The sequence below is a fragment of the Lactuca virosa genome, chromosome 5 (genome assembly GCF_052849685.1).
Source record: "Lactuca virosa cultivar CGN04683 chromosome 5, Lactuca_virosa_CGN04683_v6, whole genome shotgun sequence".
Lineage (NCBI taxonomy): Eukaryota > Viridiplantae > Streptophyta > Magnoliopsida > Asterales > Asteraceae > Lactuca > Lactuca virosa.
This window is the reverse complement of record NC_136430.1, coordinates 391572266-391644354: the sequence shown is the minus strand read 5'-3', so window position 1 is coordinate 391644354 and position 72089 is coordinate 391572266. Positions and strand designations below refer to the sequence as shown.

Below are 72089 nucleotides of genomic sequence, written 5' to 3'. Positions count from 1 at the left end.
CTTGGGGATTGCGAGACAATACTTGGGACGAGTATGAGTAGGTGTGAAAGGTAGTAGAGGCCTATACTACCGGAAGCACAGGACTCGCACTTGGATCAGGGAAAGTCACAAGGTTACTAGGAAGCCAGTAATTGGTTCCATTTTGTTCATGTATGTCATTACCATTGTTTCTGTAATAACTAGGGAGATGATTGATATTTCGACCCTAGTGGTCATATCAAATCGAGTCCGACTAAGACAAGTATGTTACGTGGTTCAGAGAACCAAGATCGATGTAACATCCAAATTAATCCAGAAGATTGAAGTGAAAGATAATCGACTTGGACCTCTTGGCCGCTGGCTGATATTGTCCTGAAAATGTCCCTTCATCCTTTTGTTGAAGCTCCTACTCAATCTCCCTCCTCCTGGATCTTGACTGCATCTCGGCCAAGGTCCGGTACTGCTAAGTAGATACAAACTCTCGAATATCCTTATTGAGCATACTCAAGTATTGCAACATTTGTATCTGCTCTAAATCAACATACTTTGGGCAAAAAAGAGCTTTCTCCATAAACATCCTGGTGATCTCTGTCACCGACTTCGCCTTCTGATTGAGCGACAAGTACTCATGTGCTAGTTGCTCTCGCTCCACCATAGGAACATAATCAGCACAAAACATATCTAAAAACCGCTCCCAAGTCATTGTGGCCTGCTTTGCCTGTGAAAAGCCTTGAGTCACAAACTCCCACCAATTCTTCGCACCCCAGCGAAGAAGATTAAGCACAAACTTCATCTTCTGGTTATCAGGACACATACATGTGAAGAAACATCCCTCCACATCATAAATCCATCTCAAAGCGTTAATCGGGTCCATGCCGCCTCAGAACTACGAAGGCTTTGTATCACTAAACTCCCGGTATTACATCACCCCTCCCCTCCGAGATCCTGCAATGGCGATGGCTGTTGTGGCTGCAGCAGTAGCTACCTGCGTGACAACAACATAACTTCGGTCAAACTCCACAATCAACATGGTCGGTCAGACCGACCCAAACAACTCCAGAATCGCCTCCCCGATTGCCTCAGCCACTTCGACAACAATGATCTCGCAGATCTCCTCCTCACTTAGACATGCTCTCCCAGTGCCGCCAGCTCCTACTCCTGAACCTTCAATAGCCACCATATTGAAAATATACCATGGAAAGATTAGACATCAAAACACAATGCTCAACACACCATGCTACACTATTAGCTCATTAGTAGCCTCGAGGTTCCTCTTGAATCTCATATGGATCGTGTGCTTTCAGTAGTACGGGCACATACTACCATCCATAATTATCCGTAGTCGATTCAGAATTTGTCCCAAGGTCCTAAGTCACTGCATTAGACCACTCCTAGGCGTGCTAAGATCTACATGCTCCTATGAGCTATAACTACTTTCCTGGGTACTATTCCTAGGATTATCCTCGCTCCTGCACTACTGGTTGTTTTTGTGCATGCTTGTAGTAGACAATACGGGGTCAGATAGACTTTCGAATAATCAACTCTGCCCTAAATTCACAACCAAACAAGGAACATGAAATAAGGCTAAGTCGATCATTCTAAAGCTATTTAATCCTGTCCATATACAACTAATCAACATACACGTAGCAATCACACAATCAAGTAGAATATAACAAGCAACTCCCTATATCATAAGGTATCACAGAAATTAGGCATTACTATCCAGCAGTTCCTAAAAGAACTTTATCCACTATAATGCTCTTTTAATAATTCATATATCAGCTAATCAAAACTCAGCACATGTAACAAGCATGGGTATTTTGGGAACCGCTCTCCTGTTCGGGCTCTAGCTAACTGTATACATCGCATCTTCCTGCAAAACCAAAGTTAAGTCAAGGTACACGTTCCCGATCATAAGCCAACAATCAAACAATAACATGACAAGAGACCGAGCCCATATACCTAACCCAACCCTTTTTATTATAAATTCTTTTTCAAAATGTTTGTGAAAATTCTCGGATCCTAGTTTGAGTTTGGATTCACACAAGCGTTCCTCCAATTCGCTCAAACTAGGGCTCTGATACCAACTTGTAACGTCCCATTTTCACAACAAAAAATTTTCATTTTTATTATGGTAAAACTCCATATAATAAGACCTATATTAAGAAAAACATTTGCTCGAGATTACAATTGTAAAATCACAGTAATATTAAAACGCGGAATCTTCATTGCTGCTAATGAATGTGTACAGTCACTCCTTCGCCTTACCATGATAACCGATGATACCTGAAACAATAAGCAACTGGGTAAGCACAAATCTTAGTGAGTTTCCCCCAAAATACCCCATACAACAACCAAACTAGCATGCATAACGGTCCCACAATCATTGGATTGGAATACCCTAACCCAATCAATTATCAGACTGGAATACCAACATGCAACGGGTCCAATCAGCCATCAGGCTGGAATACCCAAGGTTTGTTGGCCTACCGCCTCAATCAAACCGCTCATCTCAAGCCTCCGTGCCTACGACTTTCAGCCGGCCCGCACCAGGTGTCTTGGCCTACAACACATATCAGGACTGCCTCAACCTCGATCACTACCATATGTCACCATATAACAAACAAGGATCAAGTAGGCACATAATACAAGCAATATTAATCATACAGTTCACTACTGCCTACCAGATCTCTTACAGTACAATACTCTGCTACCAGCTAACCTCCATGGAATGCGTAACCATGAGTAACCAAAGGTGAGATAGCCACCCGAACAGATGATCCCATTCTAGAGCCACAACCAAACAAGGAACATGCAAGAAAGCTTAGATCAAGAGTTCTCAGGTTATCCTACATGAGTACATACAATCCCTTGGACACTACATTAGACGATAAACTGCCTACTAGTACTCTAACCAGTATATCACTACTGCTGCATCCTATCATACAAGGATATACACATGCAAATTTAGCAGATCACTACAGCATAACAACATCCTATACACAAGGATACATGACTAAATCTGCAAGGAACGTGTAACCATATGTAACCAGAGGTGAGATAGCCACCCATACATATGATTCTACTCTAGAGCCACAACCAAACAAGGAACAGACAAGAATGCCTAGATCAAGACTCTTCAGTCTATCCTACATGACTACATATAGTCCCTAGGGCATCCTTCTAATAAATAATCACCAAAAACTAGTGGGTCGGGATCGGTGCCTTCGACCCACGGGTACAGTGAGGAGAAACTCACCTAAAATGAAGAACCCCGAAATACTGAGACGCGTTTCCCTTTCTGCACTGCTTGCTCCCACGAATCCACTAATCACTAAAAACAGGTAAAATCTTAATCCACAATCCAAAACCCCCAGGTTTGACCCAAAGTCAAAGTTGGTAAAAAAGTCAACGGTCAACGAAAGTCAAAGTCCATGGTTGGCTGAGTACGCCCATCGTACTCAACTACGCCCAACGTACTCAACCTACGCCCAACGTATGCGATCTAAGGCCAAGACATGCAACATACTCTCAGGTACGCCCATCGTACTCGAACTGGTTCCAACACTCTATTAAGCACCTTATCCCTTTAGACCTTTTGTCCAGAACTTAGTTCTAGGTCCAACTTAACACCCTAAATCATCAATTTTCCAAATTTATGATATTGCATGGCTAGGAAGAGTCCAAATCCAAAATCATAACTTATCATAAGATTCTAATCTTCATAACACATGCATGTATAGAATGGAAAGATCAAGATTGCATTTTTATGACTTCATACCCTCAAATACACCTAGAAATTCACCTCACAAGCTCTAGAACAACTCACACTCAAGTGGACCAATTTGTGGGACAAAAAGGACATAACTTTAACACTTAAGTTAGATCTATCAATGGAGGCATAAAGGAACAAACTTTATACCTTCTGGAGATGAATGAAGGAGGAGAAATTCCAGATCCAAAGTTGCTTCAAGCTTCCAAGTACTATCACCACCTTCTTCTTCCTTTAAAGGCATCAAAAACACACTCTTTAGCTCACAAGGCTCAAACTAGGGTTAGGGTTTCAATGGAGGACGTTGGAGAGATGGAGGCTAAGAATGGAAAGGGTTTGGGGAAGTTAAGGAGCTTAAATAGGGCTCAAAACCTCGGATTTAGGGTTTGGGTTCTGATGACGTACGCCCACTGTACGAAATCATATGCCCATCATATGCTTCTAAAGACGTGACTTCACCATGCTGGTATTCCCATCATACCTAAGGTACGCCCATCATACGACCCTTCATCCCAAATTCAACACAAATTCAAACTAGCACAACTTCTTCGATTCAACTCCAATTTTGGCGTTCTTTATATGCACGGAAATGTACTGAAAATCCCCACAATCTAAGCTAATTGATTTCAACTAAAAACTTCTCAAACTAAAATCCATATTTGATGCAAGAAACCCGATCTATGATTTTTCCCTTTCCACCATTCGGCCGAATACACACTTCAAGGGTTGGATCTCTTAACCATCATTACCTCCTTCCACAAGGACTGAACTTTACCTCCTTAATGCCCAAAGCCTCTAAAAAATCGACTTCCGGCCTACGGCCCTAAAATAAGAAATGACAGGAAACAGGATGATACAAATTGACTCATATTGTGGGCTAACCATGTTCCCTATATTTGAGGCACAATATAAGCGGCCCAACGCTTCTCAATCAAAATCCTTGGACCTTCCAACGAGGGGCGACTAGCCACAACAATTTCCTTACCCATCCTCTAACTATAGTGGGAACAACACCTACGTCCTTGAAGACATGAACCTGACGGCAACTCGCTCTGCACTCGATCTAACCCATCTTTGAATTTTTTCTTGACCATGAAGGATTTTAGCAAACCCTTAAAAACACAATAATAAGACTTCCTATGCATGAGCTCTTCAGTGGTAGCCTACTTTCTTTCTTGCATGCGACATTAACCCTAAACCCAAAAACCTCACACACTCGAACCGTAGGTTCCTTCGACCCAATACATTGAACCCACAAAACCGACCAGACTAATAATCTTCCAAGCAAAATACCTAGTTCTCCCCCACGTAGGATTCGAACTACTATCGATTGACGTTTGCAATGTCAGAGTCTCACACCAGCTCAGCCAGGTACTACCTTCCACACATATGCGTACTTCCTCAAGAATTATCCTGAATCCTCTAAGTCACCTTCTTATGATGATACTTCCAAAACTCGCTAAACAACACACCATTCGTACTAAAACACTTCCTAGGCTCTCCTAGGGTTCCCATCTCACCCTTCCATCAACTGCTAAAAGACTCCTACTAATGTCAACTATCTACTTCATGAATATAGTTACATGCAACAAAACTTAAATAATATTTTGACTAAAAGAGTCACCCTACAACGGTTGGACTCAGACAAGAGTTGCGCAATAGGGCCAAATAAATAATTCTAAAATTATTTAACCCTTGTAGCATGTAAATTAACATATTCATTTAATAGTTTACCCACATCAATATGAACCCTACATAGCACAAAGCGAGCAACATTTGAGAAATAAAACTCAGGTCTCAAAACATCAAAAGTCATCCTTCCTAATAGACATCTCTCCTAATAGGCATTCTATGAAACCCTAAACATATCCTTATTCTAACTTCAAGCATGCATTTCTAACATATCATCAATACACATAAAACAAGTGTGGGTATCTTGGGGAATAACTTTCCTTGGGCTCCGGTTGGACCGCCACCTGTGACTTCAACAATAGGTTGGACCGCTCCCAAGCCTACAACATAAGCTGGATCGCTCCCTTGGGCCTACAGTAGCAACTGAACCGCCTGGGTATCATGGCCTTCAGCACAAATCAAGACCACCTCAACCCAACCACATTGTGTCGACATATGCATATGAACAAATAACTAACTAACACAGGTAATCAAAACATATCTACCAATACAATAGATCAATACAACATATCAACATCCTATACAAAAGGATACATAAAAAAATATGATGGGCCGGTATTGGTGCCTACGACCCATGAGTACAGTGAGAGAACTCGCCTCAATCCTGAAGAACAGATAAACCACGTACTCGAGCCGACAATATCAAGTCTCCTCTTGCTAAACAAATACATAATAAAACCCTAATTAATAATTAACGTAATAACCAACTCTCAAAGGTCTATGCTCACAATCAAACCTCCTTTGGGCAAAAGACCATTTTTCCATTCCAAGAATAAGTCCCAACATGGTTGAATAAAAGTTAAACCGGTCAAAAAGTCAACAGTCAACCCTCAGTTGACTTACGCTCAGCGTAGCATAACCTACGCCCAACGTAGAGCTATGACTAGCATATAGAGGCTGCACCCTGCGTAGAGTCCTTGTTTCCCAAAACTTCTATTAAGTTCTTAATACAACAAGCCAATCCCTTAAACTTTCAACTATGGACCTTTGTAATGTGTTAATGGATAAAGTTTCCATCTTTACCCATTAAGACACTCCCATCAAGCAAGATCTAAATTTTATGCTTTAAAATGACCAAAAATGCTAACATAACTTGCATGGCTTAAAGAACAAGCACTAAAGCACAAATTTCCAAGTCCAACAAGTCTCAAGAGTGTTCCATATGGATCAAAAGGTGTTGGAGTTGCCTCAACTCCGAAAACACAAGCTCAAGGGGCCAAAAAGTGACAAATATGACAAATAACTAGATCTATGAAACCAATAAGCAAGATAGAAGCTTTTTACTTACAAAGGTCCAGAAAAGAGGCAACCTTGCAGGATCTATACTTGAACCCTTCTTCCAATGACCTTACAGCACTTTGATCTTCAAGATTCACCCACCAAATGAAGAAGATAAGCTCACAAATGATGCCAAGGCTCAAAACAAGCAAAAAGAGGTTGTGTTTTCTCAAGGAATGATAGATGGTCATGGGAAGGATTCCAAGACGTTAGAGCCTTTAAATAGGGCTCTCAACCTCACAATTAGGGTTTTAGAAAACAGCAGCTACGCCCTATGTAGCATAACCTACGCCCCACTTAGGTCATTAAACTTGTGATCAGACTTCAACACCTACATCCAGCGTAGTGTTCCTACGCCCATCGTAGGGCAACATTCCGAATTTCCAATTCAACTTCAAGCAACCATAACTTCTTTGTTTCAACTCCATTTTGGCGTTCTTTATATGCATGAAAAGGTATTGACGATCCATACAACTCTATCGAGTTACCTTTGGATTAGCACATATCGAACTAAAACCATAATCCATGCAAGAAGCCCGAATATAACTTTCCAATTACCGTATGTATCGCTAATCTTCTTCCCTTAGACCTTTACTTCATCATTTTGAGTCATTTATGAAGATATCAACCGATATTAAAATTTTTAATGACCCAAAAGACACGTGGATTATCTTACTTGGATTGTGTATAGTTGACAACAAGGACTCAGGGGCCACATAATCAAAACAACTAGGAAACCAGCTTACTAATGGATAGAATGGCTTTATTAACATGTATATTTTGACTTTGATGATCCAAGAGGTCCTAAAATAACTTTAGTGACCTTTTAAAACCAAAAGGTGAAGTTTATAGGGTTTTGGTGCCCAAAAACCTACATATAATACATGAAAGTATATATATATATATATATATATATATATATATATATATATATATATATATATATATATATATAATTGCACAATGTATATGTATGTGTGAAACTAAACCCAATATGTTTTTATTTTTATGTTTCAATATAAAAATATAACTATTATATACATTGCTATAAACTTCGATAGTTATAAAAGCATGTCGGTTATATACGATAAAATGTCGTTTTATTATAAATGATGTCTTTTTAATGATTTTGTAAACTTGTGATTTTTATTGGAATTTTTGGTTTCTGATATTGGTTGAAACCTGGTTTTTGGTCAAAACGCAACGGTCATGCTGCCCGATTTTTATTACAAAATTTGATACAATTTTTCGTAATGTCAAGTCTAACAAACCTTTAACTAAAAGTTTAGGACTGAAATACATACACACATTGATAAGATCTATTAAACTCGGGACTCCCTATATGAGATGTTCTCCTTCATCAACGAGGATCACAAATCTTAGTAAAAACCCTTCGTTTTGTAACTATTAATCCGCAAGGAACAAGAAACGGATTGTATAGATCTATACGGGTTGACAGCCCCGCCAGTGGTTGCTAGCTACAATCATCATCTCACGAGTCGAAATGGGCGTTGACGTTCAATCACTTATTATTTCATGACGTCGATGAAGCGTTGGTGATGTTTTTCAGCACGCCTCCTTGTAGTGTCGGTGTAGAAGTTTGATCGTCCATAGTTCGGTTATAGGCTCACTACAGACTTAAAGTTTTCCTTAACAAATACACGTATAGAATTTAAATAGTATTTATACGTCGTTTGATTACTCAGATGGGTTGAAATAGGACCGTAGGTAGTAGGAATGTTTTTCTCCGGTGGATAAGTGTCAGTTAATGAATTAAGTAGAACAATACTTGATATATATTACAACACGACCTCCCTTCTTTTATGGTTTATAAACTTATACTTAGTAATTTGGGTACATAAACAACACTTTTACTTTCAAGGGATTGCAAGTGTGAAAACAAGTCATATTTTTATACTTTTAGTTGGAAAAAGTATCTTTATTTTATATAATTCGATATACATCATTTTTATATAAAATACTCTTTTGGTCATAAAATTACACAGAGTCAAAACCTGTGGAACTCACCAACAATATTTTTTTATTTATCTTTAATACATATATTCTCATGAAATTAAGGTGTTGAAGTTTCACACACGAAAGTTATGGAACCCTTATTTTGTACTATTGATGTTGACTACGTATTATCACAACTGTTTTTACCGTTGAAGATATACAACGACGTTTGTAATGATGTAAGATACAACTGATGATGTCAGATATTGGAATCTTATACTATTTTATATATTGTTCAATATATGTTTTGCACTGTGATACTTTGTTGACGTCGCACACCCCACCTTTCCGTCGTCGGCGGGGGTGTGACAAAACATGACTCTTATATAGAGATCTTATAGAAGAAAATAAATCAAAAGCAATCCCAATTAACTCCTAAAGATAAGCCAAAGATTTGGGCAATCGATGACCGATTTATTTTGGCTATTTATTGAATTGGCAAGACTATCCAAGTCCTATGAGTTTTGGTTAAAGTATATAATTTGTATTGGTTATAAATTTCATCCCTATAGTATAAAAATGGTCCACGTGTAATAATGATATTACATAATTGGTCCCTATGTAATAGAAATGGTTTGTATGTTAAACAAAATTATAGTAATGGTATCGATTTAGTAACAAAGTCAAAGAAATAATTTATGTGTAAGAAAACATTAGGTAAATAGTATTGAGAATATATAATTAGTAAATATATAAATAGTATTGAGAATATATAATTAGTAAATATGCTACAACACATGACACCCCACTAATTATATTCAAAAACCATATATGTAAAACTAAAAACGACTAAGTAATCTTGATCCATTAACAAAATATTTTAACAAGAGTTTTTTTTACTTGTTTCCTTATGTGTCAAGTTAATTAAGAATATAATTTATAAATGATATTTTGTAGAATCTAACTAAATGCAAAAAGTAAGTATAACTTATATCTTTTTTTTTCTTTATGTAATCAACCTTTCAGAACACACATCATTTTTTAAATAAGTATTATAAACATATTATATTTAGCTGTTATAATTGGAACTTGGAAGAGAAAACAAAACATATGTCCCCGCGATAGGAACCTAGTAGTTAAGATGCAAAACTTCGCACAAGAAAGTTAAGGGTTCAAATCTTGTCATGCTGAAAATAGTCCTAGTGCTCCATGACCTCTAACATGATGGATCTTGGGACATATTTCATGAAGGCCATCACTTGTAGGATTTACTATTTTTTTACATGAGATATATCCAGAAGATATGAATGAGTATATACAAAGGTCATATAAACATTTTGTATGTAAATGAAAAATAAAAGGAAAGAGGAGTGATAAAACATTTCTTATACTTGGAGTCTCTTTAAAATAACATAGATATCTTAAATTTTTAAAACTTTATATTAGTGGATTATTCAATAAATTTAGAAAATGCTTAAGTTCAAAAACACAAATAATATGGTATTGTTTTTGATGAGTTCTCCAGTTTTATTATATATTTTTAATAATAAAATAACATGAATGTACTTAAACATTTTTAGTAAAATGAAAAACAAAGAGAAAAGTGTTTGATGGTTTCGTCAAATCATTCGGGTGGTATAGTATTTAAGATAATAATATCGATATGTATTTTAAGACGCAAAATTATTTATTCATTTTTATATTAACTACCTCATTAATTTTGCTCCCACTTAAATCCTTATATATACATGAATGTACTTAACATTTTTAGTAAAATGAAAAACAAAGAGAAAAGTGTTTGATGGTTTTGTCAAATCATTCGGGTGGTATGGTATATAACATAATAATATCGATATGTATTTTAAGACACAAAACTATTTATTCATTTTATATTAACTACCCTATTAAATTTTCTCCCACTTAAATCCTTATATATACATGTGATTAAGTTATCACTTATCGATAGTCATTGATATAAAATTAGAAGCCTATATGATGGCAATTAAACTTTTCATTGGCATATTTTTTGGGTTTTTGATTTTCACAACTAATATTGCTCATGGTACAAGGCTTGCTGGAAAGGAAAAACTACCCCTTCGATATCGTGTGGGTACAAGTAATATTGGTTGTTCCACAGGAGACATGACATGTAGAGGAGGGCATGAGTATTATAGAAAAAAATCTCTCAAGGAAAACATAGGAGGAATGCTTAAGGGAGGTATTGGAATAAGTCATGCTGATGATAATAAAGAAAGCATCAAGAATATACAAGGAGAAGGATGTGTGAATAATGATCTTAGTTGTAATGATGTTAACGGACCAAACATAAACAACAAGAACAAAAGATACGCCGTCAACAAAAATGGCTACCCAAATATCGAAAACAATGATGTTGTGACTAATAACAGAAATAACTTAAACAACAATGGTAGCCAGAACAATATCGGAAACAAAAGTGGAAGCAATAATGGTGCCATCAGTAGAAAGAATAATAGTGTCATTCGTGGAAATGTTTCCCAAAACGGCAACGAAACCGTCAATGGTTCTGGCAGTGTAAATAACAATAGCGTTGGAATTGGAGATGAAAGCGGAAAGGGTAACAACGTCTTCCACTACAATGAAGGATCTCCTGCAACTCCTGATTCAGCCTGATCATCTTCACTTGAAAGTGAAATTTTAGAATAAACGGGAGAAAACATCATACCATATCCCTATCTATTTTTAAATAAACATCAAGTATCATGGATGGTTTGGCTTTGATATTGAAGTTGCATGTTTCATATCTACTTATATATTATATATTTCATGAAATCAATAAATGAATGAATAATTTAATATATTCGTATCTCATGTCCATGTGTGTACTCTATATGATACTCAAAACTATAGCTTTAGATCATAACTGACAAGGCATAAAAAATTTTGACCCTTAAAATTATCTTTCTAAACAATATCAATAATCCCCATAAAGTTCTAATGAATGATTGATCATTTATAATTAACCATCACCTTGGTGGCTCATAGGGTAAAGTGTGGGTAAGGTCTCAAGTTCAAAATGTGGTGGTTATTCAAGGGATGGCACTGAGAAAGGTGTGTGTCATAATTCTAAAAGGAGTTGTTGATTAGTATCATCGTTATAGGTGATTCCTCTGCCTCAAACATCGCATTATCTTCGCAATATCTGAGAGCCACAGAGAGAAAATGGGGAACCCATTTATAGATTCTTTATAATTCAAGTGTTCAATTAGTCATGACTCAATGTGATTTAAAGAACATAAAATTAGTGAAGAAATGGTATCATAGGAAAGTTCCATCTAGTGGTTGTTTTCTGGAGTATTTTAATTTCCAATAAGTTCCCATCCACTGTTTTTACTACTCGAGGACAAGGTTTTTAAGATCTATGGAGAGTTTATTGTAGAAAAACTAGATCAATCATAAATACAAAAAGATGATTACTATAACTAAATTAAACATTCATTATAACATCTACTATTTTTTATATTGAAATGAACAACAAAAAGTTGGATGTGACATCCTCTAGTTTTCAGAACCCAAAAGGAACTTTCTTTACGCTTTTAAAATTCATAATTCCTTATTTGTGGAAAATTCAAGTATATTAAAATCTTTTTGAGTAAAAATGATGATCTCAAATAAAAACCTAAGTATGTCCTAAATCGATACAGTACATAAGTTACAACGTAAAGGCCTAACGTTCCTGAACATTATTGTAGGTTGTCTCTTAATCACTAAGCATCATTAAGCATTGATACATGTGATACATATAAAATGAGTAGTTCAGGTTGGCAAGTTTGGTGAGATACATAGGGATTTCAATCCCACTATATTATTATGATAATATTTCTTAATTATCAAACATGCAAAACCAACTGTTACCAATTAATATAGATATATTTCAAACTTAGATAACTATGGATGAATCATACCCATCTAAAACCGATCCTCATAGATCCTAGTCCACGATTATCAGTGTAACGCTTGAATCTCGGTAACTTCCTCTTTTGACCTTGCATTATTAACTTTTCCCATTTTGACCCTTGAGTTGTACGTGGGGCGTACAACAAGGTACACTTAGCGTACAAGTGATGAAGCAAGTACGTGGGGCGTACCAAGAGGTACGCTTAGCGTACTCATGCGAGGGGCAGCAGCTACGGATTTATTTCTGTGAGATTCAACATTTGAGGTGAGTTTCCTCACTGGGTTTAGCTGGTCGAAGGCACCAATTTTGGCCCCTTCTTGTTTATGTTAGGATGCTAGGAGTCTGCATAACCCTTGCATGTGTTATGTGTTGATATGTATACCGGGCGGGGCTCGATGTCGGGCGAGGCCTAAGAACTGGAACATATTCTAGTGTTATGATCATTATATGTGTTAACATGATTATATGATATTGATTTTATGTGTATTATGGGCGAGGCCCAGTGACAGGCGAGGCTTGAGAATAACAAATCTGTAAACCGAGCGGGGCTCAATGCCGGGCGGAGCCCGATGTCGGGCGGGGGCCCATTATGTGATTTGTTATGTATGGTATGGGGTAGTTTGGGGAACTCACTAAGCTTTGTGCTTACTGTTTTTAGTTTATGTTTCAGGTACTTCCAGTTGCAAAGGGAAGAGATCGGGTTGACTGCATCGCACACACCATTGGGATTCCACATCTGATATTTTACTCTAATTTTTATGACATTTGATACATTGGTTATTTTGAGATGTGTGGATGATATTTGGAAATACTGTTTTTATCTATTTTAAAAATGAAATTTTTGGGACCATATTTTGGGATGTTACAAGTTGGTATCATAGCCTTGGTTTGAGGGATTCAGGCACACTCCCGGGTGTGTCTGAACTCAAACTAAGGACTTGGTAGAATTTTTAAAAGAAACAAACGTTTTATAAAAAGGATTTCTAAAAAGAGATAAAGGATGCGGTGAATGCAATCGACCGAGCTCAAGTAAGTTTTCCCAATATACCCATACATGTTATTTTATAAGCTTGAATTTGTGAATCTGTGAATCGCATGCTAGTTAGGGATAAGGATCTGCTCAGTTTTGCATGAAGAATGCTAGGAGAGATGCCTTTGTATGCCTATTGTATGAGCTTGTAGACTTGCATGCTAGTAGTGATAAGTCAGTGATAGGATGACCTGATTAGGTTGTGCTTGATTCTGATACTTGATGCTCGAATGTTGTTTGCTTTGTGCTTTTAGGAGTTCTAACTAGCTTCAGCTAACTAATAAACGAATATGCTAAGTTACATATCATGGGAACTAAATAATTTTAGAAGTTTAGGTTTTAAATCTATTGTGCAACTCTTGTTTGAGTCCAACTGTTGTAGTGTGAGACCTCTCATTCGAAGGATTATCTAGTTTTAGTGATATGTGATGGTATTCTCAAGTTAGTTAGAAGGAGATAGTGGGAATTCCTTCTGCAACTGATGGCGGAGAGTTGTGTGGAGTTGCCCTAGGAAAACCGAGGAGAAGATCTAGTGTTGGGAGCCTTATCTGTGAGGGATGGATAGATGGTTTAGAGTAACCTGGTTGAGTCAAAGCAATTCTTGAGGAAAGTACGGATAGATATGGAAGGTAGTATGGGCCTGTACTACTGGAAATAGAGGATCCATACTCAATTCAAGGAGGGATGCGATAAAATCAGGAAGCTTGTAGGGTTGTGATTCCCCGGTATATTTTGATGCGTATACTGATAGTTTTTGTGGTCTATTTTCAGTATGGTGGTATTTCGAGGCAGACCAGTCGGCAATTCTGGTGTCGAGGAGGGTTCAGGCTCAGGATCTGGAGTTGGGCAGCCCGATGAGCAGACTAGGGAGTTTCTCTCGTCATAGATTACTCGTTGCATTCTTGATATGAATCCTGTGATCTTCGGCTCGGTCAATGAGGGTATCTTGGAGGTTTTGGAGGATCGATTGAGCTCGTTTCTTTATGAGATGATGGTTATAGCTGGAGCTCGATCTTTGACATTCAGGGAGTTCCGGGCTTGTGGAGCTCCAGACTATCATGGGAAAAGGAACCCATTGCGAGTAGCCGTTGGTTAGCAGATGTTGCTAATGCTTTCCACACCAGTCGTTGTCTTGAGGGGGACAAGGTCAGACTAGCTTCCTGCCTTTTGAAGGATAGGGCTCGAGACTGGTGGATGGAGGTAGGTACTGTTGTGGGTGATGATGTTGATGGGATGATTTTTCGACCTGGTTTCGAGCTGAGTTTGCACCAATTATTGAGGTGCATCAATTGGCGTGAGAGTTCCAGGATCTCCGCTAGACTACTGAGACGGTGGCTGAGATCACCGTTATTTTCAGGGAGAGGGCACTTCTGGTTCTGCAGTATGTGGCGGACGAGGAGATAAAGAAGGCCCGATATCATGAGATGCTGAGGAGCGACATCCAGAAATTTGTGAGTTGATCCAGCTGCAAGACGTTAGAGGATATGATATCTCGAGCCAGGAAGAGGGAGATTGACCTGGAGATGGAGAGGAAGAGGAAGACAGATGAGGTTCAGACATCAGGAGGTTTGGGTAAGAGGCCCAAGGTATCGGATTCCAGATCGAGGGGCCATTAGGGATGTAGTCATTGTGGTAAGTGCGGCAGGACGCACGAGGGTGCGTGCAGGAGTGGTATTGGTGGTGGTTCTGGCTGCTTCGAATGTGGTCGGACCAGTCATTATAGCAGAGATTGTATTGCTACCACCACCCAGGGATTAGATCTAATTTGCTTTCATTGCAATCAGATGGGCCACAAGAAGGCCCAATGTCTGAGTTTGGCTGTAGCCGGACCGGTGTCAACACCTGCTCCTGTGACTTTGAGGATTATTGATGGCCGTCAGGGCCGGGCAGATGCGCCTGCGGCGAAGAGCAGGGCTTTCCAGCTGATGGAAGAGGAGGTGCGTGCAGCTCCCAATGTGGTGACGAGTATATATCTTCTCCTTATCTCTTTATTTATATTGAGGTGTTGCTTATGTTTATGTGTTTTATTTTAGGATCGTTCCTTGTGAACGGTATCAATGTTTTGGTATTATTTGATTCGGGGGCTACCCGATTTTGTGTCGCTTGCACTTAGCAAGAGATTTGCTGGGGCTCCAGGGGAGCTGGATCATCCTCTTGATGTGGAGATTGTTGATGATAGGACGGTTAGGGATGTGAGAGTTCATCGGGGTTGTACTCTCTAGTTGTTCACCGAGAGGTATCCGATTGATCAGGTTCCCATTCTTCTGCGTGGGAACAAGGTCATCGTAGGCATCGATTGGTTGAGCCCTAATGGGGAAGTGATCGACGGTGAGCAGTAGTTAGCGTGGGTTTGGACCCCAAGTGGGGGAGAGTTGGTGATTCGGGGTGATAGACCGCAACGTCGGCCAATTATGTGTTCTGCGGCGAGGGCAGATGCTATCTTCATCAGGGTTGCTCGGGTTTGGTCGCCTATGTCATGGATACCCGGGATAAGGGTAAGGCGATCGTGGAGGATGTGTCGATGATGAGGGATTATCTGGATATGTTCCCAGAGGATTTGCCAGGGGTACCTCAGGATAGGTAGGTGGAGTTCAGGATTGATTTGGTTCCAGGTGCGGCTCCAATAGCCAAAGTACCGTATCGGCTGGCTCCTCTCGAGATGCAGGAGTTGTCTACACAACTGTAGGAGCTTTTAGAAAAGGGATTCATTAGGCTGAGCAGTTTGCATTGGGGAGCCCTGATTTTGTTTGTAAAGAAGAAGGACGGGTCTCATCGTATGTGTATCGACTATCGGGAGTTGAATAAGGTAACGGTGAAGAACCGTTATCCTCTTCCGAGGATTGATGATCTTTTCGACCAACTTCAGGGTGCATCTTGGTTCTCCAAGATTGAACTGCGATCGGGTTATCATTAGATGCGGGTCCGAGATGAGGATGTGCAGAAGACAGCTTTCCGTACTCGATATGGTCATTATGAGTTCGTGGTGATGCCATTTGGGCTCACCAATGCTCCTACCGCGTTCATGGATCTCATGAACCGCGTGTGCAGACTGATGCTAGATTGATATGTGATAGTATTTATTGATGATATCTTGGTCTATTCCAAGACTCGGGAACAACACGATGAGCACTTGAGGGAAGTGATTGAGACATTGAGGAGGAGAGAATTTTGAAAAGTTCTCAAAGTGTGAGTTATGGTTGTGCGAGGTGCAGTTTCTGGGGCACCTTGTCAACCAGAAGGGTATTCTGATTGATCCGACCAAGGTTGAGGCCGTGATGCAGTGGAAAGTTCTGAGGTCTCCATCCGAGATTCGGAGTTTTCTTGGTCTGGCAGGTTACTATCAGAGATTCATCCAGGATTTCTCCAAGATCATTGTTCCATTGACCTAACTGACCAAGAAGTCGGTGACATTTCGCTGGGGGCCTGAGCAGCAGGCAGCTTTTGACACTCTTAGACATCAGTTCTGTGAGGCGCTGATTCTGACCCTGCCAGAGGGTGTTGATGATTTTGTGGTTTATTGTGATGCCTCGATCACGGGTTTGGGTGCAGTGTTGATGCAGCGGGGTCGCGTGATCACTTATGCATCGAGGCAGCTGAAGCCTCATGAGGCGAACTACCCGATACAAGATTTGGAGTTGGGGGCCGTTGTTTTCGCCCTCAAGATTTAGAGGCATTACCTCTATGGGTTTCGTTGTACTATTTACACGGACCACAAGAGCCTGAGGCATTTGATGGATCAGTTGAACCTGAATATGAGGCCGCGTCGTTGGTTGGATGTGGTGAAGTATTATGATTGTGAGATCTTTAATCACCCAAAGAACGTGAATCTGGTGGCCGATGCTCTCAGCCACACGGTGGTCGCGGCTCCGATCAAAGATATATGCTTGAGGATGACATTGATTACTCAATTGTTGGAGCGGATCCGCGAGGCTCAGGTCGAGGCTATGAAGGAAGAGCACCGGAAGAGTGAGCGCATTATGGGTCAGGTGGCTTCCTTTGATTTTGATAGTCATGGATATTGACCATGCATCGGCGGGTCTGGGTTCCTTATTGGGGCAGTGTAGGCCAGGTTCAGATGGAGGAGGCCCACAAGTCGAGGTTCTCCATCCATCCCGGGGCGACGAAGATGTATAGGGATCTTCATCCTGATTATTGGTGGCCCTGCATGAAGTGGGTCGTAGCATGGTATGTGGAGAAGTGCTTGACCTGCAGGAAGGTAGGGGTCGAACATTAGCGACCTCACGACAGGATGTAGCCGTTGGAGAATCCTATATGGAAATGGGAAGAAATCACCATGGATTTCATCACGAAGCTTCCTAGGACCGCGCACGGAGTGGATTATATCTGGGTCATTGTGGATCATTTGACCAAGAGCACGCATTTCATTCCGATCCAGGACAGTATATCTGCAGAGAAGTTGGCTGAGATTTATGTCCGGGAGGTAGTGGCACGTCATGGGGTGCCAGTATCAGTGGTTTCGGACAGGGATGTTCGTTTTACTTCCATATTTTGGAAGCGATTTCATGACAAGATGGGCCTTCGTCTCCTTTTCAGTACAACATTTCATCCGCAGACCGATGGTCAGAGTGAGCGGACTATTCAGACTCTTGAGGATATGATGTGTGCGTGCGTGTTGGATTTTGGTGGGAGTTGGGATACGTATCTTTCGTTAGCGGAATTTTCTTATAACAACAGTTATCATGCTAGCATCGATCGACCTCCTTTTGAGATGCTCTATGGGAGGAAGTGCAGGACCCCGATTTTTTGGGGCGAGGTCGGTCAATGAGTCATGGGGAGTACCGAGGTGGTGCTCAAGATCGCTGAGCTGATTCAACAGGTTCAGATCAGGCTCCAGACAGCTCAGAATCGGCAGAAGATTTATGCTGATAGGCGCCAGTTAGACTTGGAGTTCCAGGTGGGAGATATGGTTCTCCTGAAGGTGTCGCCTTGGAAAGGTGTCACCCGGTTCAGGAAGCGGGGCAAGTCGGGCCCCAGGTATATTGGTCCCTTCAGGGTTTTAGTTCGGGTGGGCCGGGTTGCTTATTGTCTAGATCTTCCAGCCGAGCTCAATCAGATTCATAGTACATATCATGTATCTCAGCCATGGAAGTGTTTAATAGATGATTCCGCAGTTTTACCATTGAAGGATATTCAGGTTGATGACTGCTCGAATTATATCGAGAGACCGGTGGCAATTTTGGATCGGAAGATGAAGACCTTGAGGAACAAGGTTGTAGAGATGGTGAAGGTGCAGTGGCATCACCACAAGGGGTCAGAGTGGACTTGGGAGCCCGAGGAGGAGATGAGAGAGCATTATCCAGAGTTGTTCGGGGCAGATGACTCCGAGGACGAAGTACGATTCAAGTGGGGGAGAATTGTAATACTTGAATCTCAGTAAGTTCCTATTTTGACCTTGTATTATTAATTTGTCCCATTTTGACCCTTGAGTTGTACGTGGGGCGTACAACAAGGTACACTTAAGTGATGAAGCGAGTACGCTTAGCGTACTCATGCGAGGGTGTGATCGGGGTCTCGGATGCATACGCGGGGCGTACGTAAAGTTTAATGAAAACCCTAATTTTAGGGGTTGGCCACTATATAAGCATCCTTATGGATTTGAAACCCTCATTTTATCAACCTCTTTGTCCCATGTGCCCTACATTCGAACTCTAATTCCATCTTGTGTGTTTTTGAGCTTAGAAGGCCATTTTGAGGTGTATTTTTGTGCTTTGAAGGAAGGTGTCCATCCTTGAAGCTTCATTGAAGGAGTGAAGGCTTATAGATCCAGAACCTTATCATCTTTTGGCACTCATTTGAGGTATAAAGTCTTGAACTTGATGCTTATTAGCTTAGATCTCTTTTGGTTTGGGTTTATGGACCCTCTTTGTCCCATTGATGAGATCTTATGAGTCCACATCGTTTTTGAAGCTTAGAGTTGCTACTCTTGGTGTTATTTAGGTCCTTGAGTTATAAATTTTCCATTTTTGATGTTGAGATCCATCCATGCATGAGTTAGGGCCACTTTAATGGAAGTAGAATGTTATATTTTGAGTTTGGGTTCATTTAGGGAATACAAAGTCACCAAGTCAGTGACTTTATGGGTCTAGACATTGATTAGGACTCAGATCTGTGGTTTGGACCTTTACGCTAAGCATTAAGTGCTTATTGGCAAAAGTGGCTTAATAGAGGAGTACACTGGGTGTACAAGTCTGTACACATAGCGTACAAGCCAGCAAGTGGACCTAGCTGAGTATGCCTTGCGTACTCAGTCAGAGTGGGCTTCACAGATTTGGGCCTCGGTTTGGGCCATTTCATGGACCTAGCTTCTTTAGTCCTTAGTGGGCCATCTGAAAACATGATTTTGGACTAAGGATATTATTGGGCTTTAGGGTAAGGCCCATTAGAGGGTTTTGGGCCCAATTTGTAAAAGTGGTCTGTAAGGTCCAAATAAGGATCTTTACCAGTAGTTACACAACAATCAATCACAAAATAAGAGTAAGATAAAAGAAATCAAGCTTGCACACGATTATATTGAGAAAATCGTCTGGTACAACTCGATAGGACTCTATGGCATCAACAACCACTAAAAGACTAACACCTCCTCTATATATACAAGACACGATCAAGACACAATCATAAACTGGGTTTGCGACCGTAAACTGAGTTTACGGTCGTAAACGTGTTTACGGCCGTAAACACAGAGTTTACGGTCGTAAACGTGTTTACGGCCGTAAACACAGTTTACGGTCGTAAACACACAAAAAATTCAACAAACAACAAACAACCCGTATACACTATAACAGACTCATTCTGAACACAAAAACAGTGAAAGCCTAGAACAAACCATTTCCAGGGTCCTTCAATCTCCCCCTTGGTTTGGATCTAGCTTAGACTCAATCCTTGTCGACCACCAGAACATCCGACGTTCCCATTGCACCATTCCACATTTTCTTCTCAATGATCTCAGCCACCATCACCGTGTATTCTTTCGCCGCGGGCTCGAATATTGGTTCAGCCACCTTAATCTGCTGAGTGGCAAGATGATGAATTTCCCATTGGTGAAATTGAAGCAAGTCCCTTTTCTCGTAGAGACGGATGCAATCATCTTTAAGCTTGATGACAGCGGCATCTGTTAATTCATCATATACCCAATACAACATGGATGTAAGAGAACCATCAGGGTAGTTTTGAAGAACAGGGACTTGTTTCACTTGTGCGGTGGCTGGCCACATCACTTGTTTAAGAGGCTGATCAGTTTTGGGATCAAGCACATTGGGGTGAACCTTGACGATTGACTGAGTGGTCTTCATCGAAGGAATTCCTTTAGCAACTTGATCTTCCAAAAACGATTTAAACTGGTTTGCCCTGGGATTATTTGAAGGATTGGAGAAAGGAGCCTTAGACAGCTCAATAAGATCAATCTTGGTAAAAGAGTCAAAGTCGTGAGCATCTTTGTATAGTTCATTTTTGCCGCTCTTTCGCCTTACCATGAACATGTTCATTGTGTCATGGAATCCCCATGAGATGATTCCAGACCTGTCACCATAAATGTCTCTGAAGCGATTTTCGCCCAGATCCGTAACAGTAACCTGTTGTTTATCCCAGGGCGCCTTATGATCTGCGCTTCGTTTGAATAGAAGTTGACCCTTTTCAGATTCCTGGGTCGACTTCTTGCGTTTTAAGGCCTTTCCACGTGGAGCTTGCTCTGGTTCCTTTTCAAAGCGGTCTACGACGGTGGTGGTTCTGATAGTTGAAGAAGCAATGGGAGCATCTTGATTAGGAAGATAAATCTGTGGCTCTTCAACAGATGACTTGAATTCGCCCCCAAACTTATCTTCCAGCTTTTTCTTCAAGTCATAGTAACTGGCTGTTAGAAGGCCAAAATGAGTCTGGAGATCTGTAATTTGTTTGGTCTTTGCAGCATTTTCTTCATTAAGTTCTGCCATTTGAATACTGAGCTGTGTGTTTTCAGCTTGAAGGCCTGTGACTTTAATGTCAAGCTCAATATTCCTCTGATCCAACTCGACATTTTTCTGATTCAGAGTATCGATCTGCTTCTGAAGACCAAAAAGTGTAAGACCTTCTTCTCCTGTGTTATCACCCCCTATATAAATTCCTTTGCCACGCAAGGGTGATGTTGAAAATGGTTCTCTGGCCAAGAGCGTTGCTAACTTGACAGAGGTAGCGTTGTGCTCTGGCCTCGGAGGAGAGAAGTCCGTTGGGAAAGACGAGCCACCGGTTTCGTAGAAGGTACTAGGACCTTCACTGATTGGCTCAGTTGAGACTATGACAGGGGATGTTGTTGGTGGAGCTGAAGCACTTTGAGTCACCAGTCTTGGGTCAAGTCTTCGTCTTTTGCTAGAAGGGGGTGTAGATTGAGTGACTGGAGGATCACTTTCTATCGGCGCAGATGTAGGTAAGGCAACATCAAGGGGAGGAATCCCTGACGTCACCATCATAGGAATTGCTGTTTCCGCCGATATTTTGGTTGATGGAGGTGTAGCTTCAAGAACATTTTCTTCTTCCCTTGTCTCAGTTGTCGGTCTAGCAACTTCATTGACATTGTCGAGCAACTCATTGAGATTTACCTCTATTAGGAAATCCTCGTTACTCCCAAAATTAACAGGAATTTCATCATTGTCAAAACATGTGAGATCCAGGTCTTCATACAAGTCAATTTTTGACCCCGACCCCCTGTGAGAATCTTCTTGAACCCGAGTGGATGTCATTTCATGTTCCGAAGCTACATCAGCATTAACAGCTGGATCTTCTTCTTCTTCATGATCTGAGACAGTGATGACATTTTCAGAAATAACTCTCTCGGAGGAAGTTGGCTCAGATGACATTTTCTCTGACGTTCCATGCGATTCAGAGGACTCATCAATTTCAGCAAATTTTCCAAATTTGACCAGAGGATGCAATCCTTGAAAAACGACTTTGCCCTTTCTATTTTGCTTGATAAGACCAACTGTGTGAGGGCCCAAGGATTTGATATCCAACTTGTCATCATCCTTGACCATTTCTGGAAACTGATCGTCGACAAACACTTGAATAAGCCTTGGATAAAGTAGAAATGCATCTCTGGTCCCCCGGGTAATGGCGTTAATGTTCACCAAGAACTCATCAAGAATGAACTTTGAGAAATTAAACTTTATGCCAGCAGCCAAGGAGACAATTGCCCCTGTGTTTCTGAGAGAGATCTCATCGGCTCCTGATCTCCTGCCAGAAATGCAGCTCACGAACACATGTGCCAGGAATCGACAGTAAGGAGGCAGGAGCTTCTTCACTGTGGGAGGGTAGATGCCCTCGTATCCCATCCTCTCAAGAACCCTTTGTACATCTTCAATTCCAATTTCAGTAGGGAAATTGGATTCATCAGCAACAAGCAAAGTATTTCTGATGTACTCCTCCGTAATAGTGATCTTGCAACCTTTGACTATAGCTTCAATTGTTATCTCTCCGTTAGCCATTTCTGTTTTTACAGTTTGCCAAAATTCCCGGATGATGTTTTGATAAATGACGGGATTTACTGTGATGGCATAGGATAAGCAGCACTCCCTTAGCCTGTAGATCATGGATTTGAACTCCGCATGAGCGACTGGAGGATCATCCAACACGATCGCCAAATTGTGCATATCCGCGAACTTAAGATTGGCCATTTTTCTGCACTAAACGAGCCAAGTAAGAAAACACAGGATTTCAATAAGTTAAATCATTTAGTTTTCTCAATTAGACAATTTATTTTGGCTTTTAAAATTAGTTTGACTACAAAATATTGGAGTTTATGATCAAAATAGTCAAACATTGGAGTTTACGGTCAAAGGAGGTCAATCATGGGTTTACGGTCAAAGATGGTCAACAGACCGTAAACTGAGTTTACGGTCGTAAGACCAAAACTCGGGTTTACGGTCGTAAGACCAAAACTCGGGTTTACGGTCGGAAGACCAAAACTTGGGTTTACGGTCGTAAGACCACTTTGGGTTTACGGTTCTTGAATGATCCGAAACCGTAAACTCCTCGTGAATAGTAAACGCCGACAGAACTTTAAGCTTCGATTACTCCTTCGTTTTTGGTCGGAATAGCAAATAGAGAGCATATCCTTGGTTTTGGAATGTTGGACAGGATTTTTAGCGATTTGAATAGCAGCCTCATTATCACAAAAAATGGGGGTTTCTAGATAATTCAAACCGTAGTCCAACAGCTGATGTTGGATCCATATGACTTGAGAACAACAAGCAGACGCAGCTACATATTCTACTTCTGCTGTTGAGGTTGAGACCGTATGCTGCTTTTTGCACTGCCATGAGACCAGTCTATCTCCAAGAAACTGGCATCCTCCTGAAGTTGATTTTCTATCTAGCTCACACCCGCCATAGTTGCTGTCTGCAAAAGCATAAAGGTCAAATTCGGGATTTTTCGGATACCAAAGTCCCAGTTTTGGGCAACCTTTGAGATACCGAAAAATCCGTTTAACAGCAATTAGATGAGAGAGTTTAGGATTGGCCTGGTAGCGTGCGCATTGACAGACCGCAAACATTATATCTGGGCGACTGGCAGTTAGATACATAAGCGATCCGATCATTGATCGATAATACGTCTGATCTACGGATTCGCCTTCAAGATCAGGAGTCAGTAAAGGTCTCTCCGCCATGGGTGTAAGAACAGTTTTCGCGTCTTGGAACCCGAACTTCTCCAGCATATCATCCACATACTTCGCTTGGTGAATTAGGATTCCGGTAGAAGATTGTTTGACCTGAAGCCCCAGAAACATGGTCATTTCCCCAAGAGAACTCATCTCAAACCTTTTCTTCATCACACCTTCAAATTCCTTGCAAAGCTGTGGACAGGTTGACCCGAAGATAATGTCGTCAACATAGATTTGAACTAGTATCTGAGCATTACCCACATGCTTGATAAACAAGGTTTGATCAATGGTGCCGCGAGAATATCCATGCTCGAGCAAATGCTTTGTTAGAGTCGCATACCAAGCTCGAGGAGCTTGATGTAACCATACAATGCTTTGTCCAACTTGTAGACACGATTAGGGAACTTTGAGTCAACAAACCCAGGGGGTTGATCAACATAAATTTCTTCCTTCACCTTGCCATACAAGAAAGCAGTCTTGACATCCATTTGGTAGACCGTGAAATTCATGTAGGAAGCATATGCAAGAAAGATGCGAATAGCCTCCAACCGAGCTACGGGAGCAAATACCTCAGTATAGTCAAGACCCTCAATTTGTCGAAACCCGCGAACCACCAGCCTTGCTTTATTTCGCACGATTACACCCGAATCATCTTGCTTATTTCGATAGACCCAACGCGTGTCAAGAGCCCTTTTGCCCTTCGGTAAGTCAACCAACTTCCAAACCCCGAGCTTTTCAAACTGATTCAGCTCTTCATGCATTGCATCCACCCAGCTGGGATCATTCAAAGCCATGTCAACATTCTTCGGCTCTATTTGAGATATAAAGCAAGAGTAGAGACATGCATTAACATCTCCACTTTGACTTCTGGTTTTAACTCCATCTCCCAGCTGGCCAATGATGTTATCGATCGGATGATCGCGTTGAATACGTGAGGGAATGTCTTGGCTGATGTCATTGATAGAAACAGGAAGAGTGTGAATATTGAAACTTCCATCATTTACTGATTGATTCACATTAGATGAATCTGCTACAAACTCATTTGCGATTTCTTCGGGAAAGAGAAGTTCCATACACGTTGGATTGACAGCGGAAGCATCTCTGGACATGAATTCTCTTTCAACGGGTGTAAGAGGTGTAGCATCAGTATTAGGAGTTCCATCTTGAACTTTAGACTCTGGACTATTAGGTTGATCAGATAGCTCCCCCTCCGGTGGAACAGAGGACTCCTCCCCAGATGGAGCAAAGGACTCCCCCTCAACCGTTGGAGGTCTGTAGACAACTTCTTCGTCTTCGTCTTCATACACGATCTTCGAACCAGAAGAGGATCCACTTGAACTATTTGAAGACACATTTAAAGATTTGAAAAGCGATGGGTAATCAAATAACCAGTCAGGACCCACTCGAGCGTCTGTTTCATTCTCCTCCAGCCAGCGTACGTCATAGGATTCGACTATCTGCTTAGTCTTCTTGTTGTACACCCTATACGCGGTGCGCGCAGCATACCCTACAAAGTAACAATCATCGGCTTTGGCGTGGAATTTAGGGTTGGATTCCAAATGAAGAAGGGTGCAAGGACAGCCAAATACACGGAAATGGCTGACAGAGGGCTTGTGTCCATAGAGAATTTCATACGGTGTCTTCATCTGTGCTTTGTTGATTAGAACACGATTCTGCACGTAGCAAGCAGTATTAATCGCCTCGGCCCAGAAGAAAACAGGTAGCTTGGAATCACAAAGCATCGTCCTTGCGGCGTCTTTCAATGTTCTATTTCTCCTTTCAGCAACACCGTTCTGTTGAGGTGTGTGAGCTGAACTATATTGACGCACTATCCCTTTTTCTGCGCAAAAATGGTCAAGAACCGAATTTTTGAACTCAGTTCCATTGTCAGTACGAAGCGCTTTCACTTGATTGTTGGTTTGTTTCTCAATCATCACTACGAACTTCTTTATCAGGTCAGCAACCTCCGCTTTGTTGGATAAGAAGAAAACCCACATAAACCGAGAGAAATCATCGATCACAACGAGGCAGTATAAGCTTCTGTTGATGCTCAGAACGTTGACCGGACCAAATAGGTCCATGTGTAACAATTGGAGCACTTGACTTATTGAGTTGACATGTTTGGGCAAGTGTGGTTTCCGATGGTGTTTGCCTTGAGCACAGGAAACGCACTTTTCAAATGTAATAAAGTCTCTGATGGGTAGGCCTCGGACCATCTCATTCTTGGCAAGACGATTCAAGTTTTTCGCGTTAGCATGACCTAGCCTTCGGTGCCACAGCATTGCATTTTGTTCGGCGACTTTTGAGAATAGGCAAGTGACTTGTTCAGGGAGATTTGTGTTCATGTCAATAATGTAAGCATTCCCATCCCGCTTAGATTTGACGAGGATCCATTCTTCCGGGATGACAATGCCTGGCTTTAAGATCATACATTCCTTGTCAGTAAAGTGGGTGGAGTAGCCTTTGTCACAAATTTGGGAAACGCTCAACAAGCTATGCTTTAACTCGGGAGCGAAGTTGACATTCTCAAAGCTTAACACTCTATTTGTAACAGTTCCTCTTTGCGTGATCTTTCCTCCATCTCCTCCCGCAAAGGAAACATACCCCCCATTAAAGGATTGAATTTCGCTCAATTGGGATATGTCTCCAGTCATATGCCGGGAGCAGCCACTGTCGACGTACCAGGGACGAACGACATTCCTCCGCAACTGTCCCTGCAAAATGAGCGGAATCATTTAGATTTAGGAACCCAGGTCATTACAGTCCTGGGTTTCCTTTTTACTTTCTCTGAATTAATATTTAAAGGTTTCAAACGAGGTACCTCATTCCTAATTACTTCAGAGGGTGGCAAAGATGGATTAGAAAGTGATTTAGGCTTCCATTGAAGTTTAGGTTTTACAACATTCTCCTGTGGTTTTAAAATAGATTTCTTAGAAGTTTGCACAAAGCTTCTGGATGTTCTACCAGAAGTGGTTGAAGATCTAGAATTGCTTTTTGACGAAACCGATCTTGGCAGAGCCTTGTTCGTTTTTGGCAAACTCTTTTGAGATTTGTTAATAAAAACCTTTTTATTCTTTTGAAAAACAGTTCTTTTTCTGGTTCGGTCATCTTTCCAATCATCAATTCGAGAACAATTTCTTGAAGATTTTCTAATTAAAGATCTTCCTCGAGATTCGTTCTCTCCTCTTGGTAACAAATAGTTTACAAACATCCTGTTATGGCAATTCCTAGCTATGTGACCACCAATGCCACAATTAAAACAAGTCTGTTTATTGTTTGAACTTGTGTTACACTTATCAGATTTATTTTCTTGAAGGACACTCTTACTTTTCTCAGAGGAGCATACATGAGAGACAGATTGTGATACAAGTGAGGGTGCCTCAGAATGTATGACATGAGGAATTGATGAATTTTCATGAGAATGACCATCATCAGAATTACCAAAAAGTTCATCAAACATATCAAAGAAATTGAATTCAACAGAATCAGAAATAGGAACGTCACACAAAATACTATCAGTCTTAACATTAGAATCACAAATAGGAATAGAAACATCAGAAATAGGAACAGAAACAGAAACACCAACTCCATGCTTTTCCTGATCTAAAGGATGATCTGCAGAGGAAGAAGAAGCGTCAGTACTTTCAACATTTATAAATCCTCCTGAAACGAAGCCAGATGGATTGCCATAAACCATAAAAGATTCATTGGCAATCTCATCTTTAGACAAGGGTTGATACTGATAGGTATGATTATATGGAGGAGGCACGCTATCATATCCTAAACCCTTAGACTGATTTCGTTTAAAATCCATGCAGTGATCAATCATGGTGGCAACTACCTCGCTTGATCCATCAAATTTTTTAAAAGCAAAGTTTGCAGAATTAAACCTTTCCTTCAATGTATCAAGCTCGGCAGTTAGCGCACCATTTTGTCTTTTAACATAATTGTACAGTTCACATTTCTCACTGTACTCTGCCTGGATTCTTCTAAAATCGTTTATCTTAGCTTCTAATTGAACTTTAAGAGGCTTTTGTCCTTTCCTAAGTTGGTAGCCCTCATATCTAAGGTCCTCTACTTCTCTACGCAATAATTGGACTTCATCACGAAGAACTTTAACATATTCTTTACATGCATAAGAACAGGATGGTAGGGTTACCTCGCTTCTCTTGGGCTCAGAAGAAATAGACGCCATGAAAGCAAACTGCAGCTCCATCATTTCTGCCTCGGGATCAGCTTCATCAGTCTTTAATGAGGCATCATTGATCTGAGCAAGGTGAGCATTTTCTGGCCCTGAAATGTTCAAAGCCTGAATCTGGTCCTCCCAGTCAAAAGACTGAGCGACCATTGCGGTCTCACCATTAGCTGCAGCACCTGCACGGTTGTTTCCCACTGCAACCATCATTCTGTTGTTGTTGACCCTGCGATCTGGTTTAGGACATTCACGAGCAAAGTGACCCGGCTCGTGGCAGTTGAAACATCTCAGCGTGCTCTTGTTGAATCCCACCTTCTTGTCAGCATTCATGCCCCAATTGCTCTTCCCAGTCTTCTTAGCAAACTGCTTGGCCCTGAAAACAGCCATAGCAATCTGCCACGTAATGTCCATCTCTTCTACGTCTTCAGGATGAATCTGGTCCAGGTCAGCAAATGACAGCTGAGGTGGAAGCTCTCCAGCCACAAAAGCATTATAGCAGTTAACAAGCCCAGTAGCTAGAGCCAGATTTTCATCAGTATCCTTAGGATTTGAGGAAGCGGCTACAGTAGGTACATTTGGGGAAGGAACAACTTGTGGGGAGATAAATGGTTGATTATGAGGATGAAGAGTAGGTGATACAGCATCGAGGGTCTGAATTTGAGGTGGTTTAGCAGTAAATCCTTGACCTGAAGAGGACATGATTGAGGAAAGAGCATTGTTGGATGAGATCCCAAGATTTGCAGTAGAATATGAGCTCACGTGATTGATCTCTCTCTGTTTGTCATCAATATCACAAGATTTGATGATTGCCATGGTTTCAGCAAGAGTGAGGCGGTTTAGATCCTTAGTCTTCTTGATCACAGCAACATTCATATCCCATGATCTGGGAAGAGCATTGAGAAGTTTTTTGTTGATTTCTGACTTGGTCAAGTAAATCCCAGATATGTTCATATCCGTTGTGAGAGTTGTGAACCTCTGCAATTGAGCCTCAAGGGTCTCTCCTGGAATGTAGTTGAACATGTTGAACTTTTGTCTCAACATGTCCTGGCGACTCTCTTTCATATCCTCATTGCCCTCATAAACTTCAATTAAGGCTTCCCATAGATCTTTAGCTGAAGTGTACTCACGAAAACCTTGAGCAATATCAGGAGATAATGCCATGGTTAAAGTGGCTAAAGCTCTTTCTTGCTCTTCTATTTTCTCAAACTCCTCATCAGTGTAGTTTTCAACCGCCTTGTCAATCACTTGACCTGCAACTGTCGTAGTGATTCTAATAGGGCCTCTAAGAATGCTTCTCCATACCTTAAAGTCCTTCATTTTGATGTACTTTTCAATTCTATACTTCCATTCGGGGAAACCATCCGCAGACATCAATCTTGGAATTCGTGTGGTGGTGCCCATAACAGCGTCAAGTTCATGGAAATGATTTTGACCTTGAGAATCCATTTGAGATTAAGCAAATTAAGCTCAAAATTTAAGTTTACAATTGAAAGGGTTTACGACCGTAAACCGAGTTTACGGTCCAGATGATTTTGACCGTAAACGGAGTTTACGGTTCTGAGCTTACGACCGTAAACTGTGTTTACGGTTGAACAGTTTACGGTTTGTGAGTTTCCGGTTTATGTGTTTACGGTTCTCGAAGCTTGGTTTACGGTTTACGAAGATTCAGTGTTTAAGATTCTTGATGTTTTTGATTCAATAACCGTAAATGGAGTTTACGGTTGACAGCAAACTCCCAGAAAACCTTTATGAATACGATTTTTCAGTAGAAACGATTCCCTTCACTACGTAAACACTAACAGCAGGTTCGAACTTCAAAGATATCGGTTGAAATAGCCCAAAAAATTGATTGAAAGAAGATTTAACACCGGTTCCTGCTCTGATACCAATTGTAAGGTCCAAATAAGGATCTTTACCAGTAGTTACACAACAATCAATCACAAAATAAGAGTAAGATAAAAGAAATCAAGCTTGCACACGATTATATTGAGAAAATCGTCTGGTACAACTCGATAGGACTCTATGGCATCAACAACCACTAAAAGACTAACACCTCCTCTATATATACAAGACACGATCAAGACACAATCATAAACTGGGTTTGCGACCGTAAACTGAGTTTACGGTCGTAAACGTGTTTACGGCCGTAAACACAGAGTTTACGGTCGTAAACGTGTTTACGGCTGTAAACACAGTTTACGGTCGTAAACACACAAAAAATTCAACAAACAACAAACAACCCGTATACACTATAACAGACTCATTCTGAACACAAAAACAGTGAAAGCCTAGAACAAACCATTTCCAGGGTCCTTCAATCTCCCCCTTGGTTTGGATCTAGCTTAGACTCAATCCTTGTCGACCACCAGAACATCCGACGTTCCCATTGCACCATTCCACATTTTCTTCACAATGATCTCAGCCACCATCACCGTGTATTCTTTCGCCGCGGGCTCGAATATTGGTTCAGCTAGGGGCTTCCTTGGTCGGTGTAAGTCATAAAAGCACTCGAGCCATCAAAGTATTTGATGAATATGGTACCCATTTGTAACATCCATAAAAATCATGAAAAAATTTAAACTTTTAGAACCAGCCTAAAAATCATAATTGTTTACAGTGTAGTTTTCAAACATGTTTAATATCATAGTTTTCCCAAAATCATAAATCAAAACACGAGGAGGTTCACGATCACGCCTTCGCCTTTCTGCGATCATATGAGGTACCTGAAACATAACCCAAAACTGTAAGCCCAAAGCTTAGTGAGTTCCCCCAAAGTACCAACACACAAACAAATAACACATATACAATAACAGCATACTATGGGTCCAATCAACCATCGGGTTGGAATACCCCAAGCCCCTGAACCATCGGGTTGGAATGTCGGCATACTATACGTCAAAGCAACCATCGGGTTGGAATGCCAACATACTATGGGTCCAATCATCCTCAGGATGGAATACCCTCGAGCCCATTCAACCATCAGGTTGGTACACCTCGGCCTGTTGATTTACGCACAAAGCAGTGAAACCTCATCCACCTACCAAACATGTGCACAAATAACAGATAATCATATAACAGTCTACAACCAGTTAAACATATCTACAGATCACTAAGCATAACATCATCCTATATACCAGGATACTGATCCAACAGATCACTACAGTACAATAGCATGCATAACAGGATATCAATCCAATGAGCCGACATTGGTGCCTTCGATCCGTAATTACAGTGAGGAAAACTCACCTCGCAAATTGAACATAACTGATGAGGCCCGACTCCGAATATCAGCTCTCTAATCGATACCTATTTCCACCAAGTGCCCAATTCCATCAAAATCCCAAAATACCCTCAAGGTCAAACTTGGTCAAAGTCAAAGTCAACTAAGTCAACCCAACCGAGTCAACTCAACCGAGCCAACTCAACAAGGCTGACCCATGGGAGTACGCGGGGCATACTCCGAAGGTACGCTTAGCGTACGCGAAGCCTCGCAGAAGACCACCATCGGGGTGCTTGACCGAGTATGCGGGGCATACTCCCATGTACGTGGGGCGTACCATCCCATTCTCCAAACTCCATTTAGTGCTTTATGGCTTAAGCACTTAAGCCCATTTTTCAGATCTACGGTCCAAATGTACCCTAGAGTCATAAATTTTCCAACTTTATAACTTTACAAGTCCACAAAGTGCTTAACACAAGGTCTTAATCCATTAAGACCTTCTACAAGATGCATGAAGCAATTTTAACAATTGGGACCTCATTTTTATGGCTTAGGACCCTTCCTAGGGTCTTAAAGGATAGCTCAAAATGACAGGAACAAACCATGCACAAGATGGGACCTTTGGGACAAGAAGAGCAACATAAAACACCCAAAAATAGGATCTAACAACCAAGACATCAAGGTATGGACTTTATACCTTCTGGATCTTCTCAAGAAGGCAAAGATCCTAGATCCACAAGCTTGCTTCCACTTCAAGGCTCCTCAATGCAACCTCTTCCTCCTTCAACACACCAAGAACACACTCTTGAACTCAAAAATGCACACTAAGAGGGATAGGGTTTGCAAAAACATCTCAAAGGATGTGGAGGCTGAAAAGGTGCAGGAAGGTGAGACATAATGTCGCACGTACATGAGTGTACACCCAGCATACTTATGGGTTTTGAGCATTCTAACACTTCCTAAGTGTACATGCAACCCTAATAACCTTGGATCTATGTTTGTCTAATAATCATGCAAAGTTGAATTCCAAGGTTATATTCCTATCTAGCATACATGGGGAACATTTTTAACTTGAATGAAAGATAGAATAACTTACCTTGTTGTTGATTATGATCCTTGAAACCTTGTGAGCCTAGCACCCCAAGTGTGATGCCTCAAATGCTTCACACAACACCAAATGCTTTTGGAATGACTTTAGAGAGAATACACACTTCTAAAATCGGCCTAGCCCTCTTGTTTCTTATGTCCCCGATTTTTGTGGAGAACATGTTGCTTATATAGTGTGTCACATCTAGGGTTACACCATGTAAACCCTAATATGGCATGACTCTTCATTTCCATGACCCATGGGTTTGTAACTCCCATGGAGCCTCCATGGAGCATCCTATGGGTGGAACCCAACTTGATAATCCATGGAGCCTCTTAGCCCACTATATAAGATATGGAAGATTTACATAATCTACCCATATATTTAATTAGTTATCTTTTGATCACTTAATTAATTCTAAATTAATTCTTGATCAAACTAATTAAATAATATTATTAATATATTAGAACTTATAATATATTAATAAACCATAAGTGTTATTTCTCTCATGTTAGTTTATCCAATTGCATGGTGCCATGCAACCCAAATGGACCATGCCGGGTCGGGTCAAGTACATACCAGAAATAGTTATGGACTTATACACCTTATCCAACAGTCTCCCACTTGGATAAGTCTAATAACTATAACTGCAATACTTCAGGAACCGATCGGCAATCGTAGCTCTTTCAAGGTCTCTCGGAACTGAGAAGATGATGATACGCCATTTAAGATAAGTGATCATATAATCCTCTATTCTAGATATCAGCCGGACAAATACATGGAACAATGTCTTACTTATTGTCCAGCAGTTTGTTTCCCGATTTCCGATTTGTTTGACAAAGAACTTAATTGAACACATCAACTTAGTTCTGACCGGGCCCGGTACATAGGTCAAAACAAAATCATCGAGGGCCCATATATCAGCTTCAAATCCAAGAAGGAACAGATAAACTTCGACTCATATGTTTGTTCTACCACTCATTGAATTATACATAAAAGCACGTTTTATAACATCGAGTTACCAATGCGTTAACGTACAATCAATGCATAACCAACTCATAAGTAACAAATCATATCTCTAGGTTTGAAGACTTATATGATATTACCGTCTCACGATCACTCGAGATAAATTCCATGAAGTGATTCCAGTGAGCGTGGGTTGAGTCCAATGCTCAGAACTTATGAGCACTCATGAGTGTTGTAGCCATGTCCAACAACTTAGACCTCTGCAACCAATCATGACAGTCTTGATTCATACCTACTTCCGACATATGACCGACTGTGGAGGTTCGAATAATATGATATACCAAACATAATTATTCTGGAAGTCAAAACATGCAAAAGAAATATAGTAAACGATCGACAAGAGATAGCAACACTTTACTCATAAATAAAACACCTTTTATTCATCATCTAATGTCAATTACACTTTACAAATTTCAAGGTTATCTAACTACTAAATCTAATATCATCCTTCAGCCCTATGCTCCGAGCATGCTGGAGATGCTTAACCCGAGTCAGTCCCTTCGTGAGGGGATCCGCTAGATTCTCATCCGATGATACCCTCTTTGCCACGAGGAGTCCTTCTTCTATTCGATGTCTGATGAAATGGTATTTTCTGTCGATGTGTCTGGATCTCCCGTGATCCCTTGGTTCCTTGGCTAAGGCAACTGCACTTTCACTATCACAGAAAATTTCCATTGGCTCTTTAATAGCTGGTACAACTCCAAGGTCTCCAATGAAGTTCTTCAGCCATATCGCCTCCTTTGCTGCCTCGCTAGCTGCTATATACTCTGATTCGCAAGTTGAATCAGCCACTGTCTCTTGCTTGGAACTCTTCCAAGAAATTGCTCCTCCATTTAAGGTAAAGACCCAGCCTGACTGAGAGCGGAAATTATCCCTATCAGTCTGAAAGCGAGCATCACTATACCCTACAACTCTCAAGTCTTCACTCCCACCGAGGGTAAGGACCCAGTCCTTAGACCTCCGTAGGTACTTGAGGATATTCTTTACCGCAGTCTAGTGTGCGTTGCCAGGGTTCCCCTGATACCTGCTAACCATGCTCAAAGAAAAGGCTACATCAGGTCGAGTACACGTCATAGCATACATGATCGATCCTACAACTGAAGCATAAGGTATTCGACTCATTTCTGCTATCTCAGCCTCAGTACTAGGGCTTTGTGTCTTACTCAATCTGGCTTTACTCTGGATGGGTAACTCTCCTTTCTTGGAGTCCTGCATGCCGAATCTCTTCAGCACCTTATCCAAGTAGGTACTCTGACTAAGTCCAATTAGTCTTTTACTCCGGTCTCTCAAGATCCTTATCCCTAGAATATAGGCAACTTCTCCTAGGTCCTTCATAGAGAAACACTTCCCAAGCCAGGACTTAACTTCCTACAGAGTTGGGATGTCATTTCCTATGAGTAGTATGTCATCCACATACAATACCAAAAAGCTAACTATACTCCCACTAGCCTTGACATATACACAAGATTCATCTTCACTCCTAGAAAAGCCAAATTCTTTGACTTTCTCATCAAAGCAAAGATTCCATCTGCGAGGTGCTTGCTTTAACCCATAAATGGATTTCTCAAGCTTACACACTCTATTAGGGTACTCTGTATTGACAAAACCCTCTGGATGACTCATGTAAACATCCTCAGCCAACTTTCTATTAAGGAAAGCAGTTTTGACATCCATTTGCCATATTTCATAGTCATGAAATGCAGCTATGGCTAACAGAACCCTAATAGACTTAATCTTGGCCACTGGAGAAAAGGTCTCATCATAATCAACTCCCGGAGTTTGTGAGAAACCCTTTGCAACCAATCGTGCCTTATAAGTGTGTACATTACCATCCATGTCGGTCTTCTTCTTGAAGATCCATTTGCACCCTACAGTCTTACGACCTGGTACACTCTCAACCAAGTTCCAAACTTGATTGTCATACATGGACTGTATCTCGCTGTCCATTGCCTCTTTCCACTTGGCTGACTCAGGGGCTGCCATGGCTTCCGCGTAACTGTTAGGTTCATCCAGACCTATCAGTGTCTCATCACTGATAAGTGTATCACCTTCCGCAGTAATATGGAATCCATAGTAATGCTCAGGTGCATTCCTAACCCTTGTGGAACGCCTCAGAGGTACAGACTTGTCAATTGGCTCAACAGGAGTTTCCTCCTCAAGTTGAGTGCTAGGGTTTGAAGTTCCTTCACCACTTGACTCTTGAATTTCTTCAAGGTCAACTTGCCTCCCACTGTCTCCTTGGCTTATGAACTCTCTCTCTCGAAAGAAAGCCCTCCTAGCTACAAAGACCACATTCTCACTAGGTCTGTAGAAGAGGTAACCAAAGGATTTTTGTGGGTAGCCGATGAAAATACACCTCTCACTTCGAGGTTCGAGCTTATCATGAGTCTCGCGTCTCACGAAAGCCTCGCAACCCCAAATCTTAATGTGGTCTAGTTTGGGTACTTTACCAGTCCACATCTCATGAGGAGTTTTGGCAACTTTCTTTGTGGGAACTAGATTAAGGATATGGGCGGCAGTCTCTAAGGCATACCCCCAAAATGAGATTGGTAGCGAAGCTCGACTCATCATGGAACGAACCATATCCAACAAGGTTCGATTACGCCTCTCAGCTACACCATTCAACTGCGGTGTCCTGGGAGGTGTCAATTGTGAGACAATCCCACATTCCCTAAGATAGTCGAGGAACTTTGAACTAAGATACTCACCACCTCGATCGGATCGAAGCATCTTAATGTTCCTGCCCAATTGATTCTCGACTTCCTGTTTAAACTCTTTAAACCTCTCAAAAGTCTCTGACTTATGCTTGATTAAGTAGACATATCCATATCTACTGTAATCATCAGTAAAAATCAAATAATAACGATTAGCATCCCTTGTGGCATGTTTGAAGGGCCCACACACATCCGTGTGTATAAGATCCAACAAACCTTCACCCCTCTCACAAGAACCTGTGAAGGGTGACTTTGTCATTTTTCCAAGTAAGCATGATTCGCAACTATCATCTGACTTTATGTCAAATGACTCCAATACTCCATCCTTTTGGAGTTGGCCTATGCGTTTCTTGCTTATATGTCCAAGACGACAATGCCATAATGATGCTTTATCCAAGTTATTATCATTAACAGAATCAATACACAATACATTATTTCCTAAGTTATCAACCACAGATACAGTTTCATACACACCATCACAAGGTAATGCTTTAAAATAAAGAATATTATTAAAGAAAGCATTAACCGAACCAACTTCATTATCAAATGAAAAGGTGAAACCTTGTTTATACAATGCATGAAAGGAAATAATATTTCTTGCCATTTCTGGCGAATAACAACATTTATTCAAATCTAAACTAAACCCACTACTTAGCGATAAAGTATAAACTCCAATCTTGGTGACAGGTAAAGCTTTCCTATTCCCCATGATTAAGTTTATTCTTCCATGCTCCACATTCTCACTTCTTCTCAGTCCCTGCAAATCAGAACAGATATGAATACCACAACCGGTATCAAGGACCCAAGAGTTAGAATGGGGTGAGTTATTAGATAAGATAGTGTAAATACCTGCATGGTTGGGTTTAACTTTCCCATCCTTCACATCTTGCTGGTACTTTGGGCAGTTTCGCTTCCAATGTGACTTTTCATGGCAATAGAAGCATTCAGCCTCTTTAGGGTCAGAAGAAGGAGTGACAAAACCTTTCTTGGTTCCACTTGAAGAAGAGCCATCAAGGGTCCTAGCCTTGGTACCCTTCGAAGAGCTCTTCCTCTTCTTCCCTCTACCTTTCCCGATTGCCAAAACCGGGGCGGAGTTTGGAGTAGGAGTGTTAACAACCGACTTACCCTTAAGAACTGTTTCTGCGGTCTTGAGGAGTCCCTGAAGTTTGCTGAGTGTGACCTCTTCCTTATTCATGTGATATTTCATGTGGAATTGATCATAGCACGATGGTAAGGAGTGCAAAATGATATCTATTGCAAGCTCCTCAGGGAAGTTCACATTAAGCTTCAGCAACCGATCCACATACCTTTGCATTTTCTGCATGTGGATCGTGACGGATTCCCCGTCCTTCATCATGGTTGTTATGATAGAGCATATGATTTCATACCTCTCTTGTCGTGCACTTTGATGGTATCTTTCCATCAGATCTTGGTGCATTTCAAAAGGGTAGAAGTCCTCATAGGACTTTTGGAGTTCCGCTGTCATGGTGGCCAACATGATGCATGCCACTTTTGTAGCATCCCTTTCATGTGCCCGGAAGTCAGCGATCTCCTGGGGAGTTGCAGTGGTCTCATCAATCTCCTTAAGCTCCTTGTCAAGGATATATTCTTTGTCCTCGTAGCGGGTAATCATCCTGATGTTTCTGATCCATTCATTGAAGTTGGATCCATCAAAAGTGACTTTCCCACACAAGTTCATAAGGGTAAAGGAGCCATTAGGATTAGAGCCAGAAGCAGCATTGTTTGAAGACATCTGAAAGAAGAGAACACGATTAGTTTAGATATTAAGAGAGTCCTTAATAAAACACCCAAATGTAATATTAAGGCTAGGATCCAATCACAATATATTATAACTTAGAAGAGGTATGCCGTAATCCAAGCTATAACATATTTGAAAGGTAGGTGAATGACGATTCACCAATTTCCACCATGAAAAACGAAATATAGATATTAGGTTTTTAATTGGTTCTTAGAAATTCCTAGATTCTTTTGAGATTCAATGAACTTTTCAAAGGCATGTTTCAATCTCGAGTGTGCCCTCCAAGTTTTGTGACTGGGATACCGAGGATCACAAAACGAGCTGTGAAGTAACCATGCAAATCACTTGTTACACTTAATGTTTATTACTCAATCGATGTGCCGGTTAACCACACGAGCTCCACCGACCTATAATAAACTTTAAATCACCCTTTACCTTCCTTGTTAAGTCCAAGTTAGTGTGCCGGTTAACCATACGAGCTCCACTAACGACTTAAACAAAGTGTAAAGTGTAATTTCATGGATTAGCACCTTATTCACATTTTCCTAAAGTAACTAAGATTGGGAATTTAATAAAAGCATTTAGTTACTTTATAATATTCATCATACTTTTAATGAGAATTTATAAGTCCTTGTCCTACCCGTTCGGCTAACGACCCTCCACCGATCAAGGAAGCGGTGGGTGAGAGTGGACACCCATTAAGTTGCCATTTTATAGGCAACAACCGTATACCCCCTTATAGACCGGCTTCGTGAATGAGGCGTACTAGCGGTAAGACGACTTGACGTTATACATATATATATATATATATATATATATATATATATATATATATATATATATATATTAGTAACTTATAATATTATAAAGTATAAGGGTTGAATTTTAACTTTTAAAATTCTATGGGTTGGAACTAAAGTTTTAATCAAGACTTTACATGTTCCAAAACTTGAGGGCAAGTTTTGTAAACTTCCAAAACTTTTCATTTCTTATAACTTATGAATTAATTGAGTAATAAAAATGAAGACTCTTCATTTTTATAACTCTTGTGTTCTTTTAATGGCTTTAATAAAAGTGAGACTTTTGGTTTTCCATAACTTGAGGACAAGTTATGGACTCCATTAAAACACATTATGATCATGAATTAAACTACCATGAAGGTTACAAACAATTCCTATGATCATCTAATCTTCATAAGTTCAAGAACATGAATATGAACACTTTCAAGAATCAAAAATTACACTTCAAAAAAACTTGTAATTTTAATAATTGCCATTGTAAATGGATTAGCATAAACATTACACCATCTAAAACAAGCTTTAAAACATCAAAACAGTTTAGGGTAATGTTTCTAGTCCATTTCCAGCAACAAATGTGCAAACTTTCATACATGCAGAAAACAGAAAAACAATTTTTTTTCAAGCTGTTTGCACACAAAAAAAACAACAAACAAACCTGGCTCTGATACCACTGATGGGTTTTGAGCATTCTAACACTTCCTAAGTGTACATGCAACCCTAATAACCTTGGATCTATGTTTGTCTAATAATCATGCAAAGTTGAATTCCAAGGTTATATTCCTATCTAGCATACATGGGGAACATTTTTAACTTGAATGAAAGATAGAATAACTTACCTTGTTGTTGATTATGATCCTTGAAACCTTGTGAGCCTAGCACCCCAAGTGTGATGCCTCAAATGCTTCACACAACACCAAATGCTTTTGGAATGACTTTAGAGAGAATACACACTTCTAAAATTGGCCTAGCCCTCTTGTTTCTTATGTCCCCGATTTTGGTGGAGAACATGTTGCTTATATAGTGTGTCACATCTAGGGTTACACCATGTAAACCCTAATGTGGCATGACTCTTCATTTCCATGACCCATGGGTTTGTAACTCCCATGGAGCCTCCATGGAGCATCCTATGGGTGGAACCCAACTTGATAATCTATGGAGCCTCTTAGCCCACTGTATAAGATATGGAAGATTTACATAATCTACCCATATATTTAATTAGTTATCTTTTGATCACTTAATTAATTCTAAATTAATTCTTGATCAAACTAATTAAATAATATTATTAATATATTAGAACTTATAATATATTAATAAACCATAAGTGTTATTTCTCTCATTTTAGTTTATCCAATTGCATGGTGCCATGCAACCCAAATGGACCATGCCGGGTCGGGTCAAGTACATACCAGAAATAGTTATGGACTTATACACCTTATCCAACACATACTAGGGCGGCCCTAGTATGCTCAGCGTACACACATGTACGCATGGCGTACTCCTCCTACCATATTTACGAAATTTCCACTAGGGCTTCAAAGCATAACTTTTTGGACTTAGGGACCAAAATGACATGAAATAAAATTATAGGGATGAATTTAAAAGTACCTGAACATCGGGATGTTACACCATTTCATCTATGTCTGTGGGTTATAAAACCATAGTAGCAACGTAATTCACAAGACCATCTAGAATGATCAAGTGTTGTCATCTTAGTTTGGGAGATGAACAGACATACCATTACAGTTGCCTGATCTGGACCCATAATTTATGGTCATCCAAAAGGAATACTATATTGTACTCCCGTATGTAGTTCGTACATCGACAGCTGTTAGTGTCACGGAACAAAACTCTATTCTCCATTCCTAACTTACACACATTATCTGAATAAGACTACCTAATATCAAACTTACTTGAACTAGAAATTTATAATAAGTCTTATCTCATTAACCGACAAAACTACAAGGCTTCTAATACAAACTCTGTTTAGGTAACACTATCCTAATTCTATGTATATATTTATTACAGATTATTTAGGTATTATCTTTCTCACTAATAATATTTCCATTATTATCATCATGTAATAATATCATACATGCATCTTAACACATATAGAACCAAATCTGATTCGCACATAGTACATTGTTAATATATATCTAACACATATCCCAGGTAATAAGCATATATTTCACATATAGCTTTCAAAATATATTTAATACTTTAATTAATACTTGTATTATAATCATGTTCACGAAAGGGACTATGCACGCACTTGTTAAAAGTGGATGACTCGAAATTCGGGCAGCGCTTCGCCTAGCACTTTAGCTTTTCCTTTTATGTGAAATAGGTAGGATTATCACTAAGTCTTAGTCTTATATTCCTTATGACTAATGATAGTCTAAATTCCTTAACAATCCCAACGTATACATCAAGATCTATCAACTAAGGAGAAACCATGTAAGATCATATCAGAGGTAGGGTCCGTTTGGTATACAGAGTATACCGTTTGGAAATCCCATTTTAAACACCTCACTAAATCTATCCTAGACATCACCCCCTGATGCATAAATAAGTATGCACTAGTTATCCCTACTAATGTAACTAACTATTACCTCCTACGCAGTGTGCCTTGTTGAAAATAGTATAGCACAATAGTCAGGTATCGAACACAGGGAACATAAAGATTAGCTGATTCTTATTTACTAACTAACTAAATTACTTTTAAATTAAGAAAAGGATTTTCTCTAGTTTTGCAAGACTAGAAACTTAATTAACCAAACTAACTAACTATAAACTATTGAAGCAAATATTAAAACTAAAATCAAGAAACACAAAAGACGATTTAAACCAAGGTAATTGAGAGACTTTCGTTTAGCTTCGATATACTTGCTATTATGGTTGATTTATGGAAGTGAAATGGATTAATGTTTTGTTGGTTACCGATTCCTAAGATGGCCAATTTAATGTACACTAACTTAATCCTTTAGAAAATAAGTTCATTTATATGGTGATTCGGAGTATAAACTAACAAGTTTACTAGTGTTCGGTTCGAGTTAAATTATACCTATAGCGGATTGGTCAAATTGGTTCATTGAATCAATACAATATATGATTGGTCGTCATATATTAGCTCCTATAATTACTTACCCACTTTTCTATTTAATCCTAGGTTTTGGTCAAAACACTAGTCCTAAAATTTTGCTATTCACAAATATCATAAAATTCAAGTTCAATAAAGAAAGATGGTCATGAAATTAAACTCGGTAATAAACAGAAAAGTAGTTCTCATAATCATAGAAGGTTCTTTAACAAGCTAAAGTAATAAATAACCAACAAAACTTAACCCTAACCAAAAATCAAGCCATAAAAAGTCAAGTCATCTAAACTAAACGAAAGTCATAGGGTTTTAGCCCATGATTTCAGCCAGCAAACATAGTAAAACAAAATTCATCTTAATAAACATGATTAAACTAAACTATAAAATCGTAATAGAAGGTTGTATTGCCTCAATGCTCTCGATTCCAAGCTATGATCGACTTCTACAACTCCAAGCTTCAAAGTGGGTACTTGGCCTTCAAAATATGACATTAGCTTCCAGCAAAAGTTCTCTTTTCAGAGGATAATGACTTCAATTTATAGTTTTCCCGAAAATAGATCACCACGACGTGGTAAGTCCACCACGTCGTGGCCTTCGTGTTTATCCCGTACTCAACAAGTCATCTAGATCAATCGGGGAAAACCAAAACACCATGTCATGGGAATGTCACCACAACATGGTGAGTGTATTTTTCTTCATTTTTGTCTTGGTCCAAATTCCTAGCTTCCAGATTCCTGCTTTATTTTCACTCCAAGCATGTCTATTACCACAACAACACATCATATAATAGATTAAGTACCTTTTTGTTCTATAAAGGGCATAAAAATAACTAGAAATATTAAGATATGATGTGAATTATATGTATAGATATGCACATATCAAAATACCCCACACTTATTCTTTGTTTTCCCCCAAGTAAACTGATTTTTTATCTTACCAATATTGCATAAAAGAATCCATTTCAAACCCAACCATTATCCCAAGACCACAATACATGTATTTGTATTTATGATTCCTAAAAACTTTCACATTCCTAAATACTCACAATCCTTATGAACCTTCACCCTTTAGCTTATACGACATTCATTTTTGCAACCCTCCGAATCCATCCCCAGAAATCTTTCTTAACCTCAAGGTATTTTTGGTTAAACTACCAAGCATACATAAATTCTTGAAAGAATTACAACTTTGATACCACAATAGAGCTCTTTGGAATTCATCTCTTCTTTGATATTTTCCTTTCAATTTCTTTGAATTCACCACCTTCTTGTTTGATTTTTAGTATCTTCAAGATTTTTGGATCTTCGGAATTTTTGATCTTTTGATTTCATACTTTGACAGGTTCAAAATTCTTTCAACTCTTTGGTAATTTCTCTCTTTTTTATCTCACTTTTTTTTCACTCACATCCTACACGCTTAAGCAAGGAGATTAACTTCAACCTTTATTGGTTAGAGGCATTTGTCTAAGTGCAATGACTACATAAGCTCTCCTGGATGGATTTCAGGTACACGTTGCAAAACTTATTACATCATATAAACTACCATATTATCTTTCATATCTCATGACTTTTCACTAATAATGGAAAGCCACAAATACACTATAACATATGTCGGTTCGGGTAAACATTTGGCTTCTCATCGGATAATCCCACACAATACTAGAAAAAAGTTTTAATTAGCTAGATTTTCCTAAGTTAAACTATTATTTCAAGTTTATATGTATGCATATTTGTAAAAACTAGCATTGAAAATTTTCAAAAATCAAATGCTTTTCCCTAATGCGATAAACCCCCTACCCCACACTTATTTGATGCAATGCCCTCATTTCATGCTATGCAAGACATAAAAGTAAAAATGGAGAAAAAGGAACAGACTCCCTGATATAGATGTTGCAGGATCGATTGTGTTGTGTGTGTGTAGGATCGCTCACCAATAAGTGTGAAAACGGAAGTGGTTGACCGCTATGGAACTTGAATTGAATACTTGGACATATATACTTCATAATATGTAGGAAAAAGATGCAAAAATCGAACTCAAGAAGTCACCACCTTGTGGTAGTGGATACCACATCGTGTTGGGTGGGCGAAAAAAATAATCATGTTTTCTGTATCGACACCATGTCGTGGTGGGAGAAAAATTGTGACAGTGAGTGCAGTTTCCAGCATAATTCTTCAATGAATTTGTCACTAATAAGGATGTGAACTTCTAGACACGTGACTCATCAGTTTGGGTGATTAAAACAATGCTCTAAATGATCAAATTTGCCTCTCTTTGCTCTTTTCTAACTTCTCTCTTAGACTCATCAAAATATTTCATGAAAAATACTCCTCTCTCAACTCAAACTTCCTGGAAATCTAGAGACAAGAAAAGCAACACATGGAAACAAATAGAAATAAAACATTCAAATCCTATATTACCAACATTCAAGAAAATAAAATAAAACACACCAAACAAAAACAAATAAAAATAACAATTGTCTTGAATTCACTTGAAATAAAAAGGATAAAATCACTCCTCCTCATCAATGCCACCACTCCTACTTGCTCCTCCTTGCTGCTCCTCCCACAATCCATTCCATGTAGGGATATAAGGGTACGAAACTGGATACCCACTCAGACATTGCAGGTTCATATGCTGCATCATCATGTCAACTACAATGTTTGCACGCTTGTAGAGGAGTGGACTAAAGGCTTTACTACGCTTCAATGTCAACATCATAGCTTCTCGTTTTTGAATAATTTCAAAAGACCTTGCTAATCGAGTAATCAATATTCCCCTGTACAAAGGGGACCTCGGCGATCCTTCCAACCCAAGATGCCAGAAAATCAGTAGTATGATAAGGAATGTCAATGAAGGCCTCTGGAGTGATTAGGCTCCATAAATAGAAAACATCCAAGCTCGGGACCTTGTCCCCCTCCCACCTTTGGTTAATTGTATTAGTAATCAAACGGTGCAGAAGACGATGGAGAGGAGACCTGATTTCACTCTCGTGCGTTGTCCCAATAATGGTCTTTTTTGAACTCTTCGGTTGACCGGGGACATTTAGCTATGAACTCAATATAAGATTCTGTATGCACCTCGGACGGAGGATAAAGCTCCGTCGTCATGGCAAAATCAGCCAAGCTAAGTTCTCACCTTTCGCCCCCCAAGAAGAATGTTATGTTTTTCGGCTCATGAATACCAATTTTCCTTCGGAAGGTCACTATTGCTAAAAAAATCAACAACTAATTACTTATATACCGGCTCTTGGATATGGAAGAGTCTTCTCCAAGCCGTGCATACAAAACGCCCTTCAACCCCCTCGTAAGATTTGGTGAGGAAAGGCTCAAGTTCTTCAGACAAACCGACTTCCTCCATCCATGACCAATTTATTTCTGCGGGAACATGCACCCTCCTTTCTTTCATCCCGACCAGCTTGCCATTCCATTGAACCAAGACATCCGGAGCCACCACGTTTGAAAAATTATACCACGGGAAATCGGGACAACCCCCGGGTTGATTTCTTCTACTTCGGCTTGACATTTTCTGCAAAAGAAACATAAAACACAATTCCAAACAACCATATGCAAGTTAGTATGCAAATCAGTGAGAATAAACTAAATAATCCGGTGCCATGTCAAACACCACGACGAGTCGTCGTGGTTAAGGACCTGTTCGCGTAATCAGACTGTAATCGAACAAACTTCATTCCATATCAACTCAAATCAAGTCAGGGTTTTACTTATGGTATAAAAACATGTAATTTAAAGCAAGATTCATAACATAAACATAAAAAACAAGCCCAAATTTGACTAATTTCGGAACCCTAAACTGTGAAATCTCTAATTAGTAGTTTATACAGCAAATGCATACCATAGATTCTCATATACTTGATTATTACTATGAAAACGAGTTAAAAATCATACCATGTTGTTGTAGAAGTCGAAAATTTGAAGAAAATCGGGAGGCTGTATTTGTGGGAGAAAGAACATGGTGAGATGGGGGTTGAAAAGTAAAAGAAAATATGACCAAATAGGGTTAAAAACCCTAATTTTGACTGCATTTGAATAGTCACCACGTCGTGGCCTTGACACCACATCGTGGTATTTTCTCGATTTTCGTGTAATCGGTTTCTATAAAGGTACCACGTCGTGGTGTATTATTCCATGTCGTGGTGAGAAAAATAATGTATTTTAGGCAAATTTTTCACAAAAACTTCCATCCCTAATTTTGACTGCATTTGAATAGTCACCACGTCGTGGCCTTGACACCACATCGTGGTATTTTCTCGATTTTTGTGTAATCGGTTTATATAAAGGTACCACGTCGTGGTGTATTATACCATGTCGTGGTGAGAAAAATAATGTATTTTAGGCAAATTTTTCACAAAAACTTCCACCTCACACTCATTCCATGCTAGTTCTCTCAAAAAATCCATAAAGAAATTTAGAGGAGTGAAAAATCAAAATAAATCAAAATAAATGAAATAAACAAAAATAAATAAAATAAAAGAAAATGAAAGAAAACACAAACTCTAAACCACAGGTTGCCTCCTACAAGCGCTTCTTTTTGGGGAGTTGTGATTCAGACTCCTTCCCGCTCTACATTGATGCGGTGATTGCAAACTTCATGGGTTCTCCTTATTTTTCCACAATCGACATTCCTTCCTCATAGTGCTTCACCCGATGTCCATTAACGTTGAAAGGAGTTCCATCTCTTGCTATTAACTCTATAGCCCCATGTGGAAATACTTGTTTCACAACAAATGGCCCGTCCCAACATGTTTGTAACTTCCCGCGAAAAAGCTTCATTCTTGATTTAAAAAGGAGAACCTTTTGCCCTTCTTGAAAATCTTTGCGTCCTCTTAACCTTGCATCATGCCATTTCTTCATTTTATCTTTCTTCTTTATGCTTCATTCCTCAATTCTTCAAGAGCATTCATTTGCATTAAACGGTTTGTTCAAAGTTCAGCCAACTCAAAGTTGCAAATCCTCAAAGCCCAAATGCCTTATGTTCAATTTCTACCGGCAAAATGACAATTATTTCCATAAACCAACCTATATGGTGTAGTACCAATATGTGTTTTAAAGGCGGTACTAAATGCCCACAATGCATCATCAAGCTTCTCCGGACACTCCTTCTTGTTACTTCCAACCGATCGCTCCAGAATTCTTTTCAAATGATCGATTTGTTACTTCGGTTTGCCCACTTATTTGCGGATGGTAGGGTGTTGCAAATCTATGGTATACACCATATTTTTATAACACCCTGGCTAGTTGTTCATTTGCAAAGTGAGTTCCTCAATCGCTAATTAGAGCCTTTGGAACACCGAAGCACAAAAACAATTTTTTAGGAAATCTAACTACCACCCGAGCATCATTTGTAGGTAATGTTTGTGCTTTCGCCCACTTTGAAACATAATCGACAGCTGATAATATGTACTTATTCCCTCGAGAAAGCAGAAATGGTCCCATGAAATCGATCCCCAAACATCAAATACTTCACAAACTTGGATGCTATTTTGGGACATCTTGTTTCGGGATCAAATGTTGCCCGATCTTTGGCACGAATCACATTCTTTGACAAATTGGGTAGCTTCTTTAAAAATTGCATGCCAATAAAATCCTGAATCAAAGACCTTCTTGCCATGTACTGTGCTCCATGATGTCCTCCGGTGGGCCCGTTATGGAAATGCTTCAAGATTTATAAACTTTCTTTCCCGAATACATATCTTCTTATCATTCCGTCTGCGCAACTTCTGAAGAGGTATGGTTCATCCCAAAAGTATTACTTGACTTCTGAAAATAGTTCCTTCTTTTGTTGACAAATCATTCCTTTTGCAAGATAATCACTAGCCAAGTAGTTGGCTATATCTGCATACCATGGCACCTCTCCCGCGATTACCATCATATACTCTTCGGGAAAATCATCTCCAATCTTGTTTTCTTCCAACTCTTCCAACTCCGGGTTTTCTAGTCTTGAGAGGTGATCGGCCGCCACATTCTCCATTCCTTTTTTATCCCATATTTCGATCTCAAATTCTTGTAAAAGTAGCACCCATCGAATCAATCTTGGTTTAGCATCCTGTTTAGCAAAAAGATACTTAAGGGTAGAATGGTCAGTAAAGACAATAGTTTTAGATAAAACTAAGTAAGGGTGGAATTTATCAAAAGCATAGACCACAACAATGAGTTCCTTTTTGGTAGTAGTATAATTTTCTTGAGCCGGATTGAGAGTCTTTCTAGCATAGTATATGGGTTGAAAATGCTTATCAACTCTTTGTCCAAGAGCAACTCCAACTACAAAGTCACTCGAAGCATACATAAGATTAAATGGAAGGTTCCAATTTGGGGCGATCATGATAGGGGTATTAGTTAATTTCTCTTTCAATAATTGAAAGGCTTTAAGGCATTCTTTCGAGAAATCAAATATGACATCTTTTAAAGAAGTTGTGTTAATGCCCTTGTGATTTTTGAGAAATCCTTTATAAATCGATGGTAGAATCCCACATGCCCCAAAAAACTTCCTACCCCTTTCATGTTTGTTGGAGGCGGTAACTTGGCTATAGTGTCAACCTTTGCATGGTCCACCTCTATCCCCAATTTAGAAACTTTATGCCCCAAAACAATCCCTTCTTTAACCATAAAATGGCATTTTTCCCAATTTAAGACCAAGTTGGTCTTTTCACATCTCGCGAGCATCAAATCATGGTTGGACTAGCAATCTTCAAAGGAGGAACCAAAAACCGAAAAATCGTCCATGAAGACTTCCATGAACTTTTCAACCATATCATGGAAAATTGCCATCATGCATCTTTGGAACGTGGCTGGTGCGTTGCATAACCCGAATGACATTCATCTATAAGCAAAGGTCACACTTCGCCAAGTGAACGTGGTCTTTTATTGGTCTTGAGGATCGATAGGGATTTGAAAGTATCCTGAAAAAGCATCTAAAAAGAAGTAATAGAGATGATCGGATAATCTTTCGAGCATTTGATCAATAAATGGTAAAGGAAAGTGTTCCTTGCATGTGGCATCATTTAGTTTGCGATAATCAATGCATACACGCCAACCGGTTACCATTCTTGTTGGAATGAGATCGTTTTCTTCGTTTGAGACTACCGTCATGCCTCCTTTTTTAGGTACCACGTGCACCGGACTCACCCACTGGCTATCCGATTTTAAGTAAATGATACCAGCTTCGAAGAGTTTGACTACCTCTTTCTTCACTACTTCTTGCATGTTCGGATTTAGTCTCCTTTGGCATTGCACCACTGTTTTATCTCCCTCTTCTAAATTGATTTTATGTGAACAATATGAGGTACTAATTCCCTTGAAGTCAGTGATCTTCCATGCGATGACACTTTTATGTTTCTTGATTACTTCAACTAGGTTTTCTTTTTCGTGTTGTGTGAGATCAACTGCAATGATGACCGAGTTTTGTTCATTTTCTTCTAAGAATGCATACTCCAGATGTTCGGGCAAAGCTTTTAACTTGATTTTTTGGTTTTTGTTCAGTGATCACGACGTGGGCATCGTGCCACGTCGTGGTGTCAGTACCACACCGTGGTGATTCTTCTCTTGCCCTTTTTCAACTCGTTGTACTCGCTCTCTTCCATCTGCTACTCTAGCTCTTGTATCTCATGTTCAACATCAAAATCTCCTTCTTGTAGGATCATGTACCCCTCGGTTTCCTTTTCCCTCCATCCTCCAAGCTCCTTTTCTAATATTTCATCAAACACGTCTACCGAGAAAGCCATATATATCATCACTTATCCTTGAGTGTTGGATTGCTCTATTAACTCCAAAAGTGACCGCTTCTTCTCCTACTCGAAGAGTGAGTTTGGATTCTCTTATATCAACTAAGGCTCGGGAAGTTCTCAAAAAGGGTCTTCCAAGAATAATTGGGACTTGTTTGTCTTCCTCCATGTCTAAAACAATGAAATCTGTGGGAAAAACAAATTTGTCAACTTTAACTAATAAATCTTCACAAATTCCTCTTGGAAAGGTCACTGTTTTGTTAGCTAAGTGTATGGTCGTGAGGATTTGTCTTGGTTTCGGGAGGTCAAGCTTCTTGAAGAATGAATAGGGCATTAAGTTGACACTTGCTCCCGAATCGGCAAGAACGTGGCTTGTGGCTAGATTCCTGAATTGGCATGGAAGTGTTAAGCTTCCCAGGTCACCCATCTTCTTTGGTAGCATATTCAACATCGCAGCTGAGCAAGTTTCATGTAGTACTACCTTAGATATTTCTCTCATCTTTTTCCGGTTTGTTTGGAGATCTTTAAGGAACTTTTCATACTTTTGGCATTTGAGTTAAGGCTTCAAGGAACGGAATATTGATTTCAAGGGATTTGATGTGATCTAGGAACTTCTGGTAGTCTTCAGTATTCTTATCTTGTCTTGCTCTACTGGGAAAGGGAAGCGGTGGGCGGTATTTCTTAACGGGTTCAACACTTTTCTTTTCAGGTACCTCCCACGTCATGGTGTCATCACCACGTCATGGTGATTGTTCAGCATCCTTTTGTTGACCTTCTTCTCGACCTTCCTGCTCATCATCCGGGTTGTTTTTGTTAATGGGAGTCAGATAGGTAACAATTTTCCCACTTCTAGTTGTAATGGCTTGGATGTGAGCTCCTTTCGGGTTTTGTTCGGTGTTTACTGGAAGTGTGCCCGGTAATATTTCATTGAATTGCTTGGATAATTGCCCAATTTGTTGTTGAATATTCTTAATTGTAGCTTGCTGATTTCTAAGTACTGCTTCAATATCTTCGTGTCTCTTTTTTGATGTGGCAACAAAACGAGCAATCATCGTCTCGAAATTGGGTTTCTTTTAGGGAGCTGGTTCCTCTCTTTGGTAAAAGCCTCTTCCTTTTTGCTCATACTTCTCTTCTTTGGCTTTCTTGTACTCGTCATAAGGTAACCACTTCTTTTTGGGATTTCTCCAGTTTTCATCATATCGATCACCGCTCCAATAGCAAGCTTGAACCTTTTGATTTCCATTCTCATCAAGATCATAGTCTCTAGTTAGATGTGTCCCGTTATAGTTTCCACTCCCCACTCGTATAGCATGGATTGTTTGATTCATTTTGTCATCCTCCTATCCATGTTATGCAACATTGCTAAGACCGCCGACATGTCCTCCGAAGCAGAATTCACTTTTCCCCCTAGTTGCATCATATCGAGGGTTTTGGTATTCTCTTGAATGTTTAGAAGATTCCTCGATTAGCTCCTTGATTGTGGCTGGTGATTTCATTGTTAGTGGCCCATGAGAATCAAGGAGTTTCCTAGTTGTAACATTCACCCCCATCATAGACAATCGAGACTTCTTGTTGGATGTTTAGATCATTGTGAGGACAGTTTCTCAACAAACCCTTGTATCACTCCCATGCCTCGTACCATGACTCTCCCGGTTGTTGCTCGAAATTTGCAATAACATTCTTCAACTTGGAAACTTTCCCCAAGTTGTTATCATCCCCGGTGGGAGTGCCTTCAATCAATCTTTTGTTGCACCCTTAAGAGTAACGAGGAGCATTCTTAGCAAAACTGTCTCATGTGGGATGTTTGGTATGTTGTAGTAGTCAGCGATGTCATTGACCTCGTCAATGTGCTTGTAGGCGTCCTCATGTCTTTCCTAAAGAAGGGTATGTACTTTAGTTGTGCAAGGATGTGGCTTTTCAGTTCAAAGCTAGCGGTGTTGAGGATTGTGGGTTACACAGGACCCGGTCCGTGTCTTCACGCATCCGCCTCTTGTAGGCTTCAATCATCATGTTCGCCATGTCCGCCATGTTCTTGTTTAGCTCACTTCCAGTTTTACTTAGTCTGACTGATTCGTGTTCACTTTCTGGCTTGTCACCTTCTTCCTTTTTGTTGGGTGTCTTCTCAAAACTTTCGAATTCGCTTTCTAGAGTTTGGTTGCTTGATTCTCCGAGTTTGGTTGTTTTCTTCTTTTGGAATTCTGACTCATGATCGTCAAACGGTGGAATGATTGATGCCTTAAATCCTCGGGTCATAAATCACTGAAACAAAAACAAATGAAACGCGTAAAAAGAACAAAATGCAAAATAGAACTTAACTGTTACGACACCACGGCGTGGTGTTAATGACCACGATGTGGTAAGCCAAACAGAAGAAAAAAAAAACTAAAACGAAAATATAAAAGAAAATAGACAGAAAAATTCATAATAAAATAGCAGATTCAAATTAACTAAAAATGGATCGTTCCCCGACAACAGCGCCAAAAACTTGATGCGTAAATAATTATGCACTAGTTATTCCTACTAATGTAACTAATTGTTACCTCTTATGCAGACTACCTTGTTGAAAATACTATAGCACAATAGTCAGGTATCGAACATAGGGAACAGACTTATTAGCTAATTCTTATCTACTAACTAACTAAATTACTATTAAATAAAGAAATAGGGTTTTCTCTAGTTTTGAAAGACTTGAAACTTAATTAACCAAACTAACTAAATGTCAACTATTGAAGCAAATATTAAAACTAAAATCAAGAAACACAAAAGACAATTTAAACAAAGGTAATTAAGAGACTTTCTTTTAGCTTCGATATACTTGCTATTATGGTTGATTTATGGAAGTGCAATGGATTAATGTTTCGTTGGTTACCGATTCCTAAGATGACCAAGTTAATGTTCACTAACTTAATCCTTTAGGAAACAAGTTCATTCATACGGTGATCAGGTGGATAAACTAACAAGTTTACTAGTGTTCAGTTCTAGTTAAATTAGACTTATAATAGATCGATCAAAGTCGTTCATTGAATCAATACAATATATGATTGGTCGTCATATATTACCTCCTACAATAACTTACCCACTTTCCTATTTAACCCTAGGTTTTGGTCAAAACACTAGTCCTACAATATTGTTATTCACAAATATCATAAGATTCAAGTTTAATAAAGAAAGTTCGTCATGCAATCTAAATTAAACTCAACAATAAACAGAAAAGTAATTCTCATAAGCATAGAAGGTTCTTTAACAAGCTAAAGTAACAATTAACCAACAAAACTTAACCCTAACCATAAATCAAGCCATAAAAAGTCAAGTCATCTAAACTAAATGAGAGTCATAGAGTTTTAGCCCATGATTTCAGCAAGCAAACATAGTAAAGCGAAATTCGTCTTAATAAACATGATTAAAATAAAGTAGAAAATTGTAATAGAAGGTTGTATTGCCTCAATGCTCTCGATTCCAAGCTATGATCGACTTCTGCAACTCCAAGCTTCAAAGTCGGTACTTGGCCTTCAAAAGACGACAGTCGCTTCCAACAAAAGTTCTCTTTTCAGAGGATAATGGCTTCAATTTATAGTTTTCCCGAAAACAGGTCACCACGACATGGTAAGTCCACCACTTTGTGGCCTTCATGTTTATCCCGTATTCAACAAGTCTTCTAGATCCATCAGGGAAAACCAAAACGCCACATCGTGGGAATGTCACCACGACGTGGTGAGTGTATTTTTCTTCATTTTTTGTCTTGATCTAAATTCCTAGCTTCCAGCTTCCTGCTTCCTTTTCGCTCTGAGGATGTCTTTTACCACTACAACACATCATACAATAGATTAAGTACCTTTTTGCTCTATAAAGGGCTTAAAAATAACTAGAAATATTAAGATATGATGTAAATTATATGTATAGATATGCACATATCACCCCCGTAAGTAGATCAATCAGTACTATGACTTGGAATCCCTGATATATCTTATTTATAAATTTGTAACAGCGATTATGATTATAAATATAAGTTACACTAAAAGCAATAGACAAATTAGCTTAACTTACATGGATTTCTGACAAAAATCTGAAAAGTTCACAAGCAGAATCCTGAACTGAATACTTCTACTTTCTGGGCCCTCAGAGACCTCAGAACTTTGCTAAAAGCTAGATTCTTCAGAACCCTAAAAACTCCAGAAAAACCGGATTTAGAGAGAAGTTTGAGAGAGACTTGGTGTGAGAATGAATAAGGGGTTTGGGAGATATTTATAGGAAGAAATATGGGGAGGCGTCGTGCATAGACCAAAGGCGCACCGCACGCTTCTACGATGTCTCTCCTCTACCCTGCCGCCACATGTCACAATTCTGGTGATCCACGTCCCACTTTCTAGAAGCGTCGCGCGTCGCATGCTACGAGATTTAATTACTCCCTCCGTCCCAATATTATTGTCCACAGACAAAAAACACACATATTAAGAAAAGCATTAATTACCACTAACTTTATTTAATAAAATGACAGTTTTGTCCTTACTTTGCATTTAATGTTCCATTAAATGCTTAGTTGGTTAAGTAATAATGAGGGGGTATTTTGGTAAAAATGTTATTTATTTTTAGAAGTGGACTATTATTTTGGGACAAACCAAAAAGGAAAGATGGACTATAATTTTGGGACAGAGGGAGTATTTTCTAAAAGTCATATCTTTATCATATAAGCTCCGCTTGCAATGTTCTTTCTATCCATGCATAGATATCGACGAGTACTACAACTTCCATTTAGGCTCCGTCAGTTGGTTCTCACTTTATTTTTAAAGTTAATACTTTTTACAGGCTTAGATTGTTAAAGTTCGTATAAAAGGTATCATACGACATATGTTCTCGACTGTATTTATATCAAAGGACTCCTAATCACGAGATCATCAACTCTTGTTTAGATTGTTTTTGCTGATAATCGAACGATTTAAGATTTGGTTTCTGTGTTGCACACTGTTATACTGAAACTTCAAAAAATAATCACTTCCACATATGAAGTCAATTTTTGGACGTTCTTTATATGCACGAGTGTGCTTTGATGATTACTATGATTTTCGTTTAGATTACTTAGGCTAATAACCAACCTATCTCTGATTCACTATTTAAGACGAGCATAGCCGTGATGGTTTAATCGCAAAACTTTGAAGAAGCATAAAATTCGAGGTACAAACTGATGGCGGTGCTCAAAATTTCATTCACTCTTCATTCTCAGTTGTACCTTCAGTTCTAAAATTAGATTTATAAACTAGATCTTCATCGGAGACTCCTGCTCCTTCTCGAACAAACTCAACCCAAGATAAGGTCTTTACTTTGGCTACCGTAACGGGTCGAATGGTACCGCTCTAATGACCTTCCATCGCATGATGCAATGGCTAGACTCAGGTTTCTACGAGTCAAATGCTAGCACAATGTAACGACGTAAATTTTTAACCAATTTTTTCATTTTAAAATCACATAATTCTCATAACACATTTCAGAAAAATCGCATTTATTAAGTTTACAAAACATAACCCCATAATTGTTTAATTCAGTAAACTAGGATCCTCGAAACATAACTCTTCCTTCCGTGTGTACAATCAAGCCGGTGTCTTCTTGCAACTCTAAGAAAACCTGAAACACATATCACATAACACGGTAAGCACGAAGCTTAGTGAGTTCCCCAAAATACCACATACAACACATTAGCCACTCGAGGCTATAACTCTATAAGACCCTCCGGTCAATGTGTCTTAGTGGAACCCTCCAGTCCCACAGCTCGTTGGACCCTCCGGTCTGGTCTGGTTGAGAACCCTCCGGTCTCATTGTACGTTGGACCCTCCGATCCGGTCTATGTATCACATAATATAACATGCAACACATATATCACACAGAAAATGCATAACTCAAGCAAGCACATAAGACCCTCTGGTCACACATAAATTACTACTCTAGGTAAGTATAGTGAGAAGACTCACCTCGGATGATGAACAACCCCTAAAAACGTTGTTGCCACGCACCGGTCTCTAACTCTGATCCAAATCCACACTTAACCCAATTAGGAACTAAGTCCAGACTCTCACTCATTAGGTCTAAAGGAAGACCACTAACCGACCCATTAGTAGCCTAAAACCCATTAGGCCCACCAAGGCCCAATAATGAATGGGTTCTCCCGAGGCCCAACTCTCAAGTCCAAGTGACAAGCCCAACTCAAGGGCCCAAGGCATAATTATAATATTTCCCTGCTCATAGTCTCGAATTCACGAGCCCAAAGATTCAGGCCCAACCCTTAAGGCCCATAATAAGATCTAGCCCAAAAGCCCACAGTGAAGTTACGTGGGGCGTACCTCTCTTGGTACGCTCAGCGTACTCACGCATGCATGAAACTGATCGGGGACACCAACCCAGTACGCGGGGCGTACTGGAACTTACACTGGGTGTACGCCCAGTTTTGCTTAATACATTCTCTTGGCCTTAACCCGTTAAGACCTTAGCTTATCTCTCAGATCTGGACTCCCTAACAGCTCTTACTCCATAAATTCAGTGACTTTAAGCCTTTTCATGGCTGATTTGGTCACAAACACTCAAAACACTTATCCCTTTTTCTCATGAAGCTCATATCTCATGCATGACTTGATTCTAACGTCCAAGATTGGATTTTTATGACTTTACTCCACAAAATACACTAAAAGGGGGTTGATCAAGGTCTCTAGAGCTCATTATCTCATAAAGTCTCCATCTTGTGGGACAAAACCCTAATATACTCCATAAAGATGCACAAATCAAAAGAGTGAGAAAGCTTGAAGCTTTATACCTCTATATGAAGCTCCTCACACAGATATGCTCAGATCCAAGGGCCTAGACACTCACTCCTTCTTCTCCAAAGCTTCTTCTTCACTTCAAGAACACAAGAATTCAACCACAAGCTCTCAAATGCACTCACAAGCTATAAGAACGAAGATTTAGGGTTAGAAGGGTTTGTTGTCTAAGAATGGTGGCCAGGAATGAGGCCATCTCGTTCTTTATATAGGGACACTCCTTAATTAGGGTTTTTCCTTCTGTGCCTAGTATGCCCAGTGTACGCTCTGGTACGCCCAACGTACTAGGTGGCTCTGCTTAAAATTCACGCGCATGAGTACGCTAAGCGCACACACACGTACGCCCTGCGTACTCCGCTGCCACCTTTTTCAATTAAAGGACTTATCTTGCCCAATCTTCAAACTGTCATAGCTCCCTTGTTATAAGTCCATTTCCCTTGAACCTCATATCCATGGAAAGGTGACGGGAAACCCTACTCTTCAAGCAACTCGTCGCATCCCTGAGACTTCCTCATACCCGGGTTGCAGCCCACGAACCCTGATATAACAATTTCTCGACTGACACGTAGACCCCCGTCTCGCCCCTGGTTCGGAAACCAGGCCCCCGAAGACTTAAGTGGTAAGGCTACCCAAGCCTAGGAACTCCTCTACGCCATACTCTGACTAGTGAGTTCTACAGCTCCCGGCAGAACAGCATTCACCCTTATCGACCACTGAGTGCTACGGCCTCCCCCGTAGTCTTGAGATACTCTCTCACTGACTTGTGAATGCTACGGCTCCCCGCAGTATCACAACACCCTCTCTCTAACCAGTGAATACTACGGCTCCCCGCAGTATCACGACACTCTCTCGCTGACTAGTGAATACCACGGCTCCCCGCAGCATCACAGCCCTATCCTACTATCTAGTGAATACTACGGCTCCCCGTAGTATCACGACACTCTCTCGCTGACTAGTGAATACCACGGCTCCCCGCAGTACCACATCCCTCTCCCACTATCCAGTGAATACTACGGCTCCTCGTAGTATCACGACACTCTCTTCCACTGACTCGCCATGGGCTCACTCCACGGTTTCTCCTGATAATCCCAAGCGATTAATCCCACTCGGATTCACTTTCTCTCTTATCACCCCCATAACCTCATCATCAAGTCATCACCACACTGCGTTCACCAACTCATGCTCCGCAGCTCGACATAGATAGGTGCTTACACCCACCCAGCTTATGCACCACCACTCCTGATGTAGGTTCTCGCAGGCAAGGCACTAGTCTCAGCACAGATACACCCTTAGACAGTCTCACCCCATGACAATTAACCGAAGGGTTCCCACTGGGACAAAAGTCACTCGGTACTCCACTCACCATCCCACAACTCGAGTCTCAACATGACCAAAAATCAGGACATCATACACGGGTACCTCGGTATACCATCACAGCATCTCACGATGTCTTACCTCCACCACTGATCTTCCACTCACACAACTCGAAACCTCGAAATACTCCAATCTCACAAATTGAAACACGGAGGAATCGTCAATGACTGAAAACACGTTGACAAAAATTCAAAGCTCTATCCTCTACTGATCACCACCCATAAGAAACTACTCATACTGACTCTGAAATTGGTTGACAAATCACTGCTGCCCCTCCTGGAGTATACATCACAATCTATACTGATACCCACAAATCTCAGCAATTTCACCCTGAACTCAGCGACCCAACCACCTCGAACTCAACATTTGCAAACCCGCAAAATCCCTGGCCACAATAAATTCTCTGACCAACGGCCACCTGTCGTGGATTCACTCATCCTTTCTTAAGCACATACACATACATCATCCCACCTTGCACCTCGCCTCATCCACCAATAACCTAGGTCTCATGTGTCTGCACCGCAAATCTCCATAACTAGTTTTCCATCCATATTTGAACGGATCGCTGATCTTTTCAATAGAATACCCACTTCTCCCCCACTCAGGGTTCGAACCATCACCAATTGGCATACCAACAATCCACTCCATAGACTATTTCACTGGGTGCATCACACTTGACTCTTGGAACGTACCACGCAAACACTCAATGATTTTCCCGATGGAAACCAAGCGACCCCAAATATACCGTAACTCAGACAAGAATCTCAGAATCCTCCCAACTTGACTGCCTCTGGTTATCTCGAGACCTCAGACTATCACACCGCCGGATACCTCAACTATTCCGAAATAATCCTGACCCTTGGTCCGGAAACAATGCACTATCACACACCTCGTCTCTGACTCCTCGACCAACCTCCCAACACGGGAATCATCAAACCACGAGACCTTACTCTCACAGCCGATACACAACATAACAACGAGGGCTACCGCCTCAACATATTCCTCTTAACCACCTGAAACTGCTGCTAAAAGCATTCCACACTCAAAAAGGCACCTTCCTGGGTCTCTTCCATCTCAGCCTCCACTAATGACTCCATGGTACCAGAAATACCTCACAGCAGACAAACTGCACACATACCCTGATCAAAAGGTCACCACCAATGCTACCCCACGGGGTTTACCTCCAGACTCTGAAACCGGAAACTCAATATCTCCTTCGCTTCTCCCAGAAAACGGGAACAACGCAACTCTTTCCACAGAAGGTGACGTCTCATCCATCAGGCGATGGATCAACTCAGACCTCGATCCTCCAATAAGAATCAACTCTACTCATCCCTGATCCTGGCGGCTCCAACTGGCATCTCACCAATAAAATCTCTCGGAAATGAACTCAATTTCCCTTTCAAGGTATACTCCATTAAAACTTACTCGACATGGCCCTCTGGCTCCACACTCTATCACCTGATCTCAGACTAATCAACCACCACGGGACAACTAGTAAAATCAGAAGCACTAACCGCCACGAATCATGGTACTCGAACCATGTGATCACCCCTTAATCTGCTATGAATCATGGTACCCGAACCATGTTATCTCCTCTCACTCTGCTACGTAGAACCTCTGGAATTCTCCCTATTTCAAGTACGGGTCCTCTGTTTCAGTAGTACGAGCCCATACTACCTGCCACATCTACCCATACTTTCCACACGGATCGTCCCAGATTTCCTAAGTAGCTGCTCAACCTTCTCGATCACTAATCTCGTTAAACCTGGTCGCTCCCCAACGAATACTCTCCTCTATCAGCATACCAATCTGACTAAGGTCACTCCCTAGGCGCTTCCTAGGTGCTCTCACCTCTCTACCATCAGCTGCTGAAGAACTTCTTATGATGCCAGCCATCTACCTCCTGAATATCGTCATATTCACTTAGTAGCTGACTCCCATCATCAAGAGTTCCACAGAGCACGAGGCAAGCAACATTCTGGCATCGAATAATCTCTACCAGCACGTAAAACCGCCATAGGTTACCACTCCACGTGCTCTACTCACACCCAAAAGGTATCACCAAACTCAAGCAACTCTATCCCCTCGCGGGTACCTAACTACTCTCTCAGTAGGCTCCTCAATGCTCACAATTCTCATAACACATTTTCAAGCAAATTTTTCATTTTAAAATCACATAATTCTCATAACACATTTCAGAAAAATCGCATTTATTAAGTTTACAAAACATAACCCCATAATTGTTTAATTCAGTAAACCAGGATCCTCGAAACATAACTCTTCCTCTGGTGTGTACAATCAAGCCGGTGCCTTCCCGCAACTCTAAGAAAACCTGAAACACATATCACATAACACGGTAAGCATGAAGCTTAGTGAGTTCCCCAAAATACCACATACAACACATTAGCCACTCGAGGCGATAACTCTGTAAGACCCTCCGGTCAATGTGTCTAAGTGGAACCCTCCAGTCCCACAGCTCGTTGGACCCTCCGGTCCGGTCTGGTTGAGAACCCTCCGGTCTCATTGTACGTTGGACCCTCCGGTCCGGTCTATGTATCACATAATATAACATGCAGCACATATATCACACAGAAAATGCATAACTTAAGCAAGATCATAAGACCCTCTGGTCACACATAAATTACCACTCTAGGTAAGTATAGTGAGAAGACTCACCTCCGATGATGAACAACCCCTAAAAACATTGTTGCCACGCACCGGTCTCTAACTCTGATCCAAATCCACCTTAACCCAATTAGGAACTAAGTCCAGACTCTCACTCATTAGGTCTAAAGGAAGACCACTAACCGCCCCATTAGTAGCCTAAAACCCATTGGGCCCACCAAGGCCCAATAATGAATGGGTTCTCTCGAGGCCCAACTCTCAAGTCCAAGTGACAAGCCCAACTCAAGGGACCAAGGCATAATTATAATATTTCCCTGCTCATAGTCTCGAATTCACGAGCCCAAAGATTCAGGCCCAACCCTTAAGGCCCATAATAAGATCTAGCCCAAAAGCCCACAGTGAAGTTACGCGGGGCGTACCTCTCTTGGTACGCTCAGCGTACTCACACATGCATGAAACTGATCGGGGACACCAACCCAGTACGTGGGGCGTACTGGAACTTACACTGGGTGTACGCCCAGTTTTGCTAAATACATTCTCTTGGCCTTAACCCGTTAAGACCTTAGCTTATCTCTCAAATCTGGACTCCCTAACAACTCTTACTCCATAAATTCAGTGACTTTAAGCCTTTGCATGGCTGATTTGGTCACAAACACTCAAAACACTTATCCCTTTTTCTCATGAAGCTCATATCTCATGCATGACTTGATTCTAACGTCCAAGATTGGATTTTTATGACTTTACTCCACAAAATACACTAAAAGGGGGTTGATCAAGGTCTCTGGAGCTCATTATCTCATAAAGTCTCCATCTTTTGGGACAAAACCCTAATATACTCCATAAAGATGCACAAATCAAAAGAGTGAGAAAGCTTGAAGCTTTATACCTCTATATGAAGCTCCTCACACAGCTATGCTCATATCCAATGGCCTAGACACTCACTCCTTCTTCTCCAAAGCTTCTTCTTCACTTCAAGAACACAAGAATTCACCCACAAGCTCTCAAATGCACTCACAAGCTATAAGAACGAAGATTTAGGGTTAGAAGGGTTTGTTGTCTGAGAATGGTGGCCAGGAATGAGGCCATCTCGTTCTTTATATAGGGACACTCCTTAATTAGGGTTTTTCCTTCTGTGCCTAGTACGCCCAGCGTACCCTCTGGTACGCCCAGCGTACTAGGTGGCTCTGCTTAAAATTCACGCGCATGAGTACGCTAAGCGTACACACACGTATGCCCTGCGTACTCCGCTGCCACCTTTTTCAATTAAAGGACTTATCTTGCCCAATCTTCAAACTGTCATAGCTCCCTTGTTAAAAGTCCATTTCCCTTGAACCTCATATCCATGGAAAGGTGACGGGAAACCCTACTCTTCAAGCAACTCGTCGCATCCCCGAGACTTCCTCATACCCGGGTTGCAGCCCACGAACCCTGATCACGGACGATCTGAAACAGGATGTTACACACAAAAGACACCTTCCTTAATGTTCTAATATGATATAATCCCATCATAGCAAGTATCATTACTAGCTAATGGCTTCTTAGCCTTAACGATGGTTGTGATACTTTCGTCAATCGCTTCGATATCTTTTCCTTCATTCTCTTGACTAAATTCGGATACTATATCGAACATAGTTCTCTAAACCAAGTAACTTACTTCGTGGATTTATCTTATTCAGACTTGATTGTTATGACTAGTTGGGTCGAAATAACATCCATTTTCCTAGTCATCACCGAAACGAAGGTAATGACGGAAACAAACAATACAAACTCAACCACTAGTTCCTTAGTAACCTTGTGACTTTTCCTAATCCAAGTGCGAGTCCTATGCTTCGGGTAGTATATGCCTCTACTACCTTTCACACCTACTCATACTCATCCGAAGACCAGTCTCGCAGTCCCCAAGACGTCATACAAGAAAATCTCATAGCAACTTAACACATCAAATAGTATAACATAATAGGCATTCTATAATTTCTTGAAAATGATTACAATATTATTCAATTTCAACCTACTCCATGCATTTTTTTTATAGGCTACATAATACAATACTATTTTATATAGGATAACCACTTCGTATCTCGAACTCCGGATAAGAAGCTTCCTTGTCTTAATTTGCTTCATCTTCTGCTGCCTCCAGGGCCATTTGAATTGCTTGTGCCTTTGGTTTTGGCTGCATGTTTGGCTTTGCAGCTCCTTCCTTCTTTGGGCAGTCTTGCTTGAAATGTCCTTCCTCGCCACACTTAAATCAAACCTCCTTCTTGGTTGTGCATTCATTAGCATGGTGACCAGTCTTCCCATACTTGAAGCAGGGCACCCTGCCTTCAATGTATCCCCCAAAGTGTTTCCTCCTGCACTTGTCACACAACTTTGTCTCGTTACCCCTAAACTTCCGATTTTTAGACTTTGAGAATTTACTCTTCGTATTGGATTTTGAAAATCCTTCACTCTTCCTTTTCTCGCCAACTTCATCTTTGTCGGCGTTTCATTCCTTGAACATGTCTACAACAAATTTGGCAACCCAGATGGCTGCCTCAAGAGTAGGTTCTTGGCGTACTGGCACAGTGTACTCCCATGGTAGTTCCTTCTCATACTTATTGATTTTTGTTAGTTCGTCGGGTACTAGGCACAAAGCGAACTCAAGTTTGTATGTGAAAGCATTAATGTACTCATCAACGGACATGTTTTCCCTTCTTCAATGTCAGAAACTGGTTCTCCAGGTCTAGCATGTTTTGGGTTGAGCAGAACTTGCGTTTGAAGTGTACCAAGAACTCTGCCCATGTCAGCTGAAATGGTTTGTTATGGCTTATGATCTTTACTAACGTGTTCCACCAATGAACAGCCCCGCCTCCAAATTGTCGCACAACATAAGTGGTCTGCAACTTGCCCTTGCAACCACAAGTTATAAAGGTTAACTCCATCTCAGAGATCCAATCCAAAACTCCAAACGGATCTTCCTTCCCATTAAAAGTCAATGGTTTACAAGTCGTAAAGTCCTTGTACTTGCATTTATTTCTGTCGATTCCTCCCTCTGGGTCGTTCCTCCTAACCGTCGGTTGTTCAGCTTGGTCCACAGTCCTACTATAGTTTCCCTCTTCGGATTGACCTTCATTCTAACACTGATTCAACAATTGGTGTAGTGACTTCTCTCCTATTCCCTTGGAGCAGTTGTCTAGTCTCCTCCATTTGCTCAGCTAGCATTACCTGAATCATGGCTTAAACTCCTACCATCGTGATCGGTTTAGCTGTTGGCATGACTTCTGGTGCATGCTCAATTGCATGTTGAGGTTCATGATGTTGTTTTCCATTATCATTTCCTCGTCCGCTACGTGTTCTCACCATGATGTTTTATACACCAAATAAATCATGCAGTGTACTGGAATCTCGATTATATTATGATAAGGAAGGTTTTAGTTATGTTTAGACGCATAATTCTCCTTATCAATCCGAAAATTTATATGTCATTTCTAATTAATTTATACGTTTCGAATCCTGAACACATAAAGTCTCTAAATCAAGGTCGGCAACAGACCTTATATTCTTTCAAATAATAGTAATCTAGGTAGGCAACCTAAAAGCATGCTATAATACAAATCATTTAACACATAATAAAAATTAGGCGCATTCCTGAAAGTATTCTAGTGCTTGTGTCAATTCAGGTATGATTCCTAAAATAAATTAGACACACACCTCACATTCATCGCTTTGCATTCTAAGTTCAAGTCTAGAAATCCTCAAAAATTTTAGTTCGCTTCAACTAATGCTCTAATACAAACTGTGACATCCTCTAGTTTTTAGAACCCAAAAGAACTTTCTTTACGCTTTTAAAAATCATAATACTTTATTTGCAGAAAATCTTAGTATATTAAAATCTTTTTGAGTAAAAATGATTGTCTCAAATAAAATCCTAAGGATGTCATAAATCGATACAGTACATAAGTTACAATGTAAAGAACTAACGGTCTTGAACGTTATTACAGGTTGTCTTTTAATCACTTAGTATCCTTAGGCATTGATACATTTGATACATATAAACTGAAAAGGTCAGGTTGGCAAGCCTGGTGAGACACATAGGGATTTCAATCCCACTATATCATTATGATAATATTACTTAATTATCAAACCTGCAAAACCAACTGTTACCAAATAATATAGATATATTTCAAACCTAGATAACTATGAATGAATCATATCCATCCCAAACCGATCCTCATAGATCCTATTCCATGATTATCATGAATAATTATCTCACCTGATAAACCGCTTTAGAATAAGGTTTTGACTACATAGCTAGGGGCTTCCTTGGTCGGTGTAAGTCATAAAAGCATTCGAATCATCATAGTATTTAATGAATATGGTATCCTATTTCATCTACGTCTATGGGTTATGAAACCACACTATCAACATAATTCACAAGACCGTCTATAATGATCAATTGTTGTCATCTTAGTCTGGGAGATGACCAGACAAACCATTACAATGGCTTGATATGGACCACTTATTTCTGGTCATCCAAAAGGAATATTATACTGTACTCTGGTATGTAGTTCGTACATCGACAGCTGTTAGTGTCACCGCACAAAACTCTACTCTCCGTTCCTAACTTACACACGTTCTCCAAATGAGACTACCCTGTATCAAACTTAATTGAACTAGACATCAATAATAAGTCTTATCTTATTAACGAACAAAGCTACAAGGCTTCTAATACCAACTCTGTTTAGGTAATGCTATCCTAATTCTGTGTATGTATTTATTATAGAGCATATAGGTATTAATATACTTTCATCTTTCTCACTAATAATACTTCCATTATTATGATTATGTAATAATATCATATATGCATCTTAACACATATAGAATCATATCTGTTTTGCACATAATACATAATTAATATATATCTAACACATATTCCAGGCAATAAGCATGTATTTCACATATAGCTTTCAACATATATTTGATACTTTAAATAATACTATTATTATAATCATGTTCATGAAAATGACCATGAACTCACTTGTTAAAAGTGGATTACTCGAAATTTGGGCAGTGCTTCTCCTAACACTTTAGCTTTTCCTTTGATGTGACCTAGGTAAGATTATCACTAAGTCTTAGTCTTAGATTCCTTGTGACTAATGATATACTAAATTCCTCAACAATCTCAATGTCTACATCAAGATCTATCAAGTAAGGAGCAATCAACTAAGATCATGCCGGAGGTAAAGTCCGTTTGGTATACAGAGTATACTGTTTGGAAATCCCACTTTAAACACCTCACTAAATCCAGCCCAGACATCACCCTTGTAAGTGGATCAATCAATATTATGACTTGGAGTCACTGATAAATCCTATTTATAAATCCATAACAACGATTATCATTATAAATATAAGCTACACTGAAAGCAATAAAATTGTAGCTTAACTTACAGAGATTTCTGACAAAAATCTGAAAAGTTTTCCGACAGAATCCTGAACCGAATACTTCTACTTGACGGGACCTCAAACACCTCAAAACTTTGCTAAAAATGAGATTCTTCAGAACCCCAAAAACTCCAAAAAAAAAACCAGATTTAGAGGGAGGTTTGAGAGAGATTTGGTGTGAGAAAGAATGAGGGGGCTGGGAGCTATTTATAGGCAGAAGTATGGAGAGGCACCGCACACAGACTAGAGGTGTACCACACGCTTCTGCGATGTCTCTCTTTTTCCCTGCCGCCACATGTCGCAATTATGGTGGTCCACATCCCCCTTTCTAGAAGTGTCGCGCTCCGTGTGCTACGAGATTTAATTATTTTCTAAATATCGTGTATTTCTCATATGAGCTCTGTTTTTTATGGTTTTTATTTCCATGTGTAGCTATCGACGAGTAATACAACTTTAATTTAGGCTCTGTCGGCTAGTTCTCACTTTATTTTTAAAGTTATATTTTTAATAGGCTTAGACTATTAAAGTCCGTATAAAAATCATAACCCTTTCATAAGACATCCGTTCTGGACTGTCTTTATATCGACAGACTCCTAATCATGAGATCTTTAACTCTCATTTAGATTGTTTTGCCTAACAATCGACTGATCTAAGATTCTGCACCTGTGTCACACACTGCTATACTGAAACTTCGAAAAATCATAACTTCCTCATATGAAATCAGATTTGGACGTTCTCTATATGCACGAGTTCACTTTTACGGTTAATATGAATTTCGTTTAGATTACTTATGCTAATAAACAACATGTCTTCGATTCACTATTTACGATGTGTATAGTCATGACGGTTTAATCACGGAAGTTCGAAGAAAACATAATTTCTTCATACGAAGTCGGATTTAAGCGCTCCTTATATTTCCGAGATAGTCATTATGACTGCTACATCTTTAGCTAAGATTATCTATTATATATCTTAAATGTCTAGCCCGAATCTGCGGGCATTACGCTGGAATTACATGGTACAATACAAGGGGTTATTAGCCCATAAGTATCTACTAATTTCTACATGGCTTTGAAAGCATGACAAAATGTCCTAATCATTAGCTTAATAAATTTATTGATCTCTTTTAGAAACGAGACTTTTTTTTATTGCTTTAGATAGGTTAACCCTATATTGTTTCCCTATTTATAGTTGTCTTTTTCCTTCGTTGTAATGAATTTTTTCTCAATAATGAAACCCTAGCAATATTTTCCTCTACCATTTTATTAGTTCACAAGTTAACATGTTATTCGCTCTATTCAATTTTTCTATTAGAAATTTTTAACACTTTTTGGTAAGATTTTCTTCTTCATTTTTGACTTATGTTGGGTATGATTTTTTTCGATCTCGTTAGTTTGTTGATTTGAGCTGTATGTATCGTTCTTTTGTTTCTTCATATATTTTGTTAATATTGGGTTGTTTATTTGGCTCTTATTGGAAATATGTCTGCGAGAGATGATTCCCTTAGTCCATTAGTACTCACTTTATGTTAAAAAATTTGTCTATTAGAGTTATGTGATGAAGAATTTTTTGCATGAAAAAAATATATATGATACTTTTAATTACTATGTGAACAGCAAACCAACAGATGAAAAAGGTTGAGAAATATCCAAATTTATTGGATTTGTGGGAAACTGGTAATTCTAAGATTATCAGTTGGGTAAACAATTTTGTTATTCAATAAATTGAGACTTGATTGGGAAAGTATGAAACAAAAAAAAGTAGTTTGGGATCACTTGGATATACTGTATAATCAGACTAATTTTGCAAAACATTATCAGCTGGAACAGACATTAAATCTTTTTAAATGGGTGAGTTTCAAAATAGTGTCTTAATTTAGTTAAAGCATAGACAAGAGATACGATTAGCTTTTCAAGATGTGAGTACTATTGGGTTTTATTCAAAAATTGTTTCAAAAACATAAACAATGCAACAGAAGACTTAAGATTTGAACAGAAATAAAACTTGTTTTATTCCCACGGTCATTTTCCAACAGTTAGAATGATTAAAACAACCATAGAAGAGAAAACATAACAACCTTTGAATACTTTGATCCTCATGGGAGGTTGGAAGTTGATGAAGTATGACATTAAGCTATAAATTAAGAGCTCTCTAGAAGTATCCACCAACCAAATATAAAACTACCATTAGATACTAGTCATTCACTTGTAAAATGTTGTTCTTTAGCTTTAATACATATGCCAAAATATGTCTAAAGAGAACCAACACTTTATGCCTTCACTTGTAGCACCAAATTGCAAAGGAGAATATGAGAGGGCATGCCTTTTAGATTACGACAATTGGGAGATAAGAAGAGGAAGAAGTTTTCAAAAAACTGACCCACATGTCTTCCATACACTAGCTTATATATTAAGATCAAAAGTAAGAGTACACCATAAAGCAAAAGTAAATGTGACATCCCCATTTTTACGGCTAGAAAATACCGATTTCGTTTATGCTTTTATAATAAAATCAGAGTAATCTTTCAAATAAAAGTGATGTGGAATTTGATCCCAAAACAAAATATGATAAAAATTTATCAAAGCATTTCTTAAAGAAATGTATTTTTCATTTCATTACAAAACTCGGGATGTCAACATCAATACAGATAAAAAGCATAAACAGTACGATATAGGCCTTACAACATTTATTTACATCTACTGGCCTATAATCCAAAATCCCTCGTCATCATCCAACTATGCTCTTGTTCCACTACATGTAATACAGAAAGCTGAGTGGGTCAGGCTTGGGAGCCTGGTGAGCACATAGGGTTTTCAACCCACAATAAATAAATTTATTAATTTCATCAACCACCAATAAATTTGTTAATTTCATCAACCAACAATAACCCTGATTACTCATTCCCGTTATCCTCACTTTACATCCCAAAACATCTATCATAAGGGACCTAGCCTAAGGATCATCGTCGGGATGGACAATACTGCTAAGGGGATTCATCAACCATATATGTCCGTAAGGCAAACATGAGGGGGATGGAGTACACCGGTGAACACATCGTTCACAAACACCTAGAGATTGCGAGCCTGCTAGTGTTCCACTGGACTGTCTAGAAAGGTCTGTGGTCGTCATCTATACTCCGCTAGATGACTGGAACATCGACAACTTCGAGGCCTCTCATCATTTTATGTCATCACACATCAACTATTTCATCTACCCATGTTATACCCAACATATTTATAGATAAAAATACATATACAGTTTAAATCATTCTAAACATGTATAAAACATTCATTTCAACATCCATCTCAAATAAACAAATAATATATATACACATAGCACATATTTTATATAAAATACTTCATATCTATGTTTAAGATGAAATTGACTATACACTCACTTGATAAGATGGTGATTGGACAGCACTTCGTTCCTTAAAACAATCTTTTTCGATGAAATCGGGAGGTTTGCTCAAAAACCGGGCTTTACGCGGGCAGAGTTTCGACTCGAAAAATTCTTTTTCTCGGAGACTTCGGGCTCTCCGGGGCTTTCTTCTAGTGCTAGGAAGGTACCCTAGGCTTCGGGGGGTTTAGTATAGCTTAAAAGATAGTATAAGGGTGAAAGAGATTTGAAATTAGCAAAAGAAATCGGGCAGCCTCACATCCCTTTTATAGGTGGTCGAAGCCCCTCATTAAGTTGGGCGTAACTTTTTGGTACGCGGGGCGTACTACTTTGTTCAGCTCTTTGCTGGGCGTACTCTCGTACGCTGGGCGTAGGGGGAACGTGGTGCCTGATCGGATTCCGAGCTTCGGACTCATGCAAGCTACACATACGTGTTCACCATCCGAAGGAGTAGGGGGCGTCGCCGACTTCGGACCATGTACACGAGTATTCTAGGCGTACTCCCCCAAATTTTATTTTTCAAACTTCAAAAATTTATAACTTTCGCATAAGAGCTCCGTTTTTTACGTTCTTTATATCCACGCGTAGATAAGACCGTGCTTTACAACTTTCGTTTAGATTCCGTCAGCCAATTTTGACTTTATTTTTAAAGTAATATTTTTAACAGGCTGTGATAGGAAATGTCCATTAAAATTCAGAAACTCTTCATCGACGTCCGTTTTTGTCTGTCCTTTTACCGTTGAACTATTATCGACGAGATCTTCGATTCTCGTTTAGGTTGTGTCGGCTAAAAATTGTTCTATCTATATTTCGAATTCCGGGTTGCATACTGTTATGCCAAATCTTAGAAAATTAATAACTTCCTCATACGAAGTCAGATTTGGACATTCTTTTTATGCATGCTCTCGGTTTAACGTATACTATGACTTTCATTTAGATTGCTAAGGCTAAAAAGCATTTTATCGTAAACTCACTTTTTACGTCACACATCGTCGTGTTAGTTCTGTCGCGAAACTTCGACAGGTCATACCTTCTTCGTAATAACTCGGATTTCGACGTTCTTTATATCTCCAGAATCCTTGTTACGACCACTACAACTTTCTTCATAGATATCAGGTTTATCTAACATTTTACTTTTGACGCTTATTTTTATCCTTAATTTATTATATCATCATAATTAAATATAAGGCACATAAATTCACATAATTCATTCTTATTACTTCAAAACGTGTTACAATAGTTGACCTAGACTATTACATCATCTTTAATGCTTATCCCAGAAAAACGGGCGTTACAATTCTCTCCCCCTTAGGATGATTTCGTCCCCGGAATCATACATCAGCAAACAAATGCGGATAGCGACTCATCATGTCACTCTCCGTTTCCCAGGTGAGATTTGGCCCATTCGTATGTTTCCATCGCACAAGCACTAAATCGGCCATCTTGTGTCGCAACTTCTTAGTCTTACGGTCAACGATTTCCTCTGGTTCTTCAATTAGCCTCTTGCTTTCATCCATCCTTAACTCAGAAATTGGGATTATATCGGGAACTTCTACCGTGAACTTCCTCAAATAACACACGTGAAAAGTGTTATGAATACCATCTAGTTCTTCTGGTAGTTCTAGCTTGTAAGATTGGTTCCCAGTCCTCTAAAGAACTTTAAACGGTCCAATAAACCTTGGACTCAACTTTCCTCTTTTACCAAATCTTATAAGTCCCTTCCATGGTGAGACTTTAAGTAAAACCGAATCTCCAACTTCGAATGTTATCGGTTACCTTTTCTTATCAGCATAGCTCTTTTGACGATCTTGAGCTGCTAACATCCTTTCCATAATCACTTTCAGCTTTTCAGCAGTCTGATGAACTATCTCGGGTCCCATAAACTGCTTTTCTCCAGCTTCAAGCCAACAAGAAGGCATTTGAAACTTTTGTCCATACAAAGCTTGATAAGGTGCCATCTTGATACTCGAATGGAAACTATTATTGTAAGAAAATTCTACCAAAGGTAAATGTTCATCCCAGTTACCTTGAAATTCCATGGTACATGCTCTTAGGATATCTTCCAATGTTTAAATCGTTCGTTCTCTCTGACCATCGGTTTGCGGATGGTAGGCTGTACTTAGACACAACTTCGTACCCAATTCCTCTTGTAGACTTCTCCAACACCTTGACGTGAAACGGCTATCACGATCTGATACAATTGTTAAAGGAACACCGTGAAATCTTACTATCTCCTTCACGTAAGCATTTACAAGTTTATCCATAGACCATTTTTCATTGGCTGCTATGAAGTATGCACTTTTAGTAAACCGATCAATGACCACCCAAATCATGTCGTGACCGCTCTTCGTTCTGGGCAGTTTAGTCACAAAATCCATGGTGATGTCTTCCCATTTACCCATGGGTATAGGTAAAGGTTCTAAGATCCCATACGGTTTCTAATGTTGTGCCTTAACCCTATCACATGTCACACACTCAGCCACATACTTTGCAACATCGAGCTTCATCGTCGGCCACCAGTAGTAGGGTTTTAGATCCCTATACATTT

At 39.8% G+C, this 72089-nt stretch overlaps 1 non-coding gene across 1 annotated transcript; it reads left to right on the top strand.

Annotated features, from left to right (window-relative positions):
- Positions 1–51504: 51504 nt before the first annotated feature.
- Positions 51505–51611, top strand: LOC145117999 (small nucleolar RNA R71). The gene has a single exon (XR_013712986.1). It is a non-coding gene; the product is annotated as a small nucleolar RNA R71 (small nucleolar RNA).
- Positions 51612–72089: the final 20478 nt, after the last annotated feature.